We start from the raw sequence: 72,089 nt of genomic DNA, 5'->3' as shown, positions 1-72,089 counted from the left end.
TGAACTTAAGTAAGCTCTTAGTTCATGATTGAGATGTAGTATAAATTGGAAATATTGAGTTGTTGGGGCTGTTGTATAAAGAATGGATGAAGTTTTGTTGTAGTGGTGATTGTGGGTTGAATTGTGAATTGATTGGAATGGTTTAAATTTGGTAATCGCGTAAACATACCCGTCGTAGTGCCCGATTTACTTTAGACTGCTTTTGTTCTTAACATCAGGACCCGTGAGCTCACTGTTAGGTTTTGACCATTGCCATTATTAGATAGTTCATGTTACGAGCTTCGTTTTGATATGTGGTTCGCTTGAATCCGATGTACGGTTTAGGAGAAACGACCTTTTTAAGTAACGGCGTTTCGCGACCGAACCATTACCCCTCGCCTTACTTTAAAACCTTGGTTAAGGCCCTTAAATGACTAATTGGAGTATAAAACAATTATGTAAAGTGGATTAGGCAGTTGATAGGGTATTCGCAATAGAATCGCCATAAAACCCTTAATGGTTAATTTATTAAAAAATGGTGGAGCCGAGGGTACTCGAGCGACTTAAGTGAATCGTTAAGCGCAAAAGCGAACTTTAAGGTCTAATTGGTTAAAGTATAGATTCATAAGTGACTTTGGCTTAATTCCAACTTATATGTTGTTTATAGGTTATCAAACTCGTCCCAAGCCGCTTATCACCCCCAGTCGCTCAGGCAAGTTTTCTACCCGTTATACTGTTGTTGTGATGTATATATGTATATGCATTATCTTGTGATAGATGCATGATGGTTAATTAGCAAATCTTGCGATATATTGGAGCATGTTGATATGGTTTATATGCATGTCTGTTTCATAATCTTGATATCTATCTGTTGATTCCAATGCTTATAATTGCATAATACCTATGCTAGAGATAAGCAGTAGTTGCGTATACCCTTAGTATAGGGGACCCAAAGGCGAACATTTTCTAAAACCGGGAGTCGATGTTCCCGAGTATATTATATATATTTATATATATATAGATATAGTTTTCAAAACTATTAATCGAATAAGGTTTATTTGATAACTTTATTTTTTATTAATGAATATTACTTTGAATATTCATTCGAGGACTTATGACTCGGTTTATTTTATTAAATGAATATTACTTTGAATATTCATTTGAGGACTTATGACTCCGTTTATTCTATTTAATGAATATTATTTTGAATATTCATTTGAGGACTTATGACTCCGCTTATTTACTAAATAATATTCTTTATTTTATTAAAGAATAATGTTTCGATAATCAAACTTATTTTCGATTATTCAAATAAAGATCGTACTTCGTATAAGTATACCTTTGGTTATTATTATTCATTTCATGTATGAATTTTAAAACTTCCACTTCAAATTATTTATATAGAGATTATCCTTATGGGAATATAATTTAAATAATAATATTCAGATATTTTCTAATATACCGGATTGATTTATTTCATTAAATCAGCATTACTCCAAACATTCTTAAAAGTGTTTTCGAGTCTTCAAAATGATTTTAAAAGTTAGAGCGGATCCCAAAACTCATTTTTGTATTTATATCTTCCTTTCAAAGGGTATTTAAATACTCGCTCAAAACCTGAGGGATCCGGCTCTGTGGTGTATTTTATATTCGCAACGAGGTTGCTGTTTTGATATATGAATTGATTACTTACCCAACGTTCGGGAAGTAAGTCCATCTATTGAGTCGGCATAAGCAGCATGGGCTCAGTGGGCGTCCATGAAAGTGTAAGTGGCTCAGTGGGAGTCCATCAAATGCGTAAGTGGCTGAGTGGCAGACCATCATAAGGTCCTATTGCGGCCAGGGTGATGACCAGTGGGGAATTCGTCCATTTACTAGTAGAAAAGGTTACTTATTGGTATCTTTGCCTGATCAGCAAGATATCGGGTTTATGCCAAAATTCTTTTCTTCCCAAAATTCATTGGATATTACAAACTCTATCCATACTTTACATGACAGAGGTTTCCAGGAAATGTATAAGAGATATATATGTGGATATATATATCGGGACTTAATGAAGTACCTCGTAACTTCATTTTATTCAATAATGTTTCAAATATTTAATCTATTCAAGTCTTAACTTGTGGTCTCATCTATGGGATGAGCTTTTGAAACCTATTATACTCTGAACAGTGGTAGTTCAAGTAGTTTTCTAAAATGGTATAAGTATAGTGAAGTAATTGGTAACTTCATCTTCCTTTAAGCTTATATCCAGTAAGTAATTACCTTACACTTGATAAAGAATTCTAGTAAGTTATCCATTTAGATGCATTATTGTTTTCACTATATATTATCTTGCGAGCTGTAATGCTCACTCTTGCTTCATTTCTTCATCACACAACAACAGTTAGGAAAGATGGCCAGACTTAAGCAGACCCAGCGCAAGTGCGTGGGAAGCGTCCCGCATCTTCCCGTTGATATCGTAGCTGCTATAGCTGCAGAGGTAGACCTATTTGTAGATCAGGCATTCTACTTTTGGGAATCAATTATGTATAATTATAACTTGTGGCAGATAATGGCAATTAACTGTAAACTTATCAAGTAATCATTTTGGGTTGTAATAACTTTTAAATTGTGGATTCAAGGACTTGTACTTATTTCAATTTCATCTCTGAGACTATAACGTGTTGTGGTGTGTGTTAGTGTGGGGTCACAGCATGTGGTTATTTATTATTAATTAAGTTAAGTGATAATATGGAAAGAAAGACCGTGACGACCCGGATCCCCGACCCCGGATCTGGGGGTGTTACAGAAATGGTATCAGAGCTAAGCGTTATAAACCTCAGAGATGATGCGACGATATAATAATAAACTCACAAAGATAATAAGAACTCTTTCCAAATTCATAGTCGGACTACTTAAAGTAGCACTGACAGTTAAAACCCATACGGGAACCCTTATAAGTATCGTGATAGTAACTTAGCTCGTTTAATGTGTAGGCTCATGAGATAGAGGACCCAGAGATGTTCGAGCGTGAGCATGATGAGGCACTGCTAGATGCCGAGGATCAGGAGGAGCCTGAGATGGAGGAGGAGGAGGACCCCTCAGAGGAGTCAGAGACGGAGGTTATTGCGAGTTCAGATGAGGAGGACCCGGATGAGGTCCTAGTGGCTGAGGAGCATATCGGAGCTATGGTAGAGTACTCTGGTGCACCTTTACCCTCACTCCCGGTGGTCAGAGCTCCTACCCCTCCACCACTATCTTGGAGACCCTATAATGACAGCTCTGAGACCCCTACTCCCGAGCCTAGGCAGACCGAGGAGGCACCCCCAGCGGCTCCGGATTCACCACCTCTTGACCCTGCCTATAGGCAGTCTTTGTTAGCTCATGGCTATGTTTAGGATGTACTGAGGACTCGAGTGGCTGTTGCTGAGGCCCGACTGGATGAGGTCAGGAGGGAGTTGGAGGTGGAGAGGGCTGGTCGGTATGCCCCATCTTATGAGGCTAGAGCTACCATACCCCGATCCCTGAGAAGGGAGCTGAATGGGATAGAGCTCACGGCCCGTGCGTGACTCCGATCACTCCAGGGGGACAGGCACGACAGGATCTCTAGGAGGCAGGCTGACTATATTTTCCGTCGTGCAATGGAAAGGATGTGGGAGCTGACCCGCTCTGGTGTGTGATTCAGGACCAGTGATGGGGTAGTCTAGTCGTCTAGTTAGTCGAGGCCATAATAAGAGCCAATTTTCGGGGATAGTTGACTTGTATATAGTATCCCTTTCTCTGACTAGACAGATAGACTCTTGTGTATCACTTTTGGGCAGATGGTTGTAGAACTGTTGTACTTTTGACCAGGTCAAACTATGTATTTCTCGTATTATGTATATATTTGTTTCCTTTCAGTTCAGTTCCTTAGTGACGAGATCACTGTTTTTATCATTATTATTACCGCACTTCTTATTAGAACTGTCATAATATAATAGAATTGCGAGATACATTCTCCCCATTATAGAACTGTGCAAGGTACAATTTTATGTATGATTGTGACCTAATATTGAATTTCCCAAAAAAAAAATTATCAGTATCATGCCACCAAGAAAGATTGGAACTAGGGCGAACCCTGGATCTGAGGACCAGGGAAGCCATAACTAGGACGGTAGGAACCAAGAACACAGTGAAGAGGAAGATGAGGATTATGTTAAACAGGATGACTCCCTGTATGAGGAGGAGGAGGAAACATATGATGTAGGATTTGAGATAGAGGCTGAAGAAGGAAAAACTGAGGTTGAGCAACCAGTACCAAACCCAGGCATGGATCCCATGGGATAGTTCATGCAACTACTAAGGCAGAACTTGGAACGTCAACCCAACCCACCCCCTCAAGGAAATAACAATGTTGTGGCAAACTCTTCAGGGCTTTCAAGTCCCTTAAGCCCCCTGAGTTCCACGGATCAGCTGACCCAGTTGAGGCAAGGGCATGGCTAAAGGAAATGGAGAAATCCTTTGAGATTCTGAGTACCGATGAGGCACAGAAGACTGTATTTGCTACCTACCTTCTAAAAGGAGAGGCTAACTACTGGTGGGAGGCCAAGAAAAACATGGAGATAGATGCTATCATAACCTGGGAGAGGTTCAGTCAGTTATTTTTGGGAAAATATTTCCCGAGGTTTATGGAGAACCAGATGGAGCTCAAGTTCTTGGAGCTAAAGCAGAATAACTTATATGTAGCAGAGTACGAAGCAAAATTTACTAACTTATCAAGGTTTGTGCCGGAGTTTATGAGCACCGAGGAAAAGAAAGCTAGGAGGTTTCGGCAGGGACTGAAACCATGGATTCAGAATAGGGTGGCAATCCTTGAGCTTACTGATTATGCTACTCTGGTGCAGAAGGCAACAGTTGTAGAAGCTGAAAGTAAACAAATGCAGAAGGAAAGAGAGAAGAAGGGAATAAAGAGGAAAAGTATGAGCATGGGTGGAGGTTCCACAGAAGGGAGCTTCCCAACTAGATTTAATCGAGGAGCAGTGTCCCTACCGGGAAAGAACACTAGGTTTAATCGGCCAATGAGTGTGAATGTGAGCCAGAGCGGCCAGAGGTCAAGAATGTCCTATTCCAACCAGTCTCGACCCCCATTGCCAGCCTGTAACACTTGTGGAAGGATGCATTCTGGGGAGTGTAAAGGAAAGCCAGTAACCTGCTTTAAGTGCGGTCGAGAGGGTCACTATTCAGCTAAGTGCCCTTCATCAACCCCTGCTGTCATTCCAACCACCACTTGTCATCAGTGCGGACGCCCGGGTCATTGGAAGAGGTAATGCCCAATGAACAAACCAGCAGCTTCAGGAGCAAGCATAGCTGCTTCTAATAAGCCATATACTGTGAGGACTTTCAACATGACAGTGCAAGATGCTATGAAAGACTCAGATGTGATAGCAGGTACCCTTTCTCTCAATTCAATCAGTGCAAATGTTTTATTTGATTCTGGAGCAACTAAATCTTTTATATCAAAGGACTTTGCACATAAATTAAGACTTAAGGCTGAACCCTTGATAGAACCCTTACAAGTGGAAATAGCCAACCATGAAATTATTCTTGTTAACCAGATTCACCCCGCCTGTGAGATAGGCATAGGGGAACAATCTTTTAGTGTTGATCTGATTCCTTTTAAATTAGGGGAGTTTGATATAATTTTGGGAATGGACTGGCTATCTAGAAATGATGCTCAGATAGACTGTAAGGGGAAGAAAGTTAAGTTGAATATCCCAGGGAAGAAAGAAGTTATATTTAGAGGAAAGAGGCAGACGCATAAATTTTTGACCATGGCCCAGGCCAATAAGATGCTACAAAAAGGAAATGAGGCTTACCTAGCCTATGTGGTGAACACACAGAAAGAGGTGCCCAACTTATTCCAGTAGGCTAGGTAATGGGCACACTTTGTGAGATCAATTAGTACTCTATATGGTATATAAGTGTATGTAAAGATCGTCAGAATCCAAATTTGAAACACTTTGATTTTTTCCCGAAAATCCACCAGATACCGAAAGAATTGAGTATAAGGTAACAGGATAAAAAGGATTTAAATTCAAGGATTATAAGAGAGGATCATAAAAGGAATATAATGTATTGAGAAAGGTTAAGGAAACCCAAGTAATAAGATCCCGAGTATGATCCCTCAAACGATAAACGAGAACGAAAGTTAAGCGAACCGTATAACAGATCAGCGGTCATTATCCAAGTAATTAGGAGTTAATCAAAGAGGTTAATGATGATGATGTTATCACACCAACAAGAAGAGGACAAGTGTGGGAAGATGACATAGGAGGATGATATAAGCATGACCAAAAAGGGAAGGAAGTGTTGGTTGATTATAAACCACACAAAATTTACCATGGTTAAAAGGTAATTAAGAAAAACAAAAGGCAAAACAACCAAGCAAAACAATTCAAATCACAAAATACAAAATTGACTTCATTATCCAACAAGAAGCTCTCGGCCTTTGTCCATTTCAAAGAAAGAAAAAAACTCAAATTCAAGTTCCAAGCCTTGTTAATTAGTGAGGTAATTATCTAAGGTTCCTTGTACATAGATATAGATATCCTATAAGTCTAAGCTTCAAATTCCTTCACAATCTCTTCCTATAATTCATGGAAGAAGAGAGTGAATAGTGTCTTTCAAGAACTTGAAATTTTGATCTTGTGTTTTTGTTTAGATAAAGCTTTAGTAAGGATTTTCCAAGGTTGTTTCAAGCTCATTACTTACTCCTCCTCACAAGAAAGGTATAATCTCTTAACCTAGCATTATTATTGAATGTTAAGAGATTATTATGAGTAGTATAGTTCATGAGAGGGATGATTATTAAATATTTAGAGATTGGTTAGTTTTGTAATGGTTTTGGAGTTATAAATCTTGATGATTAGTTAATGAACTTAAGTAAGCTCTTAGTTCATGATTGAGAAGTAGTATAAATTGGAAATATTGAGTTGTTGGGGCTGTTTTAGTAAAGAATGGATGAAGTTTGGTTGTAGTGGTGATTGTGGGTTGAATTGTGAATTGATTGGAATGGTTTAAATTTGGTAATCGCGTAAATATAGACGTCGTAATGCCTGATTTACTTTAGACTGCTTTTGTTCTTAACATCAAGACCCGTTAACTCACTGTTAGGTTTTGACCATTGCCATGATTAGATAGTTCATGTTACGAGCTTCGTTTTGATATGTGGTTCGCTTGAATCCGATGTACAGTTTAGGAGAAACGACCGTTTTAAGTAACGGCATTTCGCGACCAAACCATTACCCCTCGCCTTACTTTAAAACCTTGGTTAAGACCCTTAAATGACTAATTGGAGTATAAAACAATTATGTAAAGTGTATTAGGCAGTTGGTAGGGTATTCGCAAAAGAATCACATTAAAACCCTTAATGGTTAATTTATTAAAAATGGTGGAGCCGAGGGTACTCGAGCGACTTAAGTGAATCATTAAGTGCAAAAGCGAACGTTAGGGTCTAATTGGTTAAAGTATAGATTCATAAGCGACTTTGGTTTAATTCCAACTTATATGTTGTTTATAGGTTACCAGACTCGTCCCAAGCCTCTTATCACCCCCAGTCGCTCAGGAAAGTTTTCTACCCGTTATACTGTTGTTGTGATGTAAATATGTATATGCATTATCTTGTGATAGATGCATGATGGTTAATTAGCAAATCTTGCGATATATTGGAGCATGCTGATATGGTTTATATGCTTGTCTGTTTCGTAATCTTGATATCTATCTGTTGATTCCAATGCTTATAATTGCATAATACCTATGTTAGAGATAAGCAGTAGTTGCGTATACCCTTAATATAGGGGACCCAAAGGCGAACATTTTCTAAAACCGGGAGTCTATGTTCCCGAGTATATTATATATATTTATATATATATAGATATAGTTTTCAAAACTATTAATCGAATAAGGTTTATTCGATAACTTTATTTTTTATTAATGAATATTACTTTGAATATTCATTCGAGGATTTATGACTCGGTTTATTTTATTAAATGAATATTACTTTGAATATTCATTTGTGGACTTATGACTCCGTTTATTCTATTTAATGAATATTATTTTGAATATTCATTCGAGGACTTATGACTCCGCTTATTTACTAAATAATATTCTTTATTTTATTAAAGAATAATGTTTCGATAATCAAACTTATTTTCGATTATTCAAATAAAGATCGTACTTCGTATAAGTATACCTTTGGTTATTTATTATTCATTTCAAGTATGAATTTTAAAACTTCTACTTCAAATTATTTATATAGAGATTATCCTTATGGGAATATTATTTAAATAATAATATTCAGATATTTTCTAATATATCGGGACTGATTTATTTCATTAAATCAACATTACTCCAAACATTCTTAAAAGTGTTTCCGAGTCTTCAAAATGATTTTAAAAGTTAGAGCGGATCCCAAAACTCATTTTTATATTTAAGATCGTCAGAATCCAAATTTGAAACACTTTGATGGCACAAACTCAAGGGGAAAAGAAGATGGTAGTTCTACAATCTATGCCAATGGTAAAAGTAATTCTAGTCAACCAGATCACACCAGGAAATGGGATAGAAGTCACACTAAGGATGCAATAACTGGTGATCAGATGTTGGAGTGAGAACTAGAAGTGCTACTGCAAATGAATGTTAGCATAAATGTTTTCTGTCATAAATTTAGACAAAGAAAACTAAAGAGGCCTTGCTTGATCCTGGATGGATAACTAACATGCAGGAAGAATTAAAACTGTTTGAGAAAAATAAAGTTTAGGAATTAGTTCCCGCACCAAGAAACAGAAGCATTATTGGAACAAAATGGGTGTATAGGAACAAAATTGATGAAAATGGAATAGTGACAAGAAATAAAGCAAGATTGGTTGCTAAAGGCTACTCACAAGAGGAAGGAATTTACTCTGATGAAACTTTTGCTCCAATTGCAAGACTTGAATCAATAATAATATTCCTTACATTTGTTGCACACTCAAACTTTAAGGTGTATCAAATGGATATTAAGAGTGCATTCCTCAATGGTGAACTGGAAGAGGAAGTCTATGTACAACAACCACCTGGCTTTGAAGATCCATAATTTCCAGACTTCGTGTATAAATTATTAAAAGCTCTATATGGTTTAAAGCAAGCACCTAGAGCCTGGTATGACACACTATCAGAAGTCTTGATCAAATATGGATCCACTAGATGAATTATTGATAAGACTCTATTTTACAAGAAGCATAGTGATGATATTATCCTAGTTCAAATTTTTGTGGATGATATCATTTTTGGTTCTACTAATGAGAAGTGATGTCAAAGATTTTAACAAGTATGCAGAGTGAATTTGAGATGAGTATGATGGGAGAGCTCAGTTACTTCCTTGGTCTTCAAGTTAGTCAAAGAAGTGATGGCATCTTCATCAGTCAAATCAAATATGTTAAAGATTTATTGGAGAAGTGTGGATTGGTTGACTGCTCACCTACATCTACACCAATGTCTACAGCTACCAAGTTGGATGAAGATAAGAAAGGAAAAAGTGTAGACATATCTGGCTATAGAGGAATGATTGGATCTTTGATATACTTAACTGCTAGTAGACCAGATATTATGTTTATGACATGTCTGTTTTCTAGATCAAGCAAAACCCAAAGAATCACATTTGATGGCAGTTTAGAGAATTTTCAGATATTGGAAGGGAACAACAAACTTGGGATTGTGGTATCCTAAGGGAACTGGATTTGAAGTTGTTGGATACACAGATGCAGATTTTGCTAGATGCAGAATTTACATAAAGAGTACTAGTGAAAGCTGTCAATTTCTTGGTCAAAGACTTGTATCTTTGTATAGTAAAAAACAGCAATCTGTGTCGACTTCTACAACTAAGGCTGAATATATAGCTGCAGGAAGCTGTTGTGCTCAAGTGCTTGGGATTAGAAATCAACTAATGGACTATAGCCTAGTGTTACTTAAAATTCCTATCATGTGTGACAATACTAGTGCCATAGCTATTATTGTTAATCCAGTTAATCATTCTAGAACTAAGCACATTGATGTTAGGTACCATTTAATTAGAGAACATGTTGCAAATGATATTACTGAGCTTAATTTTATTCCAACTGAAAAACAACTGGCTGATATTTGCACTAAACCTTTGGATGAATCAACATTCACTAGACTTGTTAGTGAAATTGGAATGTAAAATTCTTCATCCTAAAGGCAAGAACTCAACTAATATGTTGTAGCAGATTAAATTCTGATAAATCAAAATAAATTTGATTTAATTAGAAATTAATTGAAATATGATTTATAAATATTTCAGAAATCTCTGTACATTTATTTTTTAAAATTTAAAATTCAACTTGGAATTTTCATGTAACAACCCGTATTTGGTTATTCGTAATTGAGTTGTATATAACATTTGATTGTAAATTATTAAAGATTTGAATGAATACGTGTCGATTATGTGTTTATGTGGCTAGTATAGTAGAATATTATAAACCGATAAGTGAGGTGTTTTATTTGAAATTTTGTGTGTAATTTTAAGAATATTGGTTTATGATGAAAAATTAGTTTTCAAAAATATTTTTACTTTCAAAATTATAAAAGTGATCTCATAAAATTTCTAAAATTCTAAATTATTTTATGGTATAATTTTTGTAATTTATAAAATCAAATTTTGATTTATAAAAAATCATTCTTTTAACTGATATTTGGAAATGTGAATAATAATTAGTTGATCACTAATGTGCCCTTGCATGCATTTCATCATTCAAAAGGAAAGAGGGACAAAATGGTCAATTTCAACCCCGCTAACACATATTTGATTAGCCAAATTCCTGGAATAACCTTGCATGCGAACCTTGGTAGTGTTACTACAAGGACAAGCAAGTAATCTCTCAATTCCACTACTATAACAAACCCATAAAATCCACCAAGGGGGACAAGAAATGATCATCTTCTCATGCACTTACTCCACTCTCTTCTCTCTCCATCTCTTTTCTCTCCACTCAGTCGAAGCACACACACACATACACCCTCAAATTTCATTCATTCTCTTAAGATCCTAGTGTAATCTAATCCTCCAACCCTTGTTCAAGTCATCTTTATATGTTTTATGTTGAAACCTAAGTGATTAGATGTTGCATATTTAAGAATTCTCAAAGTTCAAGTGAAAGACTTTGATTCTTATGAATTAAGGTCCAACCATGAGTTACATCAGTTTTGGAGATGGTTATGGTTGGTGAAGTGATTATACTCCCACCATTTCCCTTCTCTCCATTCAGAAATGACTTTTTAGGAGCCGAATGGAACCAATTTTAGTTTCTTTGTTTGCATTCAAAAGTTTTAGTGCAAAAATCATGTTTTCAAAATATATATCTTGGTTTAAGCCTTTGCATGTCATTGATTTCTATAGTTCTAGTCATGCATGTTAGTTTAAAACTCATGCATGCCATGTTTTACTTGAGATATAGAAATATGAGTGCTTGCATGTTGGTTTTAGTACGTACTAAATTTTGAAGTACTAATAGCGTACCTTTGAGACTAGCTATTATATGGTTAAATGCATTTCTTTTGGCTTCAAAATTGATTTGAATGCACTAGATAATATCTTCTTTTTCTTAAACAAAGTATGTTAAGTGTTAAGTGAGCTTATTCAGTTGATAATATGGTTTTATATTAATGATTATATTCGAATTTGTGCATAATTAATTTGAAAATGTGATTAGGTGCCATGCATTCTTAGTTATGTTTATATACTATTTGGTTATGGTAATTTTGGAGTATGGAATGATCTCATAAGTAGTTAATATGTGATGCCCCAAATCCGGGGTCAGGGATCTAGGAGGCCACGCCATCTTGAATCTTGTCTTATCTTGCACAACATTATATATATATACATATATATATACTCACACATCTATCACCCCACACTTATCAACACACACACACTTCCAGGTTATTATATTGGTAACGAACAATGTATTACTAGAGTTATTAATTTCCACCAGGTGATGGTTATTACAGACCAAAAGTAATTAAGTCTTACCACGGGTGTAACCTTTACTTAAGGTTATATCGGCGGCCAAATATATGTTTCTTTGTTACTACCTTACATAAGTCATACTTAAATCTGAGCCGGACTAAAAACAAATGAAACCCAATCCAGCTTATGCGGTCTACCTGTGGCACTGCACCAAATAATCTATGGAAAAGCTGGCTATTTCCTACTCGCTTCCGGGCTGTGAGCTTTCTGACCGGCATCTTGGTTCACAGTTATGTTGTGTCATTTTTCAAAAACAAGTGTGAGCTATAATGCCCAGCATAATAATGTGCAGTATGAAAAGAATGTATATGAAATTCATATCTGATTCCGTATATGGATATATGTTTGTTTAAAGTAGTTTTTCTTGGTGAACACACCTCTTTTTAAAGCAATGTTTTTATTAACTTATTAGTCTGTAAATACCTTAATGGTAAACTTACCACCTAGGCTTGAGTTAAGGTATTGCATTCTCAATTTCAATTAGAAAATAGGACATTCACCGGAGCCCCCGAAATACGATGATCGGTCGTATAACGATAATTAATTATTGTTCTCTACTAGTAGAAGGACGACTCTCATACATCAAGTTGTTATCCTTTCCCCATTCGGGCATATTATGTGTGGCCCATACATCCGGGCTTTCCACATACTTCACATGTTTACATGTGGCACACCAGTAGTCGCTCCAGAACACAAAGTACTAGAGTCTACCCCTCCTTGTTTTTTTAAAGAATCTTATTATAAAACTGGAACTCGAATTATATCGAAGTTTCCCAAGCATTTTTCTTGTTGATAGACACAACTCATCTCATATATGTATATATGTACTTTCGAGAATTTTCGGAGGAAGTATTAAGATAATGGGAGTTGGTCGTTGTCAACAGATAAATAAATAAGGGGGAGTTTCTTTTGACACTGTAGTCAAAATATTTAAAATACGCCGAGATAATATTTTTCGACGATCCGAAAGTATTAGTATGATTTTCTGAAACTCATAAAATATTTTAAAATATGTGTTATGATTTTTAAATGATATTAAATCATTTTGATAAATAAATAATAGTTATTAAATTATTAAACCTCGAATAATTCTATCTTAAAAGAATATTTGAAATAATATCCCTCAACTAAGTTATGTTTAAAAATTTAATATAAATTTTAAAATATTAAATAATTGAATTCAAAATAAAATAATCATTGGAGAATGCTTCTCTTATTAAAATAAATATCTGAAATAATATTCATTATTTGAGTAATTAAATAAAGTTGAGAGAATACGATCTTTGAACATCGTTTTAAATAAATTCGAGGTAATTTAATATTTCGCAAGGGGACGTCAAGTCCATTGGAATAAATACGTATGGACTTTTAGTCGTCCAAAATGTCTCTGGATGATTCCCGGGTTTTTACTTTATAAAATCTGACGAACTCTCCGTCTTATAATTTATGCATCACGCTCTAACATAGCGTTAAAATATTCAACGATATATTCATCGTAAATTCAATCATTATTGATACGTAAAACTCATATTTTACTATCGTGGAAAACATGGCATTTGTACGAAACAGTAAAACAATCTTTACAGCAGAATAGTATATGGAGTCGGGTTCGTAAAATTGCCTGGGTGTTTTGAGATGGAGGGTGCTCTAGAGTTCGTCCGGAAATCTAAAATCAAGAACATTTATCATTCTGTTAGATTCTAATCATATTTATCGTCACTTGCTAAATACGCAATACTTACTATCTACTTACGTGACTTGCTTTATTCTCATCATTTCAATAAGTACGAGTACTTGTTAAATTCGTTTTCTTTCATAATCCTTCAAGTCCATTAATCTCTTTTACATTTTGTCACTCGACTCTACTTGCGATTCTTATGGATTTCTACTCGTGCGATCTCGGCTACGACATTTTTATAAATTGAAATATCTATATTTTCACTTGAAATTTTTATGGCAGGTAATATATTTCATTTCTTACTCTCTGTAAAAATTTAATAATTTTTCAATACTATTAAGTCGATCATTTTTTTCCAAAGTTCGTAATTCGTAGCACTGTTTATCGCGTAAATCGTTTTCACTAAAACGGGCCTAACTTTTGAACCGTGAACTGTAAATAGAAATCAAGCGATTCAAGCGCCTAAAAGATCCTTAAACAAGATCTATCATTTCAAGTCTTACTTTTCAAGAAATCACAGTTTATAAATTCTGTATTTCTGCAGAAAACTTAAGGTTATGATTCGTCCTTTTTATCGACGTTACGCTCGCGATTCAAGTTTTATTTTCTCTCTAAACTACTAATCGATAACTAACAATCATCATACCATCATCTTAAAACTTACTCCTCTCAAGAACATCAAGTTCTTGAGGCCACAACATCAACCTTAACATCTAACTAACTACTCATCAAGAAACCAATATAACAACCATCAAAACTAGGTTTATAACTAAGATCCATGATTTTCTTGAAACTTAAACCTTAAACAAAGTTAAGTTAAAGATTTATACCTTTTTTGATAGCTTGGCAGTGTTCTTCTTGATGGATGATGCTTGGTGAGGCTTGGGGGTGCTTAAAAATCCTAAATCATTCCATGAAAATCAAAAAATCAAGAAATCAAGAAATGTTACTATTTATCACTATTCATCATCACTTTCATGGATTTATTTAACCATCCAAACCTTAATGAAATGCTATGAAAAATTTACCTTACCTTAGGAAGCTTGGGAATTAATTGGAGCATTTATCCATGGCTAGAAGTTGAAGTTTGAGTTTTGATTTCTTTGTTTCTTGGAAATAGCCGAATGGGAGTTTTGGGAGAGAGAGGGAGAGAATTTTTCTTGCTTTCTTGGGTTTCTTCTTGAATAAGTGATATCTTATTTGTGTATGTAATCTTAGATATGCAAATCTTCATCATATCTTGCTAGCTTGGCTAATTTCAAAGCTAGTTTACTAGCCAAGTACTTCAGCTACTATTATGTTAGTGTTTGTGCTCTAGAGAGAACACTATGATGATTTAGTTTAAGATATTTGGATTATTAATATTTATGTTCTATCGATTATTCCTTTTATAAAGTCAACTCTTCGAATCGGGAATTGCTTAAATGAGACTGGATCTTTTTATTACAAGTAAGAAGTACTGGCCTTTACTTTAGCTATAGGAACTATTTAGCCTACCTAATAGACAATAAACTAAGGCTTATCCTAGTTATTTTAACAACATTAATGCTTTCACTAAGTCAAATAGCTTACTCTAATTGAAGAAATAATTGGAAAATAAAACAACAAGTAGGGCTTTCGTTCTTATCGCTCCGGGTTCCGATCTATTAATTCTTAATTTACTTTGATATAAATGTTAGATTAATAAATGTCCTTGGAATGTGATATGAATCCTATATCTCTAAGTACGTGACTTAGAAATGAGATTATGAGAATAGTATCAATATTCCTAAAGGTCCCTAGTCAAGTATTATTATAATGGGACAATAATAATGCATTAAGACTGGTGTATCGGTTGACTGATGATCACATCTCATTGATCATAGGTATAGTGATACTAAAGTAAAAAACACAGGTATATGTAAATGTACATGGTGCTGGATAGACCCAATGTGAGATTCTACATGTATGTTGTGTCATAAGTAATTCTCACTATGATAATGATGTAATGGTCCTTAGACTTGAAATCATTATATTTTTATACGAGAATTAATGTACTTTGATAACATTAAAAGTTACCTTTGACCGGGTAATGATAAAAGTGTATTTCGGATATATTATGAATCATATGAGAAATATTAATGATCTAGAAATGATTTAACCCTCCTAATTTTAGGAGTAATATTACTAGCCTCTTGTGTGAGCTAGACTATGAAATGTATGGCCAAGCTCAAATGTTAATTTGATATGATAGTCTACTCATTGATCAAGGAAACCGGGATTAAGCATTTATAAGGATGACACATTACATGCCTCTAGTTTAATTTATAATATGTGGTTAAAGGGATTATATTATGTAACACCCTCCAAATCCGGGGTCTAGATCCGGGGGTTACTTTCCAACTACCAACTTAATTAAACCGGTATAATAATTATATAAACATACATATAACCCCTTCATTCTACTACTCAGGATCTTTAAGGTTCAGGTATGAAGACAATAACACAACACTAACTTTATTACATTACAAATTCAAAAGTCTTACAAACCTTTCTTTATCACAAACCAACTATCCATACATGTTTTAAAACTAATTTTATTTTATTCAAGCACACACAACCACTATCAAATTAGACCTGTTCTAGTAGTTCAAAGCTTTTTTCCTGAATCGAGTTTAGCACTCTTTGTGCCAGAGGGTCACGCCTTTTCACTCGCTTCTTTACTACCCTGGTATGGATAGGCTTCATCCTCAACCTTTACTGAAAGATAAAGTGAGTAAAAATAAAATGGTGAGCCATAATTGCTTAGCAAGTCCATAATATGTATATAGTATCATAAAATAGTCAAGTGAACCTGATATGAGTTAAGTAATCAGATTCAATAAGCATCCGAGTATTTATGTAATGAATAGGAAGGCCGCTTTCGGCGATTATCAATAAACTAGACTGGACACAAACTATCACAGTACTGTAATCTGCTAATCAGTCAGATACAGTACGGATCTATGCCATTTACATAGACCCACATCATAACAAGGTACCCAGGCCCACTCCCGGCCTACGTAATTAATAAAAGGGTCCAGACCATCCCTGATCCTGCTCGTAACCATCCAGTCCATGAGATAAGTATCCGGAATAATCGGTATGCTTCGATGTTATCCCAACATCAACATATATATCAGGATATAGATAGTGTGTAATCTATTAGAATATGAATAGAGTATTCAACGTATCAAGGATAAACAAAATTAAAAATAAAGGTTTTGATTAAAGAACAATAATTTTATTTCATTGAATACGAACAAAGGTTATTAATATTCAGTGTATTAGTAATTTGAATCAGATATAAAATTACACTTAACAATTCACTATTCTGAATTTAGAATAGGGGAAAAACTTGTCTGGTATGCGATCTATTCTAAATCTATCATCGCTATCTATCACTTTCTTGAACTGCCTCGCTGGATTCGTATCTATCAAGGAAATATACCAATTTATTTGACTTATAACTCAACTGTGTACCAATCTGAATCCACACAACCATTATTGTCTACCCGTACGATAATAATTGACTCGTATAATAATTAACTAGCATTTAGGACCCGATTAATCATATAAATTACATAGCACATAAGTTAGATAGTCATCGTGGTCTTTAAAACATTTTTAGAATTGAAATTGAGTCATTATTCGCATCATTGAACAATATCCGACTCGTTTCCTAATTTTTAGAATTTATTAGACTCGTATTTCTAATTCATCGGGTCTTTAAATAAATAAATATCGAACGCCGACTCGTTTTTGAAAAAAATTAAGATTTAAAACTATTTTTATCGAAAAAAATCATTTTCTGAATTTAGGAGTGTTTGTTTCATTTAAAATGGATAAGCGGTTCAATTAATATTAAATTAATAAGAATAATTCAATTATTATTCAAAAAAATTAATTAATCAAAAAATTAAATATTAATTATATTTTAAATAATTATTTAGGAAATATTAGAATTAAAAATGAATTTTTCATAATTTTTGGAATTTAAATGAATTTAAAACAAATTATTTAAATAAACTGATTAATTATCAAAATAAATAATCAATTTAAATAAATAATAAATAATAGATAAATAAATAAATATATAATTTTCAAATTTTGGAAAAAAATTCAGATTTATTTATAAAAAAATTATTTAATTAATTAAATTTATTTATTTATTTATTTATTTATTTAATAAAAGAAACTGATTTTTGATTTATTTAAAAAATAAAATTCCAGAAACATAGTTGTGAAATTGGATTTGGGTAAAACAGGATCAAAACCGAGTGGGAAACCAGGTCTAGATCAGGTTTAACGGGTTAGGAAGAACATCCAGGGTCAGGATGAACTTGTCCGGATTTTCCCAGAATCCGACGAGTTCCCCCGACTCCGGTGACTCTAGTTCAGGCCAAAATCGATATTGTTTAGTTTGTTTCTCAACTGGGATCGATTCCAAATCACTTCAACAATTCACATCAACCATCAAACCATCAGAATCATCCCAGAATATGCATCTCCGGCCAATTCAACGAAATCTCCGGCCAACTATCGATTTCCTTCGTTTGTACATGAAACCTTGATATTAATAGTTTAAATCAAAGCTTATAACATATATAATTAAACCCTAACACCTAACTAACTTGATATTCTTCAAACATAAAAAACGATCAAATCAAAATTATCATAAACCCTAATAATCGAACTATAAAGTAATTAATAAAAATTAGGCTATTTATAATTACAAAAAAAAAACCCTAATTACAATTTAGGCCCTAATTATAACTCTTAATAAAATTCATTGGACCTTAATTAATAATTTATTGAGAATAATTTTTAAATTTTTAATTTCAAATAATTACAAAATATATGCCAAAATTTCTCAAAAATTGTGAATAATTCAAAAATGCAAAGATATGAAATTTTTGAAAGTCCCATGATTTTATAAAAAATAAAAATATGATTTTTGTGGGGTGTTGAGCACTCGTAGGAACCTGAAAAAGTCATTTTTCACGAAACAAGATATTTCCTAAATTAACTGGATGTTCGTAAAATCGATATGGTATATGCCATATTATTCAAAATAAGGCCAATTATTTTATATAAAAATAGCAACTATTAAAACAAAGTCTGGGTCGTATAACGTTTGATATAAAAGCATTTAACACATAGTAATATACCCGAAAATACCCTGAACTACACGGATCACATACAGCACATAACAACTAATATTTTATGACTAATTACACTTAATGATATAATAAAACACATAATACTCATTTATTATGATATTAAGCAATCATAATTTCTCAGCCGTTACATCCTTCCACCCTTAAAAGGATTTTGTCCTCAACATCACGCTAAGAAAATAACCGGGGATACTTTTCTACCATTTTACTTTCAAGTTCCCAGGTTGACTCTTCAACCATATGATTCTTCCACAAGACTCGTACTAATGGTGTTGACTTATTCCTTAATACTCTTTCCTGTCGATCTATAATTCTTATCAGTTGCTCAACACATGACAAATCAGCTTGAATCTCTATCGGCTCGTATTCTATCACATGCTTCAAATCCGGATTATACCTCTTAAGTACTGACACATGAAACACATTATGAATATGCTGCATATAGGGTGGTAAGGCTAACTCATATACAACCTTTCCTACTCTCTTTAATATCTCCAATGGTCCAACGTAATGCGGCTTAAGTTTGTGCTTCTTGCCAAATCTGGTTAATCCCTTCCATGGTGATATATTTAATAACACAGGTTCTCCCTCATTGAATTCCATATCCTTCCTGGCTTGATCCGCATATTTTCTTTGATGATTCTGCGCTGCTTCCAGTCGCTTCTGAATAAGTTCCACTTTTTTTTTAGTTTGCTGGATCAATTATGGACCTAGAATCTTCCGTTCACCGGCTTCATCCCAATATATCAGAGATCTGTATTTCCTCCTGTATAAGTCCTCATAAGGTGGCATTCCAGTGCTTGCATGATAACTGTTGTTGTAAGAAAATTCCACTAATGGTAAATGTTCATCCCAGCTGCTTTCAAAGTTCAGTGCACATACTCGTAGCATAAATTCAATTGTCTGGATTGTTCTTTCGCTTTTCCCGTCTATCTGTGGATGGTATGTTGTGCTCATATTTAACTTGGTACCCAAGCATTCTTGAAATTGGCTCCAGAATCTCGAATTGAAATGAGGATCTTGATCAAATACAATTGATACAGAAACTCCATATCGCATCATGATTTCCTTGATATATAAATGCACTAGCTTGTCAAGCGAAAATATTTTGTTGATTAGAAGAAAATGTGCTGACTTCGTTAGTCTGTCTATAATAACCCAGATTGCGTCATGATTTGCTCCGGTTCTTGGAAGTCCTACTACGAAATCCATTGCAAGATGTTCCCATTTCCATTCCGTAATATCCAGTGGTTGCAGTAATCCACTTGGACGCTGATGTTCTTCCTTGACTCATTGACATGTATAACATTTGCTTACCCATTCTGCTATTATTTTCTTCATGTCTGGTGTGACGGCCTCAACCCCGGGGTCAGGAGTTGACATCATCAACAATCACCATAACAAACATAATATAATCAATTCCAGGATAAAATATAAATACGACCCCACATTCCAAGATCTTTTCCAAGTTTAAGTATGACTTAGGTTACTCAACTAACACAACTCAAATTACCTTACACAATCCTCACCACTAATTTAATGCAACAAGTCAACATACCTCATCTGGTCTGCGCACAACTATCCCAGAGGAGCCTGACACGAAAGGAGCTGGAATTCTGCCCTGACTACCGTACAAGAATCTCCTAGGCATCTGCAATACATATAAAATATTCTCCAAGGGTGAGCAATTGCTTGCTCAGCAGCACCACTATATGAATAACGAGTAAAACAGTTTAAAGTAAAGCAGTTATAGGAACAGAGTTCATAACTTTCCAGAAACATGTAAAACATGATATAAACTAGATATCAAAACTAGCAATCTCTGTAAAACAATAACATCAGTAGTGTGCTGTGTATAAATACCAGAGTCAAATTTTAGCATGCTATCTTCATTTCCAAATCCACTAGATAAACCACTTGCTCCGTTATGGAGACCACAAAACCCAAATCAGATACATAGTGGATATGTGAAGATAGTTGATCAGGCTATCAACACCGGACAGCTCCCACTGCGATCCTATATACCTGTTCCGGAACTCAGAGACTAGCTAGGTCTCTGACCTGCTGGACTAATCGGTTTTATAGTGCGCGTAACCGAATTAGCCTCTTACGCCACCTCAATAGGCCTACTCTGGCCCCAATGTATCCCATATCTGACCATTTTATACAGTTTTCAAAACACTTGTACCTATCTCATTTTCAAAATCAATTATTTAATCAGCACACATATAAAATCCAGTTCGCAAATCATTTCATTCGAGATAGGTACCTTTTGAAGTTACTTTTCCCCAAAACAATTTGAAAACAGTGATTTATAACTACAGGGGATGCGTAACTTAAAACGTTTCTGTTCCATTACGAGAATAAAACATTTAGCTATTCATATGCACTGAACCATAAAAGAATGGTTTGGGGTACTTGCCTTGCAGAGCTTTACAACTATCACAGACTGATTTTGATAGACTTGAACATTCGGGCTCTCATGGAAAAATGACTGTCTCATTAGAAGACATCCCTGCTTCGCAGTAATCTATCTCAAGATAGTATCCAGGACTCTCAGGGTTCTTCACTTGGGAACCTTGAGGCACTTGCCGACTGATCACTAGATTATCTTAGTTCAATATCAGTTCTTGAGTCCTTCGACTAGAACCTACAGAGTCGAAATACCCTACGTTAGACGTCTAGGTATGCTTGACATATCCTCAATAACACATCTACCCAATCGATATCAAATCCCGACTCGTACTTATATATTATTATAATACACGCATCAATGTAGGGTTCACGTTCTCAAAATCGGTTTGGTGTTCATTTTCAGAAAATACGCTTACTCGTCCTTTTACGAAATTAGGGTCATTGGGTTTTAACAAAATATTCACCACAACATGCAATCACGTTTCGCACAGAATATATAAATATAAATAGGTTTATACTTGCTCGATGTCCCGATAATTACCGGATACGCTCCTGTATTTCTGTAGTTCGATTTCCAGGAAATCGGGCAGCGTCTCCTTTGTTTATCGGACTACCCGTCGATACAATTCGACGTCTCAATCAACAATCAATCCAATTAACTGAAATTCATAACCCAACCACGCAATCCAACAATCTCGAACCCACAACACAATCACAAGTCACAAATTCCCAAACGTCAATCCAAATCAAATAATTATTATCCGATTATTTATATCTCGAAAATAATTTACGAACTACATTAATATTTTAAAATTTTAGGACTCAGATAACGATCATCACGGTCCACCGTCGACTCGCCGAGGCTCATCGTCGACGGCGGTAAAATTCACGGGCACCCGAACAATTTTCGGGTTTCCAACGTAAATTCTATCGATTAGTAAAAATTTCCTGCACGAAAATAAAACGAATTTATCTCATTAAAATAATCGAATAGGTTCCTGCAAAATTTAAGATCCCGAATCAAAATTGTATAAAATCGAAACAGTACAGCAAAGGTACGGGAATAACCGAACTGTCGCATCACAGGTGCACATACACGCGCCACGTATACACATCATGAAGCCACCACCGTCTCGCCGGAATCCGGCGAAAGGCGGCAGCAAACCACAACAATAAATGAACCAACTCACACACACACAGCAGCATCCACACACTGATATATACACACGCACACTTAGCACAGACACTCAAACACCCAAACACCGGAGAACAACACAGTACGGGAAGGAACAGGCGGCGAGGTCACTGAAAAATCAAGCAGTGGTGGCTTTCCAGCAAAAGCCGAGAAGAATGAAACAAGAAACAAATGGTAGAGAGGAAAGGGGATAAAGGGAAGATAAGAGAGATGAGAAATTGATTCTGTATATCTATTTTTTTTATTATACTAAAAATCTGCCACGCATAGAAAATGTGCAGAAGGTTTGACACGTATCACTTAAAATTTCTGAGAAACATACACGTAGAAATAAGGATAAATATGAACTTTCTGCAACCTGGTTTTGTCCCGTAATTTGTTTTTAACGAATAAACTTGCGGGTGAAAATAACCCGAAAAATTGCCAAACTAATTTTAAATATCTCAGAATATTAAAATACTAACAAAATAAAAATTTCAAAATTTTTAAACCATTTTTGAATCGCACATCATACCCGCATTTATCAATTAACGAACCGAGTTGCATATAAAATAAAATCATAAAATCACAAAAATAGTCTTAAAATGTTATAAATATCCCGAAGTTTATAAAAACATAATTTTTGAAATTTTAAGATAATTTCTGAAATGCAATTTATACCCGCTTTTTAACAATTAACGAAACAAGGTGCGGTTGAAATTAATCCTGAAAATTTCCAAAATAATTTTAAAATTCTCGGAATATTCCAAACATAAATAAATATGAGTTTCATAATTTTTGAAGAATTCTAGAATTAAATATGGATTTTACAAATAAATGCACTCAGAAAATCATACAGGATTAAATAATTGACAAAATATTGAATTCTAACTTTTATAAAGTCCCAAAAATAATTATTGTAATTATAAAGTTATAAAACCAATTTTAGAGATCATCCAAATATTTATGGAAATAAATCTGCAATTAAATCCACTTTTTAAAGTGGAACAGAATAATACCACTCACTATTTATTACACAAATAATCCCTATACATCCACAGTCACACATAAAAATAGTAACACACAATACACTGCTGACACTACCAATACACATATTTTATTTATTAATTATTTAACAATTACACATTTAAATAATAAAATATACGAGTCGTTATATCTGGCCACCAAAAGTTTTCTTTCAGATCCATGTACATCTTTGTGCTTCTTGGATGAATAGAAGACCTTGAGTTGTGAGCGTCTCATAAAATTTCTTCTTTCAATTCTGCTACATTAGGTACCCAGATTCTTGAGGTAAATTGTAGAATTCCCTTGTCATTCTGGCTTGTAATTTCTTCTCATTTTCCAACAATTCTGGTTGAAACGTCACTGCATAAGTTATCTCAGTGGACTCTTCTGGAATACGAACTTCAATTTCCAATTTCTCAAATTCTTTAATTAACTCTTCTGAGGAAGTTAGCATGTTCAGTCTTTCTTTTTTACTTAGCGCATCTGCAACAACATTCGCCTTTCCCGGGTGATAGTAGATTGACACATCATAATCTTTGATTAATTCTAGCCATCAACGTCGTCTCATGTTGAGCTCCTTCTGAGTAAAGATATACTTCAACCTTTTGTGATCAGTGTAGATTTCACACTTCTCACCGTACAAATAATGTCTCCAGAGTTTCAGTGCGAACACTATTACAACTAATTCCAAGTCATGTGTCAGATACTTTTGTTCATGAGGTTTGAATTATCTGGAAGCATATGCAATACACGTTACCATGTTGCATTAGTACACATCCTAGTCCTCGGTAGGAAGCGTCGCTGTAGATAACAAAGTCTCCTTGATCATCTGGAAAAACAAATACATGTGTGGTTACTAATCGATTCTTCAATTCCTGGAATCTTTCCTCGTATTTCTCATTCCATATGAACTTTTCTTTCTTTCGAGTCATCTTAGTTAATGGCGTACCTATCTTCGCAAAATCTTTAACAAATCTTAGATAATAACCAGCCAATCCCATAAAACTCCTGACTTCTGTAGGCGTCTTCGGTCTTTCCCAATTCAAAATAGCTTCAATTTTTGCGGGATCAACTTTAATTCCTTCAAGACAAATTACATGGCCTAGAAATTATACTTCTCCTAACCAGAACTCGCATTATAAAACTTTGCATAAATTTGTTCTTTCCTCAAGATTTCCAAGGCAATTTTTAGGTGCTCTGCATGCTCTGCCTCGGTCTTTGAATAGATCAAGATGTCATCAATAAATACAATCACGAAATTGTCCAAGTATTTCTCGAAAACTTTGTTCCACAGATCCATGAATGATGTGGGTGCATTAGTTAATCCGAACACCATTACGAGGAACTCATAGTGACTATACTGAAAGAGATATGTCCTAAGTCCAATCATGTATGAGGATTTAGGAATAACTTTTATGTAATCTGTTTTGATTTCATTGATATTAATAAAAGATTTGTTTTGTTTTTATTGCGGGCTCTATCTATTTAAATATTTAAATAAGATATACCACAGTTTAGAGTAAAGCTTTTTATGGATTGTGATGAGATCATAATAATGAGACCTAAAAGATGATAACTCTAAACTTAAATAGTTCCTGGTCATAGGATTACTAACTGGTAATTAATAATCCGCAAAGATCGGTACATACTATGCTTGCTTCATTATGAAGGATGTCTGTTCTCATAGACATTTGTGTGGTGACACTATAGCTAGTATGTGGGTGCTTATTATAGAATAAGTTCACTGAACATGACTCACACAGCTGAACAACTGATGGAGTTCACTCACGTGTCAGCAGTTGTTCACATAGTGATAGTTGTACAGGTATCCTTAGACTTGAGGTCATCATAGTCATCTTGTGTACACTGAACTATGCTTTGGTTTGGTTCTTAGTCTCAAGGGACAATTATAAGGGCTCTACTGGGTATAGGAATTTGTACACGAAGATAGTGTATGATCAATAAAGGATCTACCCCTTCCAGTGTAGGAAGAGAATGTTCAATGCTGATCCACTTATGTTAGTTCAAGAATCTCTGGCCAGAGTGAATGAAATTAGAAAGGAGTTTCTAATTTACATTAAATAGAACTAAGCATAGTGAATGAGAAAGTAAGTGATTAAATAAGATAGGCTTGACACAAGTTCCATGCCTTGTATTTAATCATGATATTGCAGGGTAGAAGAAATTAATTGTACGGTAACTATTCACTGAATAGGTTCTTGGTATTCTAAGAAGTGAATTCGTATTATCCGGATAGTCGCGATATGCTGAGAAGTATCCCTCACGATGTAAAATAAATATGATTAATTAATTAATCATATTTAATGAATTAGAGAATTTATAAAAATAATGATAAAATAGTTTTATTATTATTTATTTCTACTACCGGCTTAATATTGAACCTACAAGGTCACACCATAAAAGAGAATGATTTAATGGTGGAAGAATTAATTAATAATGGCTGATAATTATTTATTTATGAAATAAATAATTAATTGGCAAATTTAATAATTGATTAAATGAGATTTAATTGATTATAAATTAATTAAGAAAAGTTCTTAATATTATTAATTAAGAATTTAATTTTTGGAAATTAAATCAAGTGAGAGAATTATTTCTAAAGAGTTTAGAAAAAGGATTAATAATTAAAAGGTGTTTTAATTATTAATGAGAATAATAAAGGGTTAATAATAATAATATTTTATGGGAAAATTTTCAACTGATAATTTTTCCTATAAATATACTATTATAAACCCTATTTTTGTCTCAACCAAAAAGATTTACAAAACCCTAATTCTCTCCACCTCCTCCTCCTTCATTACATCATTTTCTTGGTGGATACCGGTGGAGTGCTTCACACTTGAGGAGCAGCTGCTAAGGATCTCCGCTCGTGGTTCTTGGATCGCTATTAAAGACCTCCATCTTTCCATTAATGTAAATCTTCTTAAGGAAAAGATACTAAACTACGAATTAAATATTATTTTTCGCATGGATCCTGCGTAGGGTTTCGGTTTTTTTAAGATTTAAGTTTACGTTTTCGCTGCGTTTATGTGCTAAAAACCCTTCATATACCTGGTACAAAAAGCAGTTTTAGGAATATCCTTTGCCTTAATCCTCAATTGATGGTAGCCTGATCTTAAATCAATCTTGGGGAACCATGTTGCTCCCTTCAGTTGATCAAACAAATCATCAATCCTTGGTAAGGGATACCTATTCTTAATGGTTAACTTATTCAACTCATGAGAATCGATACACAATCGCATAGTACCGTCCTTCTTGACAAACAGTACCGGTGCACCCCATGGGGATACACTAGGTCTTATAGTTCCTTTGTCCAAAAGATCTTGTAATTGCGTCGCTAATTCTTTCATCTCAACTGGTGTCATTCGATATGGTGCTTTCGAAACTAGTTCAGTGCATGGCGCTAGATCAATGGTAAACTCGATTTCTCAATCCGGAGGTAAGTCTGGAAGTTCATCAGGAAATACGCCTGGAAACTCACATACAACCGAGATGTCTACAATCCTCGGACCTTCCTTGTTAACATCCAACACATAGGATAGATAAGCTTTACATCCTTGACGTAGCAATCGCTTAGTCTGTATCATTGTAAGGAATTTCTTCTTCTGTTTCTCACTTCTAAATATAACCCTTGCATTGTCCGCAGTTCGTAGATTGACTTTCTTATTTGCACAATCAATTTGGGCATTATGACCGGCTAACCAATTCATTCCTAATATAACATCAAATTTTCCTAACTTGAAAGCTATCAAGTCATTAGAGAAGTGATGTCCTGCTACTTTGACGTCACACTCTGGACACACCCGATCCATGAGGATTTGGTCATCATTAGCGAACTTTATAATTAACGTGTCACCCAACCATTGAACTTTGCAGCATAACTTATCAACAAATTCTTCAAAAATAAAAGATCTTGTAGCTCCAGAATCAATTAATACATTTGCGTTTACGGAGTTCACAGAAAGCGTACCTGCAACTACGCTCAGACTCTGTGTTGTACAAGACATGCCTGTATAATAACAAGACTAAGTCATATTGACAACCCTAAGATTTAGTTGTATGATAGTCTAAATCTGTATTTCTATTGTATTACTTGAGTCTGTAAAAATATTAAAGATCAGACTGGAATATTTTTCTGTAAACAGTCTCAAGCCTAAGAATAAACTCTGGAAGAAGATCAACAAGATTATGCCTCAGATAAAAGGTGAAGAAGCTTGGAGTTGAATAAATCTGTTTCAGGAAAAATGTTAGAAGTCAAGATATGTATAAGTCATATAGAGAAGTCATTTGAGAACTCTAGAATGGCTTATCGAGAAGTCCAAATTGGCTAATAGAGAAGTCCCGGAGATATCGACAAGTCAAATGAAGATATGAAGATTGGAGATATCGACAAGGCAATCTCTGTTTAGAGATCTCAGAGATATCTACAAGTTAAAATGTATATAGAGATCTCTGAGATATCGATAAGTCATTTTGTATATAGAGAACTTAGAGATATCGACAAGTCGAATGAAGATATGAAGATTGGAGATATCGATCAGTCAATTTTCTCATTGAAGATCTCAGAGCTATCGACAAGTTATTTCTACAGGCAGAGATTTAGAGACCTCGATAAATCAAGTTCACTTATAGAGAACTCAGAGATCTCGACAAGTCAAAGACAATTATAGAGAACTTAGAGACCTCGATAGGCCAAATTCACTTATAGAGAACTCAGAGACCTTGAAAAGTCAAAGACACTTATAGAGAACTAAGAGATCTCGATAAGCCATTATATTTATCAAGATGTCGGTTCTCTATACAACAAAGTGGAGATCTCGATATAAACCTCAAGTAACAAATGCAGATGGTAGGGCGAAAACACGCGCTAAAATTACAGGCAAGTATACGTGTTCGCAAGTAGTATAAGATATAAATCAGATTCGTTCCCACGAAGACTCTTTTTGGTAAACTTAAGATTATGCACCTATGCAACAATGGTATAGCTATCGCTCAATGCTAAGACAATAACAAGTTGAGATGTTTATAACTAAGATTAAACTAACATGAAATTAACTAAGAATAAAAGTGATTGAATTAACTATATGAGACAAACATGGAATTCTAACTTCATTACTACTTCATTTAAAGTCATTGTTCTTAACCTTAGCATACAATGGTGATGACAACTAATCAGATAACACGAGACTAGTAAACGCCAACTTTCGTTGTATGAATACCCTACTACCAAACATCCACAAATGAGATAGAAGCTGAATAGACACCAATTATGTTGAGACCCTATATGTCTATAGAATTTGACAACATAAAGGTTTAATGAACAAGTTATCTGTCATGATTACATAGGGCAAGTAAGATGGTTAAAATTACCTATAAATCATGCATAACAAATAAATGAACATATGCTAGCATGGCAAGTTCTAAATCTCTATATTCATTATCGCTTCAATAGAGATTAACACGCTATCATATATGTTAGCTACACACATAAGACAAATAAGCACAACCAATACTAGGATATCAATCAATCACCACACACCAAGATATTCAAACAAATTAACTATAGAAATTCATAAGTAAATCCGTTAGAACCCCACGATAACGATTAGTTCATAATCGAACTTATCGTCACCATGGGTTCGAATGAAAACATGATAATAAACATTATAAGAGTACTAGGGTTCAAAGACAAATCAAAAACAAGCATCCAAGTATCAACTATATTAAAGAAAACAAAAGTTTTCTTCTCCTTAGCTGTCTCGTGCTCTCTAGGTCTTCTTATTGCTCTCCCCTCGCTCCCTGCAGTTAAAAATGTCTTTTTATTGATATATATAGGCTCCAAGATGACCAGGATTCTCAAAATCTTCAATTTCGACAAAAATCAGGATTCTGGTGCAGAAACAGGGCGCTGGCGCGCTACTTTCGGGAGCTGCCCCGCTGGAATAGTGATTTCTGAAGTGCGGGCGCGCTGGTTCTGACGCGGCCGCGCTGGCCTTCTGGAAATTTTCTGACAATTCTTTTTTTGGCCGTATCTTGAGTTCTGCTCGTCAGAATTAGGCGATTCAACTGTTCACGCGAAGCTAACGAGATTATCTACAACTTGAGAATGGCCTAGGATTCCAATTCTTAGCTATTTTCAGAATATTTCTTTGAAAAACCTTTTTCTTCCTCCAACTACTGCCTGCAATGCAATAACACAAAAATACATCAAAAATACCAATAACTTGGGTCCAAAACACCAACTTAAGCTTGTAATGAAGCGTTCCAAATAGATACAAAATCCACTCGTCACACCCCCAATTTTGAATCGATGCTTGTCCTCAAGCATAAACAGACTCAAAACTACAAAACAAACCTAATGCATGAATGCAACTAAAAGATAATGCAAACAATCCCCTCGGAATAACCATAACCAAATGAATAAGCCAATGCCTCTAAGAATGCAATGACTCAAAATAGTTGAATAAATCCCATAAATCAAGTCACAAACCAGAACGTGCGTGTGTGGAATGCTTAACAGAAATACTCTCGATACTAGATCAATAATCATAACTCATCTATCATCAAAACAATCACAAGTTTATAACTTGAATAGACATTAAACACATAATAACTCACAACACCTTCATTTTACTAGATTTATACAAGGATTCATGCTATTATTGAACACATAATATATAACAAAAATGCTTATTTGATCGTGCAATGAATGAGGTCTCAAAAGATTTATACAATAATACCCATATAGCGAGCGTTAGGTTAGCGGATCCCAGACTATAAAAGCCTTAGGTCACTAAGCACAAAGTACCCTATAACTTAATAACTCGAGTATTAAAGAGCTCACTCTTGATCAATTATGCATAAATAAATACTTTTTTTTTCATTTTTTCTCTACTTTTTTTCTCAACAATTTCTGAATGAGTGTGTTTCGCTCCATCTCATTCAACCCTAAACTACTCATAAAAATATGAGCCGGCTACTAGCCATTTGACGCCTAGCCTTATTCACAACTAGCAATGAAATCCTGCTTTTCTTCAGTTTAAAAATCAGTGTTCTTACGTCATTACGAGAATAGAAAAAATTCTAAATATAACCAAGTGATTAAATCTCAAAAAATAAACAAGTATGATCATGATCTAGATCAAAAGCAATCCTATAAGACTTGTGAAATTTTTTTCTGGGCATGCAAATCAATTCATTAATACTTAAACATCCCTCTATTCATTATCACTACACTCATATCAACACCAACCAATCAATCAGAAATAGCTCAACCTAAGGGATCATGTTAAATGCATGCACATGCAACTATATGAACTCACATAAAAACACACACAAATATATCCTATATGAACAAACATGCAAAAATATGAATGAAATACAACTAAACATGCAACATGAATCTATATGAATCTATATAGACACACACAAACTAATCCTTACATTATTACCCCCGAACTTAAAATTTTTAATGTCCTCATTAAAGGTAATAATAAGGATTTCAGGCATACATAGTCAACGGGAGAATCACCATCTTAGGCTGGAGGATCAGGTGGCCAATCAACCTCGACACCAGTGTCTCTAGAAATAGTACCGAGAGCATGTATTAAATCTTCAGCACACCGTCGGTAGATGTCGTGCATGGTCTCAATACGCCGAGTCAACCTTCTATACTGCTCATCACCAACACCAGTCCTAATAACTGCCTGTTGTACACGAGAAAAACCCTCTATAGGCATGAGAGGATCCGTCTGCCCACCCCCTACATCATCAAAAATATATCCCAACCCCTTGTCAGGGGATGCACCTAAAAATGCATAACTCAAATAATCTGGTAGTGGCTTGAGCTCAAGCGTGGGAGCATCTTCAATAGACGGCTCGAGACGCTCCTGAGAAATTTTCAGCTCTGCTAACCCAAGAGAATCGAATGTCATATTTAACTTCATCTTCCACGGAGGAGCATTCAAATACTACAGTTGTTCTGCCCCTTCTTCATCTTTACTGTCAAACTCCCCTATTAAGGATCTCTCTAAGATATCTGACTTTGGCAATTGCTCAAGCTCCGAATTCATAACAGAGTCGACCTGCTCTACTTCAAAGCACTCCTCTTTAGCCGTGGGCAACTTTATTGCCTTGAACACATTAAAAGTGACCTTCTGATCTTGAACCTTCATTGTAAGCTCTCCTTTTTGCACATCGATCATAGTTCGGCCTCTAGCCAAGAACGGTCTTCCCCAAGATAATGGGAATCTTCTTATTCTCCTCAAAGTCTAGAATGACAAAATATGAAGGGAAGATGAGCTTATCCAACTTAACCAATATATCCTCCACTACTCTTCACGGATAAGTGATGGAATGATCAGCCAACTGTAAAGACATGTTCACAGGTTTTGGATCAGGTAAACCCAACTTCTTGAAGATAGATAAAAAAATCAGATTGACGCTAGCTCCCAAATCACATAAGCATTTATGGAATGATAAGTTTCCAATAGTGCAAGGAATAGTGAAACTTCCAGGATCTTTCAGCTTCGGAGGCAATTTTAGTTGCAGAACAACACTGTACTCCTCCATTAGAGCAACGGTGTCTAAGTTATCGAGCTTCACTTTCCGAGATAGAATACCCTTCATATACTTTGCATAGCTAGGCATCTGTTCAAGAGCTTCAGCGAAAGGTATGTTGATGTGGAGTTTTTTGAAAATTTCCAAGAACTTGGCAAATTGCTTATCGAACTTACGCTTTTGAAGCCTTTTAGGATATGGTGGAGGTGGGTAGACCTGTTTATCCCCTGTATTACCCTTAGAAGGATTGTTGTCAATAGCTTTCTGCTCCGGTTCCACCTCGGCATCCTTCTGCATCACTTTTTCAGCTACAATCTCATTTTCTGGATTTGGTAAAGGTACAGATGCACCTGCATTCTGGACAGAGTTTTCAGACACTTTGTCTTGCTGAATTCGGGGGCTTGCAACCTTTCTGGACCTCAAGGTGATGGCGTTCACCTGTTCGTTAACTTCCCTCTTGCCTGGATTGGCTTCTATATCACTAGGAAGCGTTCTTGATGGTCGATTAAATAAGGCGTTAGCAATTTCCCCTATTTGGTTCTCCAGAGTCTTGATAGAAACAACCTAGCTTTGGCATATAAGAGCCTGGTTTTTGCACATAAGACAAAACTCCTCCAATTCAGATTTTTCATTCGAGGATAGACCTGCACCTCCACGAGTTTGTTGTTGAAGTTGGAGTTGTTGTCTTGGTGCATATTACGGTTGTTGAAAACCAGGAGGGTTGAATTTCTTTGCTGCATAATGCTGATAAGGTTGTTGCATCGCACTCTGTTTTTACTCCAGCTGAAGTTAGGATGATTCCAGTTGTCAGGTTGATAAGTGTCTGGACCTGGTTGTTGCGATCTCTGAAAGTTGTTCACGGACTGAGTTGATTCACTAGATATAGTGCATTGCTCCATCACATACGAACCTGCACATAGCTCACAAACACTGGTAATCTGATTAACACCATAGTTATCCAAAGAATCGATCTTTATAGACAACGTCTTTAGTTGCGCAGTGATATTTGTAGCTGTATCCACTTCAAGAACTCCTGCTACCTTTCCCTGTGGAAATATCTGAGCTCGATACTGATATTCATTAGCAACCATCAGTTCAATTAGATCATAAGCTTCCTCATAGCTCTTTGCCCATAATGCTCCACCTGCTGCTGCATCAAGCATGGGTCTAGATTGCGCTCCCAGACCATTATAAAGGCAATTGATGATCATCCAATCAGGCATGCCATAATGAGGACACTTCCTAAGCATCTCCTTGTAGAGCTCCCAAGATTCACATAGAGATTTTCCCAATTGATGCGCAAATTGAGTAAGAACATTCTTGATTGTAGTTGTTTTCAACATAGGGAAGAATTTAGTGAGAAACTTTTGAGCAAGTTCTTCCCAAGTAGAAATTGAACCAACTGGTAGAGAGTGTAACCAACTCTTAGCCTTGTCCCTCAGAGAGAATGGGAAAAGCCTCAGCTTTATAGCATCTTCAGAAACATTGTCGAACTTGAAAGTGTCGCAGATCTCGATGAAATCTCTAATATGCATGTTGGGATCTTCCGTTGGAGAACCCCCAAACTGGACTGAATTCTATATCCATTGAATCGTGCCAGGCTTGATTTTAAAGGTATTAGCTGCGATCACTGGCCTGACAATGCTAGATTGAATGTCATTGATCTTGGGTTGAGAAAAATCCATCAACGCTTTCCTTGGTGCTGCTGGATCTCCCATTATAATGAGTACCTAAAACACAAACCAGTAAACCGTGAAAGTAAAAGAATCCGTGTCAGTGAACTTTAACGACCACTGATGTCAAGCATATAAACTAAAAATTAACACCGAGTCCTCGGCAGCAGCGCCAAAAACTTGTTAGGGCGAAAACACGCGCTGAAATTACACGCAAGTATACGCGTTCGCAAGTAGTGTAAGATATAAATTAGATTCGTTCCCACAGAGACTCTTTTTGGTTAACTTATGAGTATGCACCTATGAAACAATGGTATAGTTATCGCTCAATGCTAAGATAATAACAAGTTGAGATGTTTATAACTAAGATTAAACTAACATGCAATTAACTAAGAATAAAAGTGATTAAATTAAGTATATAAGACAAACATGGATTCTAACTTCATTACTACTTCATTCAAAGTCATTGTTCTTAACCTTAGCATGCAATGGTGATGACAACTAATCAGATAACACGAGACTAGTAAATGCCAAATTTCGTTGTACGAATACCATACTACCAGACATCCACAAAAGAGATAAAAGCTGAATATACACCAATTATGTTGAGACCCTATATGTCTATAGAATTTAAAAACATAAAGGTTTAATGAACAAGTTATCTATCGTGATTACATAGGGCAAGTAAGATGGTTAAAATTACCTACGAATCATGCATAACAAATACATGAACTTATGCTAGCATGGCAAGTTCTAAATCTCTATATTCATTATCGCTTCAATAGAGATTAACACGCTATCTTATATGTTAGCTACGCACATAAGACGAATAAGCACAACCAATTCTAGGATATCAATCTATCACCACACACCAAGATATTCAAACAAATTAACTATAGAAATCCATAAGTAAATCTGTTAGAACCCCACGATAACAATTAGTTAATAACTGAACTTATCGTCACCATGGATTCCAATGAAAGCATGATAATAAATAATATAAGAGTACTGGGGATCAAACAAAAATTGAAAACAAGCATCCAAGTATCAACTATACTAAAGAAAACAAAAGTCTTCTTCTCCGTAGCCGTCTCGTGCTCTCTAGGTCTTCTTATTACTCTCCCCTCGCTCCCTGCTGTTAAAAACGTCTTTTTATTGATATATATAGGCTCCAGGATGACCAGGTTGCGGGCGCGCTACTTTTTGGCGCGGCCGAGCTGGAATAATGATTTCTGAAGCACGGGAGCGCTGGTTCTGGCGCTGCCGCGCTGGCTTTCTGGAAATTTTCTGATAATTCTTCTATTGGCCGTATCTTGAGTTCTGCTCGTCAGAATTAGGCGATTCAACTGCCCATGCGAAGCTACCGAGATTCTATACAACTTGAGAATGGCCTAGGCTTCCGATTCTTAGCTCTTTTTAGCATATTTCTTTGAAAAGCTTCTTTCTTCCTCCAACTACTTCCTGCAATGCAATAACACAAAAATACATAAAAAATACCTATAACTTGACTCCAAAACACCAAATTAAGCTTGTAATGAAGCGTTCCAAGTAGGTGTAAAATCCACTAATTAGCAGACATGTTAAAGATTTAATATTATCAATAAATAAATGATTTAATCACTTAGATTGAAAAGTCTACAAAAGTAGCTTGAAGAGTGCAAGATCAAGGGCCAAGATTAACTGACAAAGGAAGGTCACAGACCTACATAATTTGCAAAGATTCACTAAGCCAGAAATAGAAAGCCTTAGAGATAACTTAAAGTATGGTTTAGTACATCTTATTGCATGCTGTGTAAACCTGTGTTTACTAATCTATACAGTAAACACTGGTCCTTTATTTTTAAGCGTGACAAAAAGATCTTGATTTTCTAGTACTCTCTCAAGGTAGAAGCTGAGTTCTTCATTTACAAAGAATCCAAAAATTTGTAGCAAGACGTGCTTAATTTTAATACAAAATTAAGTGAGTTTTGAAAATACCGTGTTAGTTGTGCATGCTTTATTAACTCTTTTAAATACAATATCTCTACAAATTAATTTGATTTGTTCACCATCCGTAGAAGTTCAAAAAAGGTTAAAAATATCTAAAATACATTCACCCCCTGTATTGTATTCAATATCTAACACTCTGCATTGCCTCCTTTATTGTCATGTTGAAAGTCCTTGCATTGGACTGATTCTGTTTTGGTTGTGGCGGTGATGCCATAATCCTCGGAATACTTGCTGCCATAGCTGGGCCTTTATAATCTCTAGCATTTTATCCTTTTCCCCCACATTTGAAACAGGTAATATGACATTCACTGGAGTAGTGTCCCTTTTGCGTGCATCAGAAGCAAGTAACATTCAGCTTATTGAAAATTCCCGTATATTTCCGACCACATGTCTTACAGTCAGGAAATGGTGGTCTTGCTATCCTTTGCTGATTCGGAACTTGGAAACGAGTACCTGCTCTTTGATTTCCCTGGTCTGGCCTTCTAAAGTCCATATTTGGCCGGTCCTGGAATCCCGGCTTCCTGTTAAAATGATTCTGAAAATTCTACTGTCCCTTTTTTCCTTTTGGAACATCTCACTCTCTCTTTCGATTATCATGGCCTTCTAAATGACGTCCGTATACATTGTTAACTCAAAAAATACTACTCCACTGCGAATCCATGAATTCAATCCCTGCTGAAAGCTCTTCGCTCGTTTCTCCTCTATATCTACTTACTCTGGCATAAACCTCGATAATTCAGTAAATTTAGCTTCATACTTAGCTACTGACATGTTCCCTTGCTTCAATTCCAAAAACTTTATTTCCATCTGAATTTTCAAGTAGCGGAGAAAATACTTCTCCAAAAATAATTCAGTGAAACTATCCCATGTCACAATATCAGTACCCTCTAAATCCTTCTTCGACTCCCACCAATAGTTAGCCTCTCCTTTCAGAAAATAACTACCAAATTCAGTTTTCTGATCTGCCTCGACATTTACTAGCGTAAATGCTTTATCAATCTCCTTCATCCATGTCTTGGCTTTGGTAGGATCTACAGAACCTTCAAATTCTGGTGGTTTCACTTACATTAATTGCTTGAAGGTTACAATAGGCACGACTGGTGGTGGTACTTGAGGTACATTTTGAGATAGCTGTTGCAACATCTGTTGTTGGAATTGTTATTGTTGTTGTTATTGCTACATCATAATGATTTGCTGTTGCATTAAATGAAGCATCTGGTTCATGATGTTGTTATTTTGTTCCTCAGGGTCGTTATTGAAATTCTCGGATCTAGTCTTTCTTTTAGGTGCCATTATTCTGGTGATAAGACAAGAAATTCATTTAATAATCCATTAAAAAGTTAATAATAAATAAAGAAACAATTTAACTTTCATTGGAACAGAAGATTCAAATAAATCAAACACTTTTTTTATAGTTATGTTCCCCATAACATCATTATCAAATAATTTGTTTGTCCTTTCACAAGTCAAACATAATTTAAAAATATGAAAATGGCCTATAAGATAATTAAGGAAATGTAAATGTTGTAGATTTTTTTTAAATAAATAAAAGAAAAGAGGTTGAAAAAGGTTTATTCTATATAACAACACCAGCGTTAGTTGTGAGTGCTTGATATAAAAGTCTGCCAAATACTACTACCGGATACAAACCAAAACTGTGTGATAGAAATGCCTAATCTCACTACTAATACTATGTCTGCCTATATATACATATATCATATATCATACAACCATGTATGACTGCCTAACCCTTTCTCAGAAACCTGGTGGTACTCGATCCACCTCATCACGGATCGTCTCCAGAATCGCCTGAACAAGTCTAACTGCCTGATGGAACTCTGCATAAGTATGGGTGCCCTCATGTCTCAACTCTTCCAACTCCTTGTAAGCTCCTCGGTATATCTATTTGAGTCTCTCTCTCAAGAAGTAATCTGGCTGCAAGGTTGCTAGTGGACCACTCTTTCGCTGATCTATCAAACCAAGTATCTCTTGATACCGTGCCCTCCAAAACTATCTATCCTCATGCATGCTAGCAAAATCATGGTAAGGTATGGTACGGGCTCTCCAATATCTCCTGCTGACCCTCTGGAAGGTATTCTCACAACATCAACAATATCCTGTTGAATGATCTCTGGTGCTGGATCCATAGGGGTTACCGGCTGGTCCACTTCATGATCCCCCATGTACTCCATCGGTGGTATCTGAAAAATCTAGGGAACAGGAGCATATACGGCCAAAGGAACTAGAGCTAATGCCGGCTGGAGCGATGGCTCGATAACCTGAGGATAATGTTACAGTACTAGTAACTGTGGTGGTAACTGAGGCTCAAAATCCAACAGATAATCTATCGGATAAAGCATCTGTGGTGCTGGTGTAGTTATATGTGCTGGTGGCGGCTCTTCTACTTCTCGCTCTCTACGTCTACGGTCTAAAGAGGTCTCCATCTGACAAAATAATCATAACACAAAAAAAGTCAATTTTCAATTCCTAGAACTTACAAATTCAAAATTTATAATCTAACAAAGACCCTAACAATCCTTTTCCTATCTTATGTGATCTTCCTATACTATCAAAATCCTAGTGTTCTTGTTTCAGGGACCAAAACCTACAGCTCTGATGCCAAACTATAACGCACTCCAAATCCGGGGTCTAGATCCGGGGGTTACTTGCCAACTACCAACTTAATTAAAATTGTACAGTAATTATATAAACATACATATAACCTCTTCATTCTACTACTCAGGATCTTTAAGGTTAAGGTATGAAGACAAGAACACAACATTACCTTTATTACATTCTTAAATTCAAAAGTCTTGCAAACCTTTCTTCATCACACACCAACTATCTAAACATGTTTTACAACGAATTTCAGTTTATTCAAACACACACAACCACTATCTAACTAAACCGGTTCTGTTAGTTCAAAGCTTTCTTCCTGAATCGGGATTAACACTCTTGGTGCCGGAGGATCCCACCTTTTCACTCGCTTCTTTACTACCCTGGTATGGATAGGCTTCATCCTCCACTTTTACTGAAAGATAAAGTGAGTAACAATAAAATGGTGAAGCATAATTGCTCAGCAAGTCCAAAATATGTATATAGTATCATAAGAAAGTCAAGTGAACCTGATATGAGTTAAGTAATCAGATTCAATAAGCATCCGTGTATTTCAGTAATAAATAGGGAAGGCTGCTTTTGGTGATTATCAATAAACTAGATTAAACACAAACTATCACAGTACTTTAATATGTTGATCAGTCAGATACAGTACGGATCTATGCCACTTACATATACCCACATCATAACAAGGTACCCAGGTCCACTCCCGGCCTCCGTAATTAAATAAAAGGGTCCAGACCATCCCATGCCCTGCACGTAACCATCCAGTCCATAGGATAAGCATCCAGAACAATCAGTATGCTTCGATGTTATCCCAACATCAACATATATATCAGGATATAGATAGTGAGTGATCTATTGGAATATGAATAGAGTACTCAACGTATCAAGGATAATCAAAATTAAAAATAAAAGTATGATGTCATAACTGATATTCTCTTTATCCTTTAATTGATATATATGTGTGTATATTAAGTGAGTTAAATAAAAACATTGTGAATATTTACTTGTGTGATTAGAATTATGCTAAATAATTGTGTGATATTATTTGGAATTTTAGAAAATAAGAAATGCATTATTTGCTATTTATGTAGGTGATAAAATGCATTTTATTATCTAAGGAAAATCATTTTTAAAATTATTTTTTTTAATAAATTTCGAAATTGATCTTATTAAATTCCTAAATTTCTAAACTATTTTATGGTGTCACTCTTGTAATTTACAGATTTATGGTTTTATTTATAAAATGTATTCTTTGTATTAAATTAGATTAATAAATATGTGATTACCTAATAGCCCTTGCATGCATTTTTACCCTTAATACAAAGTGAGGACATTCATGTCATTATCCACTCCACTAACTCCTTTCTACCTAACCAAATGACCATTATAGGCTTGCATGTATGTTGTTCTAGTTAAGAGAGAAGGACAAGGAAGTAATTAACCAATCCACTACCCATTACATAACAAATAAAATGATCAAACATGTGATCATTCTCCACTTGCACACTCCACCCTCACTCCCCTCCCCTCTCTCTCTCGGCCGAAACACACACACACACACTCCTCTTCTTTTTCATTTCAAAATACCAAGAATTCTAGGGTAATTCCACTCTCTCAATCTTGTTAAACCCCTTCCATCCATATTTATGTAGAGATTTACATGTTTGTTGAATAATTTGGTGTTGCATGTAAGAGGTAAGTACAAAACTCAAGTGGAAGACCTTAGTTCATAAAGAAATTGGTCCAAACTAAGAGTTAAATTAGCAAAGGGTTGTAAAGGGCAAGACATGGGAGTTTCACTCACATACAAGTGCCATTCCTCCCTCCACCATTCAGCATTGACTCAAAAGAAGCCGAATGGAGTGGTTGTTTGTATTATTGTTTGATCTTGATTGCTATGTGCTTAAATCATGATTTTTGGAGATATTACCTTAGTTTAAACCTTTGCATGTTATAGATTTTTATAAACATAATCAAGATAAGGTTGCTGTTAGGGCGAAAACATGCGCTAAAATCATGCACGTATACGCGTTCACAAGTAGTATAAGATATAGATCAGATTCGTTCCAACAGAAGCTGGTTTAGGTTAAGTTCAATTTATGCACTTATGCAACAATGATATGGCTATCATTCAATTTTAAGATGATTAACAAATTAGGTTTTGATTAAACTAAGAGATTATACTAAATAGCATTAACTAAGATAATTGAGGTTGAATTACTTATATGACACAAACATGGGATTCTAACTTCATTACTACTTCATTCAAAGTCATTGTTATTAACCTTAGCATGCAATGGTGATGACACTAATCAGATAACACGAAACTAGTAAACGCCAACTTTCGTTGTATGAATAACCTACTACCAGACATCCACAAAGAGATAGAAGCTGAATATACACCAATTATGTTGAGACCCTATATGTCTAGAGAATTTGACAACAAAAAGGTTTAATGCGCAAGTTATCTATCGTGATTACATAGAGCAAGTAAGATGGTTAAAATTACGTATGAATCATGCATAACAAATAAATGAACCTATGCTAGCATGGCAAGTTCTAAATCTCTATATTCACTTTTGCTTCAATAAAGATTAACATGCTATCTTATATGTTAGCTACGCACATAAGACGAATAAGCACAACCAATACTAGGATATCAATCAATCACCACACACCAAGATATTGAAACAAATTAACTACAGAAATCCACAAGTAAATCCAGTAAAACCCCACGATAACGATTAGTTCATAATCGAACTCATCATCACCATGGGTTCTAATGAAAGCATGATAATAAACAATATAAGAGTACTAAAGTTCAAGAACAAATTGAAAACAAGCATCCAAGTATAACTTATATTAAAGAAAACAAAAGTCTTCTTCTCCATAGCCTTCTCGTGCTCTCTAGGTCTTCTTATTGCTCTCCCCTCGCTCCTTGTTGTTAAAAACGTCTTTTTATTGATATATATAGGCTTCACGATGACCAGGACCCTTAATATATTCAAATTTACTAAAATCAGGATACTGGGGCAAAAATCGGGGTGGGGAGGCTGCGCTGATTGTGGGGCGGCCGCGCTGATTGTGGGGTGGCCGTGCTGTTTTAGCAGAAAGTAAGCGCAGGCGCGCTGGTTTTGAGGGCGGCCGCGCCCGACTTCTGGACTTTTATACAGTTTCTTCTTTTCGCCGTAACTTGAGTTTTACTCGTCAAAATTAGGCGATTCAGCTACCCACATGAATCTAACGAGATTCTTTACAACTCGAGAATGGCCTTGGCTTCCAATTCATAGCTCTTTTCAGCATAATTCCTTGAAAAGCTCATTTCTTCATTTAACTGATGCCTCAAATGCAATAACACAAAAATATATCAAAAATACCAACAACTTGTGTCCAAAACACCAACTTAAGATTTTAATGAAGTATTTCAAGTAGATATAAAATCTACTTATCACACCCCCAAACTTGAATCGATGCTTGTCCTCAAGCATAAACAGACCCAAAACTACAAAACAAACCTAATGCATAAATGCAACTACGTGAATGCAACAAAATGATAATACAATCGATCCCCTAAGAATAACCATACCAAATGAATAAGCCAATGCCTCTAAGAATGCAATGAATTTTAATAGAGTTCGAATAAATCCCACAAACAAACTCACAAACTAGAAACGTGCGTGTGTGAATGCTTAACAGATATACTCTCGATACTAGATCAATAATCATAACTTATTGATCATAAAAACAATCAAAACTTTATAACTAGAATAGACGTTAAATGCATAACGACTCACACACCTTCATTTTACTAGAGTTATACAAGGATTCATACTATTATTGATCACATAACACATAACAAAAATGCTTATTTGATCGTGCAATAAATGAGGTCCACAAAAGACTTATACAATAATACCCATGTAGCGAGCGTTAGGTTAGCGGATCCCAGACTATGAAAGCCTTAGGTCACTAGGCACAAAGTCCCCTAGAACTTAATAACTCGAGTATTAAAGAGCTCACTCTTGATCAATTATGCATAAACACATACTTTTTTCTTTTTTTTTTCTTTTTTTTTCAACAATTTCTGAATGAGTGCGTTTCGCCCCATCTCATTCAACCCTAGACTACTCATAAAACTATGAGCCGACTACTAGCCATTTAATGCCTAGCCTTATTCACAATTAGCAATGAAATCCAAGTTTTTCTCCAGATAAAAAATCAGTGTTTTTACGTCATTACGAGAATATCACAAATTCTAAATATAACCAAGTGATTAAATCTCAACAACAAACAAGTATGATCATGATCTAGATCAAAAGCAACCCTATAAGACTTTGTGAAAATATTTGTTTCTGGCATGCAAATCAATTCATTAGGACTTCAACATCCCTCTATTCATCATCACTACACTCACATCAACATCAACTAATCAATCAGAAATAGCTCAACCTAAGGGATCATGTTATATGCATGCAAATGCAACTACATGGACTCACATATTAACACGAACAAAAATGCTAACAAATATGTCCTAAATGAACAATCATTCAAAAATATAAATGAACTACAACTAAACATGCAATATGAATTTATATGAACTATATGGACACAACACACTTTATGCCGACACAACACACACTACTAATCCTAACATTATCACCCCCAAAATTAAAATTTTCATTGTCCGCATTGAAGGTAATAATAAGGATTTTAGGCATACCTAGTTGTCAGGATCACCCTCCTCGGGTGGAGGATCAGGTGGCCAATTAACCTCGACACCACTATCTCGGGAAACAGTACCGAGAGCGTGTGTCAAATCCGCAGCAAAATGATGGTGAATGTCATGCATAGCCTCCATACGCCTAGTCAATCTCCTGTACTGTTCATCACCAACACTAGTCCTATCAACTGTCTGCTGCACAGGAGAAAAACCCTCTGTAGGCACAGGAGGATTCGTTCGGCCACCCTCTTCATCATCAAAAAAATATACCCTTGTCAGGGGTGCACCTAAGAATTCATAATTCAAGTGATCTGGTAGTGAGTTGAGCTCAAGTGTGGGAGCATCTTTAATAGACGGATTGAGAGGCTTTTCAGAAATTTTCAGCTTTGCTAACCCAAGAGAATCGAATGGCATATCCAACTTCCTCTTCCACGGAGGTGCATTCAAAACCTGCAGTTGCTCTTCTCCTTCTTTGTCATCAATAACTGATTTCCCCATTAAGTATCTCTCTAAGGTATCTGACTTTGGCAATTGCTCAAGTTCCGAATTTACTACAGAGTCGACCCACTCTACTTTAAAGCACTCCTCTTTAACTGTGGGTAACTTTATTGCCTTGACCACATTAAAAGTGAACTTATGATCATGAACCTTTATCGTAAGATCTCCTTTTTGCACATCAATCATAGTTCGGCCTGTAGCCAAGAATGGTCTTCCCAAGATGATGGGAATCTTCTTATCTTCCTCGAAATCAAGAATTACAAAGTCAGCAGGGAATATGAGTTTATCCAGCTTAACCAAGACATCTTCCACTATTCCTCGTGGATAGTGATTAAACGATCAGATAGTTGCAGTGACATGTATGTAGGCTTTGGATCAGGTAATCCCAACTTCTTAAAGATAGACAAAGGCATCAGATTGATGCTAGCTCCCAAATCACATAAACATTTGTCGAACGACAAGTTTCCAATAGTGCAAGAAATAGTGAAAATTCCAGTATTTTTAAGCTCCGGAGGCAACTTTTGTTGCAGGACAGCACTGCACTCCTCCGTTAGAGCAACGGTGTCTAAGTCATCAAGCTTCACTTTCCGAGATATAATACCCTTAATAAACTTCGCATAGCTAGGCATCTGTTCAAGAGCTTCAACGAAGGGTATGTTGATGTGAAGTTTCTTGAACACCTCCAGAAACTTAGCAAATTGCTTATCCAACTTCTGCTTCTGTAGCCTTTTAGGAAAATGAGGTGGAGGATAGATATGTTTCTCCCCTGTATTACCCTCAGGAGGAGTGTGTTCCACATTTTTCTTCCTTGATTCCACTTCTACTTCCTTCTGCACATCTTCTTCAGCCAAAACTTCAGATTCTGAAACTTGAGATTTTTAGGGCTTACAACCTTCCCAGACCTCAATGTAATTGCCTTAACCTGATCTTCTGCTTCCCTCTTTCCTGGAACTTCTGTATCACTAGAAATCATTTTTGGTAGTCGATTCAATAAGGCATTAACAATTTGTCCTATCTGGTTCTCCAGAGTCTTGATAGAAATAGTCTGGCTTTGGCATATAAGAGCCTGGTTTTTGCACATAAGCCTCAATACCTCTAATTCAGATTTTTCATTCGAAGATTGACCTGCATCATGAGTTTGTTGTTGAAATTGGAGTTGTCATCTTGGTGCAAATTGTTGCTGAAAACCAGGAGGGTTGAATTATTTTGCTCCAAACTGTTGGAACTGCTGTTGCATCGAATTCTGATTATTTCTCCATATGAAGTTAGGATGATTCTAGTTGTCAGGATGATAAGTATCTGGAACTGGTTGGTGCAATCTCTGAAAGTTGCTCACAAACTGAGCTGATTCACTAGATATAACGTATTATTCCGATGCATGCGAACCTGCACATATCTCAGAAACACTGGTTATCTGATTAACAACATAGTTAGCCAAAGAATCGATCTTCATAGACAACTCCTTTAGTTGAGCAGTGATAGCCGTAGCTGTATCCACTTGAAGAACTCCTGCTACCTTGCCCTATGGCAATCTCTGAGTTGCAGTTCAATTAGATCATAAGCTTCCTTATTGCTCCTTGCCCATAATGCTCCACCCGATGCTGCATCGAGCATGGGTCTTGACTGTGCTCCCAAATCATTAAAGAAGCAATTGATGATCATCTAATCAGGCATTCCATTATGAGGACACTTCCTAAGCATCTCCTTGTAGCGCTCACAAGCTTCACATAGAGATTCTCCCGTTTACTGCGCAAATTCAGTAATAGCATTTCTGATTGCAGCTGTCTTCACCATAGGGAAGAATTTAGTGAGAAACTTTTGAGCAAGATCTTCCCAAGTAGCAATCGAACCAGCTGGTAGAGAGTGTAACCAGCTCTTAGCCTTGTCCCTTATAGAGAATGAGAACAGTCTCAGTTTCACCGCATCCTCAGACACACCATTGAACCTGAACGTGTCGCAGATCTCTATGAAATCCCTAATATGCGTATTGGGATCTTTCATTGGAGAACCCCCAAACTGGACTGAATTCTGTACCCTCTGAATTATTCCAAGCTTGATCTCAAAGGTATTAGCTGTGATAGTTGGCATGACAATGCTAGATTGAATGTCATTGATCTTGGGTTGAGAAAAATCCATCAAGGCTTTCGTTCGTGCTGCTGGATCTCCCATTATAATGAGTACCTAAAACACAAACCAGTAAACCATGAAAGTAAAAGAATCTGTGTCAGTGAACTTTAACGACCACTGATGACAAGCACATAAACTAAAAATTAACACCGAGTCCCCGGCAGCGGTGCCAAAAACTTGTTAGGGCGAAAACACGCGCTAAAATTCACGCAAGTATACGCGTTCGCAAGTAGTATTAGATATAGATCATATTCATTCCCACAGAGACTGGTTTAGTTTAAGTTCAATTTATGGACTTATGCAATAATTGTATGGCTATCATTCATTATTAAGACGATTACAAATTGGGTTTTGATTAAACAAAGAGATTATACTAAATAGTATTAACTAAGAGAATTGAGATTGAATTATTTATATGAGATAAACATGGGATTTTAACTTCATTAGGACTTCATTCAAAGTCATTGTTCTTAACCTTAGCATGCAATGGTGTTGACATTAATCAAATAACACGAAACTAGTAAACGCCAACTTTTGTTGTACGAATACCCTACTACTAGACATCCATAAAGAGATAGAAGCTAAATAGACACCAATTATGTTGAGACCCTATATGTCTATAGAATTTAACAACATAAAGGTTTAATGCGCAAGTTATCTATCGTGATTACATAAGGCAAGTTAGATGGTTAAAATTATCTACGAATTATGCATAGTAAATACATTAACCTATGTTAGCATGGCAAGTTCTAAATCTCTATATTCACTTTTGCTTCAATAAAGATTAACATGCTATCTTATATGTTAGCTACGCATATAAGATGAATAAGCACAACCAATACTAGGATATCAATCAATCACCACACACCAAGATATTGAAATAAATTAACTATAGAAATCCATAAGTAAATCCATTAGAACCCCACGATAACGATTAGTTCATGACCGAACTCATTGTCACCATGGGTTCCTATGAAAGCATGATAATAAACAATATAAGAGTACTAAGGTTCAAAAATAAATCGAAAACAAGCATCCAAGTATCAACTATATAACAAAAGTCTTCTTCTCCGTAGCCTTCTCGTGCTCTTTAGGTCTTCTTATTGCTCTCCCCTCGCTCCTTGTTGTTAAAAACATCTTTTTATTGATATATATAGGCTCCAGGATGATCAGGACCCTTAATATCTTTAATTTTTACTAAAATCAGGATTCTGGGGCAAATATTGGGGCGGGGTGGCCGTGCTGTTGTGGCAGAAAGTCAGCGCGGGGGCGCTGGTTTTGGGGGCGGTCGTGCCTGACTTCTGGACTTTTCTGTAGTTTCTTATTTTGGTCGTATATTGAGTTTTACTCGTCAGAATTAGGCGATTCAACTACCCACATGAAAATAACGAGATTCTCTACAACTTGAGAATGGCGTTGGCTTCCAATTCACAGCTATTTTCAGCATAATTCCTTGAAAAGCTCCTATTTTTTTCATTTAACTGGTGCCAGAAATGCAATAACATAAAAATACATCAAAAATACCAACAACTTGAGTCCAAAACACCAACTTAAGTTTGTAATGAAGTGTTTCAAGTAGATATAAAATCCACTCATCAGTTGCATGTTAGTTTTATGGAATACAATTTTAGTGCTAGTAAGATATCTTTGAGTATAAGTCAAGATCATAGTTGCATGCCATGGTTTGTGAGATTTGGAGCCTTGAATTGATTTGCATATGATTATAAGTGCTTTATTATGATAATATATAGTTTGTACAGTGGTTTAATAAGTATATTCAGTTGGTATTACGTTTGCATGTTGTGAGATATATTGGTTTTGTGCTTAAGTACTCGAAAATGTTATTTAAGTGTTAATCTTGCTATTTTGCTTATATAATTCGGTCATGGTGCATAAGGGTATGAATGATCTCCACCATGTGTTATTGTGTTAAATGAGATTATTAGGATAGTAATTATGTTTGGTTGAAGATTGGGTTCATGATTTATAAGTGGGAGTTAAAGGTGGAAGAATTTAGAATAGATTTCAGCATTTTCCAGATTTGAAGTTTAATTTATGAGTGAGAAATGAATGATCATTTGTTAGGAAATGGAAGGCCCAAGCTACCAGGGGTTAGAAATTGACCTATAGTCGATCTGAGAAGCTTTAAATGAGAAAAATAAATCCATTTAGTTAGGCGCACAAGTCAAAACTTGAATTCTGCCAGTTTAGGGACAGTTATGGGTATGCCCTCATTAGGCTTCAATTAGAACTGATACTAGGGAGTATGTGGGAGGTTTAAAAGCCATAGTTTGGAGGTTTAGAGTTAAAACCAAGGGTATAAAGTGAGAGCAAAATATGGCAGTTCGAGTGTCACTGGAACAAGGGAGAGTCAACTTTGGGAGTAGGCCCAGGGAGGCCTAGGGTAGACCTTGGTATAATTCCAAGTGCACAAGTTAGATTTAGGTTTTGAGATTCCAGTGTAGTAATTTGAATAGCAAAATTTGAGTGGGAGAGGGATCAATGACACTAGAAACCATTCGATATCACCTAGGTGTTGTACTTAGGAACACTTTAACTTTGCACTTAGTTTTTGAGCCCTTAGAGGTAAGGCCTGAGTTGACCATTGAGTTCATATGATAGTTAGAGGTCAGTAGGAGGTTAGTCCAGGGTTTCGGTCAGGTGAAATGAGGTTGGTTTGATAGGCACTTCGAATTTGGAGAGATAGTCGGGTTGCACTAGGCTAGTTTAACACTTCGAGTCATTTGTGTTGGTGGAGTGAGATCATTCAATACTTAATAGTGTACTATGTTTTAAATAATATATTATATGACTAAATGTGTTATGTGCTCCTAAATGACTACTTGGGACATGATGCTATTATGTAAATACTAAGAGTCGAACGTGTAATTAGGCCTAAGTGCCACTATGATTCGAATTTCCTATAACTAGGATGGAGATTTTGTGAGAATATATTTTGATGAGGTTTAATATTTAGTGTAGGCTCAGGAGAAGATAGTAAGCTTGCCGTCAAAGTCGAGTAGTGCTCCCGGTTGCTTCCTCGATCAAGACGAAAGTTAGTCCAGCCTTCTTAAGGCAAGTGTCTTTAAACCCTCTCGAGATATGTTGCGAGTTATTCTGAACTTTTAAGATGTACAACAATTATTCCAAACCACTCCTTCGAGTTATAATAGCATGCTCGTATAATGATGATTGATATTGTTGTCATCATGATATATCATTACAAATACTCTAATTTTTGATTGAGATATTACAAATGTTATGCCATGCATACGATTATTGGACTTGCTTTAAGTCTATTTGTGCTTTTATAAAAATCACACCCTTTTCACTATTTTGTTTCAATTTGACCTAGTACCTACCTTTGACTTAAATCGAATGTCTTGGCTATTTCGAGATACCCATATAAACTAAAATATTGCAATTGCCTTGATTGTGTAATCTCTTTCGATTAAGCACGATCCCATTATACTCTCACACCTCCAAGATACCAATAATTCAACTCTTTACATATATCCTTATAATCATACCCAAACTTTGTCACTAGATATATGCCATATATAACCCTCAAAATTTGAGATCTCTATCCTGTTGATTAATGTTATAATTCTTTTTCAATACTTTCTTCCCTGGTAGTCAAACCATTGATGTCCATCTTTGAAAACCCTGCTAGTGAGAAGTTAAATCATTCTGATAAGAGTTTCATAACTCAACTCCTTGATTGATAATTTAAACTCCTTTGTTTAGATCCTTGTAAAATTCTCCATGGCGTCAGTTTTATAGAAGATAATTGCTCTTTAAATAAAAGAATGTTTTCTTGAGATTGGTGGATTGAACTAAGACACAAGTCCCTTTCACACTTATTATATTAGGCTTAAAAGATACCTAAGGATCCCAATCAAATTGTTTAGAACCCAGCGAGGTTCGGAATTACTTTGCGGCTGATCACCGGCTGTAATTCATAGCATCATAAACTGATTCTGAGCAATGATTTGGTTACAAATGTTTTAACTTGAATAATGATGCATACACCTCAATTTCCAATTTATAAATTTCTATGATGTTAATTTCTATCTTATGATATACCTTGTTGAGCGTTTGGCTCACTTCTTGCTTTTCGTTCGTGATATTTCAGCTAGCAAGTATGGTTAGATCCAAGCAGACTGCTCGTAAGTCTTCCCCTGGAGATGTTAAGGGTTATATGAGAGCTCCGGTAGTATAGTTAGCATTTGTGTGAGGACCGGTAGTTTTATATAAAAGATGTAATAGTTGTAATGTTGGACTGTTCAAACTGAACCTTGGCGATCTTGGATTTTGTTGTTAACAGCCGTTTGTAATAACTTTATACTTATTAGTTGTATTCTGTTAGTTTATTTTGGGGTTATGACAGTTGTTGGTATCGGAGCTAAGGTTTAGAGTCCATGAACAGTCCATATAGGTTATAGGATATATATATATAGGAAATACGAGAGTGTAAGTAGATATTATCCGAGTGGGTCGCAATATTTTCCTTCGTATATTATTTCTAAGCAAAGGATGCATTCTTCTTTGTCCTTGGTGCCATCCGACCTTATTGCTTTTTCTGTGTACGCTGACTTGAGGCTTCAGTTCGATAGGCTCCAAGGGGAGTACGACCGACTTATGGAGCAACTGGATGTAGCTTTTTAGGATGATACCCGGCCTAAGGAGGAACCTAAGGCACAGTTGATTTAGAGACTCGAGTCCTTGACGCAGTTCATTAACACTAAGCTCGGGGAGATGCCAGCACACCGTGACTCAGCAGTCAGTACACCATCCTGATGGTAGCAGATGAACTTCAGGGAATCGTGAAGGTACTTCAAGGGGAGTAGTGGGAAAAGATTTCGATAGCTCAAGACGATAGCGAGGAGACTTAGGACGACGACCGTTAGGCCGAATTAGGAGTCAGACTTCCTATTTCCTTTCCAGTTGGCCATCCTTTATGTTGTTGTATCTCTTGAACTATGTAATTTCCTTATTTCCTTTCAGAACCTATGATGTTGTTGCCCTTTAAATTCGAACCTTATTTGGTTGCGTTGTAAAATAAACCTTGTTTCAATGATTAATACACTATCGTTTCGTTTCAGTTTCGCTTTTGTTTCCGTATCTAGAATTGTATATCACCTTTATTGCTAATAATCGAAATCTGAATGCATGTGACCCCCTTAACTTTGTAACACCTTGACTTTGAAATGATTGCCATATTTAAAACTATTTTGTTAAACGTTTTTTTCAGAATCATGCCTGTGATTATGGCAATTGTTCTAAACTCATTTATGCATTTTTGATGATCCAATTTTTTCCCTATTTCTCGACTTCTCTGCTTATAATCCTGTATAACCTTGAAATCATATGATCATATTAACCCTGCGATAATCTAGCTTTGAAATATCTGTTGTATTTACACCTGCTTGCTACAAATTCTATTTTCAGAAATATGCCTCCTAAAAAGATGAAGCAAACCAGTACTGCTTCTGCAAGCGACCCCAATATCCTTCGAATATTGGAAACCCTGCAACGATAAACTAATGCAATTGCTCAACAACAAAAAACTCTTCAACAATAATTTCAACAACAACAATTTCGAAACATAGAGAATCATGATCATACCAACATCAACCAGATCCACCAGAGCCACCTCAACAAATTGTGACTTTCAAAACTTTTCAGAATGTGAACCCACATTCATTTCATGACACCACTGATCTTGTTATAGCCAACTCTTGGATAAGAGAAATGGAGAGATCTTTTGAATTAGTTCGTCTAGGAGAAGAACAGAAGACCATTTACGCCACATAGTTCCTGAAAGGGGAAGTGATTTATTGGTGGGATTGAGTCAAAGCTTTGGTGGAAGTTCAACCAGTTACTTGGACTAGGTTTAAGGAGTTATTTTTGGAAAAATATTACCCCTGGTATATGCAGAAGCAGATGGATATGAAATTCTTGGAATTGAAATAAGGAAGTATGACAGTCTTGGAATACGAGAAGAAATTTACAGAATTGTCGAGATATGTGACCAAGTACGTGGATACTGATGAAGAGAAGGTTCAGAGATTTCAACAAGGGCTCCAATATTGGATTCGAGATAGAGTGTCGATGTTTGAGATTGGTACCTATGTTGGGGTAGTTCAGAAGGTGACACTGATTGAAAGTAATGGGGCACAATCCAGAAAGGAAAGAGATAATAAGAAGGGGAAAGTATTTCATCAGAAGGAGAGGTCGGAATCAGGATACCAGCAAGATAGAAATGTGAAGAGAATTGGATTCCAGGAAGGATGGAATGCACAGAAGAAAGGGGAAGTGAACAAGAGACAAGACAATAAAGGAAACTATCAGCAGAATCAGGGTCAAGCTAATGATGACAAACAGCCAAGGGTCGAATGTAGGCATCGTGGGAAGAAGCATTCGAGAATTTACAACATGCTCAATATGACATGTTATCGATGTAATCAGAAGGGACATTTGGAAAAAGAGTGTAAGGTGCAGAAACCTGGAGTAACATGCTACAAGTACGGAAAAGTTGGATATATCACCAAAGAGTGCAGGTCAACCGGATTAATCAAAAATATGATTAATGTAGCAAACACTAGCACCGTGGTACCACCGGAAGTGTTGGCGTTACATCCACCACCTACAGTGACTCCACAAGCATCAGCAAGGACTTTTAATCTGAAGATAAAGGATGTTGTTCAGAATTCTGAGGTGATAGTAGGTAAGCTTTCGATAAACAATGTTGAAGCTAAAGTATTGATTGATTCGGGAGCTACAAAGTCTTTAATATCCGAAAATTTTTCTAATAGATTAAACTGTGATAAGAAGGATATGAGTGAAGCCATGAGCATAGTAATTTCTAATCAAGAAAAGATACATGTGAGTTAATTTTGCCCTCAATGTGAGATTGACATCTCTGGGCATAAATTTTCAGTCGACTTGATACTTTTCAAGTTAGGGGAGTTTGATATAATTTTAGGAAGGGATAGGTTAGGAAAGAATAATGCTCAGACAGATTGTAGATCTAAGAAGGTCTATCTTCGAGCAAAAAATGGGAGTAAGGTGATATTAAGGGCCAGAAGCAAGCAGTTCTTTTCGTAAAGAAGAAGGACAGAAGCATGAGACTCTGTATCGATTATCGAGAGTTGAACAAAATGATGATTAAGAATCAGTATCCGTTGCCGAGAATAGACAATTTGTTTGACCAACTGAAAGGAGCAAATTGTTTTTCGAAGATTGATTTGAGGTCGGGATACCACCAATTAAAGGTTAAATCAGAAGACATCTCAAAGACGGCATTTAGGACAAGGTATGGACATTATGAGTTTTTAGTAATGCCTTTCGGATTAACAAATGCCGCTACAGCTTTTATGGACTTGATAAATCGAGTTTTCAAGAAATACTTGGACCAATTTGTTGTGGTGTTCATTGATGATATTCTAATATATTCAAAGTCGGAAGAAGAACATGAACAACACTTGTGTATAGTTTTGGAGATTCTGAGACACGAGAAGTTGTATGCAAAGTTTTCAAAGTGTGAGTTTTGGTTAAAAGAAGTTCAATTTTTAGGATATATAATCGGAAGCGAAGGAATTAGGGTGGACCCCGCAAAGATCGAAGCAATTATGAGTTGGGAGAGACCAAAGACTCCTATAGAAGTCAGAAGTTTTCTAGGATTGGCTGGATACTATAGAAGGTTCGTAAAGGATTTCTCAAAGATCGCTACGCCACTGACCAAGTTGACAAGGAAGAATCATAAGTTTAAATGGAATGTGGAATGTGAAGAAAGCTTTCAAGAGTTAAAGCAGAAATTAGTTACCGTGCCAGTATTAGTACCACCCAACGACAAAGGAGATTTTGTGATATATTGTGACGCTTCGCATAAAGGGCTAGGCTGTGTGCTAATGCAATATAATAAGGTGATTGCATATGCATCACGACAGCTTAAACCTCATGAATTGAAATACCCAACCCATGATCTGGAATTGGCAGCCATAGTGTTCGCACGAAAGATATGGAGACATTACCTGTACGGGGAGGAGTGCGAAATCTACGGGGATCATAAAAGCCTGCAATATATATTCACCCAAAAGGAACTCAACATGAGACAACAGAGATGGTTGGAGCTAATCAAGGATTATGACTGTTCGATACTTTACCATCCAGGAAAGGCAAACATAGTCGCCGATGCCTTGATTAGAAAGGGAAGGTTGAATGCGATAACCATGTCAAAGGAGTTATCTGAGGAGATGGAAGATTTGAGTTAGAACTCCATATTTACAGGACGTCGAAAGAGTTTTATCACGACATGACTTTTCATCCAGAACTATTGCAGAAGATAAAGAAATGCCTAGAAGAAGTGATGAGTCGAGAGAATAATCAACTGACGGGGGAAGAGATATGTACAAAAAGGGATGAACAAGGAATATTAAGATTTGCATCAAGGATTTTGATACCTCAAGCGAATGAATTGAATAATGAGATACTACAGGAAGCACACAACTCGAAATTTTTGATTCACACGGGGAGCAAAAAGATGTATCAAGATTTGAAAAAGAAATTTTGGTGGCCAAACATGAAAAGAGAAATTGTAGAATGGGTCTCTAAGTGTTACACTTTCCAAAAAGTAAAAGCAGAACATCAAAGATCGAGCGGATTGATTCAGCCATTGAAGATTCCTGAGTGGAAATGGGAAAATATTGCCATGGACTTCATAGTAGGTTTGCCTTGAACCAAATCCGGACACGACGCCATATGGGTTATAGTCGATCGCCTTACGAAATCGGCACATTTCTTACCATCAATGAGAAGACTTTATTGGATAGGTTGGTTCATATGTACGTGCGCGAAATTGTGTTAAGACATGGCGTGACGGTATCGATAATTTCAAATCGAGATCCGTGATTCAATTCAAGATTTTGGAGACAGTTTCAGGAAAGTTTGGGCACAAAGCTAAACATGAGTACCGCATATCATCCTCAGACAGACGGTCAGAGTGAGCGAACTATACAAATGATTGAATACATGTTGTGCAGCTGTGCCATTGATTTCACTGGGAGTTGGGATGATCACTTACCACTCGTAGAGTTCTTGTACAATAACAGTTACCACTCTAGCACCGGAATTCCTCCTTATGAAGCCTTATACAGAAGAAAGTGCAGATATCCGATAAAATTGGGACGAGGTAGGAGAAGGAAAAGTTCTCGGCCCTGAATTGGTTCAGCAAATGAAGGAAATAGCCGCCTTAATTCGGAAGAGACTAATTGTTGCTCAAGACAGACCAAGGAAGTACGTTGATCCCGCCCGAAAGGATGTGAATTTCCAAGTGGGCGAAGCCGTATTGCTAAAAGTGTCACCATGGAAGGGTTTGACTCGATTTGGGAAAAAGGGGAAGTTGGCACCGTGTTATATTGGTCCTTTTGAAGTTCTAAATTAAGTAAGAAAAGTAGCCTATGAGTTCTGTAACACCCCCAAATCCGGGTTGAGGAATCCGGGTCGTCACGTCATCCTTCACTCATGTGTAACCTGTATTGATTCAATAATCCAACAGACCCCAATCTCATGCACACACACACAAGTTATAGCCTTAGAAATGACGTACGACAAGTATCATCTGTTATTAAAAGTCAAATGTACTTTATAGGATCTCAAACAATTATTGATAACCTCTACATGAAGTTACAATAATTACGACTGATATCTTATACCTATCTGATACTCTGGCACACCTGAGACAAGGCTGCCAGGGATTCTTCCCATGGCCGCAAGCAACTAAATCTCACACCGGCATACTAGTTATCTATTGTGTTGTGTCATTTAAAAGAAAGGAAGAGTGAGCTATAATGCCCAGCATAATAATGTACAGTGTGAAAATGACTGTACGATAAACTCACATAAAACATCATATATGATAATTATGTTTTAATCAAAAATAGTTTTCCTTGGTGACACACACCTTCTTATGAAAACAATTCTTTAGTGGATTTTATTATCCTGCGAATACCTTAATGGAAAACCCAACACCTAGGCTTGGGTTACGGTATTGCATCACAATTCCAATTGGAAAAATAGGACACTCGTTGGAGCCGCCGCATACGATGATCAGTCGTACTACGATAAAATTAACCTTTTCTACTAGTAGAAGGATGACACCTTCGTATCCCGGTTATCACCCTTGCCGCATACGGGCTATGTGTCCTCATTTCGGGTATACACACACTTCGCAGGTCCTTAGGTACATATTGTACCGTCTCCTACGGTACCAGTAGTCTATCCAATACACAAAGTACTTGGATCCTACCCCTCCCTTGTCCTTTAGAAATCCTATCATATCTCGAGAACTCGAACCACATCAAAGTTCCCCCAAGCATTTTGCTTGTTGATAGGCATAGCTTTACTTCATATATATATGTACTTCCAAAAGTTTTCGGAGGAAGTACTAAGGATGTGAGTTGACCGTTGTCAACAAATAATTAGATAAGGGGGATTTTATTTTGAAACTATATTTAAAATATTTTAAATAAGTCGAGATAATATTCTCCGACGTTCTGAAATTATCCGAATGATTTTTACGAAAATCAGAAAGTATTTTAAATCAGGATCTATGATTTTTAAATCATAAATAAACCCTTTAATGAATAATAAATAATTAAATGATAATCAATAAATAATTAAACCTAGAAGGAGTTTACCTTTAAAAGAATAAAATAGTATTTCCCTACTAATTTATGTTTACTAAATTAATAAACTTTAATATTTAATCAAGATTGAAATAAATATTTACTGGAGAATACTTCTCCCTAATAATTGAATAGTAAGTAAATATTTCTTGTCCAAACGATAAAGTATAGTTGAGGGAATACGATCTTTGGAAATAGTTTTAATAAAAGTTCGAGGTGTTTAATATTTCGTAAGTGGTCGTTGATTCCCTTGGAATAAAATAATTACGGATTTTTGATCGTCCAAAATATCTCCGGGATGATTTCCGGGTTTATATTTTATAAAAGAAAATTGACCGTCACTCGGTCTTCCGACTTATACATCACGCTCTACTGTAGCGTTAATATTCTTAATAAAAACACCTCCAGAATACTTCCGGGTTTTCATAAGCTTACACCGACCGACTCTCGGTCTAAACATAACATTTCGAATTCGATTATGAACATATACTAGAAATTATCAACAATTGAGTAATGTAATACATCTCAAACTTCGTAAAACAGTTTAATACAATCTCATGCATATATCAAAGTTTTGTAAAATATGCACAACACAACAGTTCTTAAAAGGTAGGGTTTGAAAACTTGTCTGGGTATCTCGAGGTGGAGGATGCTCTAGGTTCCGCTCAGAAATCTATAAACATAAACACAATTCGTTTTGTTAGGTCCCGTCCTAATTTACGACGACTCGCACTCATGCACTATTTATTATGCACCCTCTTAACTTATACTAACCTTATTATTCCTTTAAGTTCTTATTTACATCATGGTCTCTTAATTTTTCTAAGTATCTTAGGTTCATTTTCATTTTCGCCGTCGGCTCCGCCTATGGATTCTACGGTTTCTAATCGCGCGATCTCGGCTCCAATATTTTTATAAAACCGAAAAGTCATTGTTTTCACTTGAACTTTTTATGGAAGTTAAGAAACTCAAAATACTACTCTCTGTAAAAATTTCATGATTTATGAACATTCTTAAGTCGATCCTTTATATTTTCAAAGTTCGTAATTCGTAGCAGTTTTTGTCGCGTAAATCAGTTTTAGTAAATTGGTCATAACTTTTGATCTGTAAATCGGAATCAAGCGATTCAAGCGCCTAAACAATCCTTATAACATTTTCTATCATTATCAGGGGTTATTTTTCAAGAAACTACAGTTTACATCTTCGGTACTTTCTGCAGAAACTTAAAGTTATATTTTGTTCGTTTTAACGAGATTACGTTTACGATCGGGGTTTTGTTTACGCTCTAAATCTTTATACTACCACCAACAATCTTCATATCATCATCAACACACTAACTCCTCTCAGGAACATCATGTTCTTGAGGCAACAACAATCAACCTTAAATCTACTTAGCTAAACATCAAGATTTCAACAACATCACCTCCAAAACTAGGTTTATAACTACATACTAAAAGGATCTTGAAATTGAATCTTAAATAAAGTTGGGTCAAATATTTTTACCTTTCTTGAAATCTTGAGATGTGTTCTTGAAGACGGTGGAGTCTTGGAAGTGCTTGGTATGATTTATGGAACCTAAAACCACCATTGAAATCAAGAAACCAAAGAAGGGTTACTATTCATACTATTCACTAGTAACTTTCTTGATTTTATTTCACCCATCAAACCTTGATAAAAAGAGATCAAAGAATTATCTTACCTTAGTTTGGTTGTTAGGAAGCTTGAGAATTAATGGTAGGATTTAACCATGGCTAGATCTTGAGATTCTGATTTTGAATTCCTCCCTTGATGAAAAAGGCCGTATGGAAGAAGTGAAAAGGGGGGGTTTATGCTTGCTTCCTTGATTGCTTCTTGGTTGTTTCTTGGTTGCTTCTTGGAAATGAGGTTGTGATAGCTTGTAGTTGATTTTTATTCCTTAGTATATATCCTAGGATTTGATCTTGGTTGCCAATCTTGGAGCAAAAACTAGCTAGCCTTTGTAGTTTATAAGCTAAGCTACTTAACTTAGCTCTTTACCTTACTATTCGCTAGACCTTGGTTGATCATCCTATACCTTAGCTCACTATTTGATAAAGTAACCATGGTTAATTTCTTACCATGGTTAGTTAGTGTGTTACATTTATTTAATCGTATACGCGTTCGCTCGGTCGCTTAAACGTTTTCGAAATACTTTCTCGTAAATTGTTCGCGACGTAATTCCTTTCGTATTTATTCCTTATGTTTTGAATTATCATTCTTGGATATAAATCCGTAGGGTTTTAAATTCGTTATTATATTGTGATGTCCGTAATCCTCGATGATTCGTAAATATGGTCGTTACATACACTCATTTGGTACGTATAATCATGTTATCAACTCCGAAACTCATTTTCTCATGCACAACACAGTATGGGCTAAAAAGTTTTTCCTCGTCTGTCAGGGTTACTATTCATTAAACATTTTACAAGGTCTCAAAAATTTAAGTTATTATATTACTATTCATAAAGGTCTTTTACCGATGTCAAAATTTTGGGTTCTTACAGTCTTCCCCCCTTAAAAGGATTCCGTCCCGGAATCAGTTCAGAAATAGGTAGGGATATGCTTCTTGCATGACAACCCTGAGTTCTCATGTTGACCTAGTGGTATTTGATCTCTTCATAAAATTTTCACTCATACATCCAATATATTTCCGGTACTCGTCCTTGTAGTCTTATGACCTCTACACGTTACTCGACATACGCTAAGTCTGGCTACGACTTTATTAGCTCATTTTCAATCATATGTCTGGATTTGACGGTTAAAATTCCTAACTTTGATTCGTGGTATTCGTTATAACTTGGCGATCGTTCGACGATGGTGCTAATTTATAAGTCAACTTTCTTGGTCCTTTAATTCTCCAACTGGTCCAATAACTCTTGGGTTCAACATTTCTTTCCCTTTCGAATCTCATCACTCCCTCCTCGAGAGGTACTTTCAACAATACCTGGTCAGTTACTTCGTACTTTCTGTCTTTATAGTTCTGGTCCGCGTATCTCTATTGTTTATTCTGGGCTGCCACTAGCCGGGTTCTGATAAGTTCTAGGAATTCCTTTGGTCTGTTGACTCAACTATGGTCCAGTATCCTCCGTTCACCAATTTCTTCCCAACCTAAGAGAGAACTATTCTTTCTTCCGTACAAAGCTTTGTAGCCATTCCAATGCTCGCATGATAACTCGTTATTATCGGTGATTCGATTATCGTCAACTGGTCACTTCATTTCCCTTAAAAATCGATAATATGGACGATTAGTGCATCTTCTAGTGTTCAGAAACATCCTTCAACTTATTTGTTTCCCCCTACATCGCTCCTACTAGTGCTAGAGTTTCATTCCTTAATGTTTTCCCATTTTGGCGCATCCTCTCTGTCGATTAAGTCATGTAAGAAGTTCTCGTTGCATTTCTACACGCTCGTCTCCTGCTACACACTTAGCACTAGATTTAACATTTCTTCCCGTAGTAACGTAAGGCACATACTCGTCCTGTTGCCATCTTGAAGGAAGCACCATTTCATACGCAATTAATTGACACGTTTTAGGATCATGGAACGTTCACCTTCTGTCATCGGTCGGACTTCTTTAATCATTCCCTATATAATATCTATAGTACTACGATACCTTCTGGGTCATACTTGTTAGTCTCGCTAGTGCCTTAGACGTATATACGTTTATTGGTATCTGCTACCAGTGGCCTTTATAGGGCGTGTACGATCTTCTTTTCCTTCTATCATCTCGGACAATGACATCCTTCATTCTTTAACGCTGTCCTTCGTAAGGGATATCGGCGACTATTTTTCGTATGCTAGCGTGGTAAGTACATCTACACGAATTATCTGTCAACAATAGGCGATTCCCCAAACCGTTCCAAATAAAAGGTAAGCCGCTAGACGTATCTTCATTGGTCAGGATAGTCCTCTCATTCTACTTGTCGATTTGAGAACTCTAAGTCATTCCTCTGTCCGTCCTTTTTCGCAAAATATCTTGGGAAATAGTCCCGTTTAATTAAATTTTGGGTCCTTGCATGGCGCAGTCTTCATAGGGTCTCTCGGTCCCAATTATCTCTTCCGCGTTCATAACAATTTTGTAGAGTGGACATCTATCGTTTGTATAATAAAGTAAGCAGTCTTATTTAATCTATCACTCAAAATCCTCAAATAGCACGACGGCTAACTTGGTTCTTGATAATCCTCCTTCAAAATTTATTATAATTATCTTTTACTCCTATTTAGGTCATCTACAAGTCGAAATTGCCAAAATTTTAATCCTCGCCTTTCCATTTTCATTTTCAACCATGTCGAATACTTATTTACCTACTCAATGACATCTCTTTTCGTATTCTGTCATGACTAATATCTGTTTACATTTTTAGGCATCTTTAAGTCTTCTTGTTAAGTAATAAAGCGTTCCTTTCATGCGATCTTTCTCATCAGTTATTCTGAGATTTGTCATCCTCAATATATTTTTTCCTACTTAAAGTGTCGGCAACCACATTGGCCTTTCCTTGATGATAATATATTTCTCAATCATTGCCTTTGATCAATTTGACTATGGCCTCTATCTCGTGTTCAGTGTAAAAAAAAATTCCAAAATTTTCTCATAAGTAAACTTCTTGTCCCTTCCAGTCCGAACCTTATCGCAATTATTCTAGATTATTATTAGAAAGCCTTATGTCATGGACCTTAAGTTGTGTAGACATATCATTAGACTTTACGCAACATCCTATTTTTATCGTCGAGTATTTCTAGCACGGGATTGCTACTAACTTTACCTTCAATTCCTGAAAATCTTATTCCTCAAATTCATACATGCTTGGTTTTTCCCGAATTTATTAGCACCTCTCCTGATAATGTTTCATAGAAGTGCACCTTACTAATCACGTCGTATCCCTACTTTCGTTCTTCTATAACCATATTAAAGGTACTTATGATAATAACTAAACATGGTATTCTTCTTTTTAAAACAGCTTACTCATCTCGATGCTCTGATTACACCATCATAGCACTGAGCTTTCAACCTCATATTACAACAATCGGTTCTCAATTATACCACTCTTTGTTCGGAAGGCAATTAGCCTTGGAAAAATGAGTTTCACGATATCGATGAAATTTAGACAATCTTAACAAGTTTTCAAAATCTAACATTTGAACAAATAATGAGCTATGAATAAAAGAGTCGCAACACTCAGAAGATTTATAACTTGGAAGGAAGAATATAATAAGGATTATCCTTCCATGTCCTTAGAATTCTATATTGTGATGTTTTGGAGAATATCCATTGAAAGCAATGATTGCTGAATAATAACATCATACGAATGATACTTGTAAGATTTTCCCATTGAAAGGATACTTTTCTTCTCGAATAATGAAAGGAATATTGAATGACATCTTCATCCAAAGGTTACCCATTGAGGTCTCCAAGAGGTGCTATTTTGAAAGAAGGAATTTTATCCAATGATTAATAAATAAAGAAGTATATTGTTCATCAATCACTTTATAATTTTAATTGGATATTCGTTATACAAAAGAAGGAATAAAATATTTTACGAACAAAATATTTCATAAAACTGAATATGAATTCTCATTTGAGTCGGCGACCTAGTTAGGTCTCAATTAAATCATTCTTTGAAAATTTCATCAACAATTAAATCTAGCATATATTATGCACTATGGAATTATCAAACTTTTATTGGAAGTGGAACTTAGCAAAATTATAACTAGTCCATATCAAGCAATATTCTCAACTGGCTAAGAAAATGGCCAGCACAATTGGTTTGGCCCATGGCAACTAGCTAGGATGATTAGCTAAGCTTTCGTCGTATTAATTAAAATTTTGACTAGTTAGGATAATTAACTAGTCATTCATGAGAACATATGCAACTAGACATATTTCAGTTTGTTTGTAAAAATCTCAACATCGTAACCACTGAAAAAATTGTGGCTACCTGGATGACGATTTGAAATTAAGAGTTTCTTTTTTTTAATATGGGCCGAGAAAGACAATTATAACTCTAAATCGAGTGGTCTTGGCATCGGAACAATCGATAGCCTCTTATCAAATATTTCTTTCCAAATAAAGGGTACACTCATAGGTGCCCTAGTTCACATACTTTATCAGATCTTTAAATAAAATTGAATCGGAATATTAATATCAAATTGATACCCTTACTATGATTTTAAAGTTCAATATATAATTTCATCCTGATTAGAGAAAAAGATTCCCGAGGAATATATGGATATTAGATCATCCATGTCTTTAACAATTGATTAGATATTTACAATCTAGACTGAGAAGAGTAAGTATGAAAGAAGAATCAAATGAAGATACTCATTATGAATATTCATCGATAAATTGAGGGAAAATTTATATAAAAAAAATCTATTTGATAATTGAAATGAAGTAAAAATATCTTTGAGTTGAACAAGAAGATCATAATTTATGAATGAAAGTTCATGGATTAACTAAAAGAATTGAACAAGTCCTGATGCGGAGAAAGACTATTCAAGATGGTCACATCAGAAGTTCAAGTAGGGAATGAAAAGGATTGCCTGATATAACTTATCCAGGAAATACGAATGATCAACAATTTGGAGGGAGTAACGTGACAGTGAGTAGGTGCCAAAATATTTCACTAATTATCCTAACTCTCGTCATTATTCATCTGAGGATGATCCCACCTCTTCTTCTTCGTAATTCCATGTTTCAAATAGTTTCTCTTTCAACATTATTTTAAAATCAATTACTAACTTGACTTTCGCACGTATATCTTTCATTCTGGTGTTTTACCTCGAAAACATTACTCAGAAATATTCCAAAAACATCTGTTAAGCCGATAGTTTCCTGCTTTACGAATCTGTTACTAATTATAAGTGGCCAGTTCCCCTTGGGAACAGATCAAAGGGATCTCTTAGGGATCTCAATGCAGTCCATAAGTCAATGGCATGTGTGTGTAATTAAACATACGTTACCGAATAAATTAGAGGTCTACGGGTATATATACGTAGCCTCTGACATCATATCTACCGAAGAATTCCGCCCTAGACTCACTGGTCTATCCCTTTTTAAAAATTTCTAAGATTGAACCATCGCTCGTTAGAATCTTACGCCATTTAATTATAGACATGCCATCGATTCTCGATGCTCTTAATTTTTAATCTAAACCATCATATCCTTACATGTTAAGCGCACCAATAATTTCATGTAGTGTAGTTGTCTTATGATGACATTCTTATATTACATTCAAATATTCCGTAATAGAATTAGAATCCTCAAGGATATATTGGACACTATCTCTGGTGAGTTTGTGATTAATACGGCATTCTCATCCTCATTGATAAAATGGCACCTTCAACTAGTTTGGGTTAATAACCTCAACCATATATTAATAATTAGACTTTATGGTTCTCACATGTGACGCCACTTCATGGGCAACCTATAAAGAACTACGAGTAACAAGGCTCGTGTTATCAAAATTTACATATGGTGTTGGTAATATCGCCTTTACCCCAAATGCCCCGGAGACTCAGCTCCGAGTTCTACATCCACATCCTTGCCAAATCAAATATGATTATAATTTTTCTTCTCATCATTCTGATAATCTCTAATGGTTCTATTAGTCACACTTTAATACCTCAAATATACATTTAATCTAACCTACACATTAAGGCTACATCTGGTAGTCCAATGATGAACTCTATATGAGCTCTTACGAAATCTCACATCTAGACAAAATCCTAACACTCTCATCTCTAAGTACTATAACTTAATGCTCTGATACCATTTCTGTAACGCCCCCAAATTCGGGGTCAGGAATCTGGGTCGTCACGCCATCCCTTACTCATGTGTAACCTGTATTGATTCAATAATCCAACAGACCCCAATCTCATGTACACACACACAAGTTATAGCCTTAGAAATGACGTACGACAAGTATCATCTGTTATTAAAAGTCAAATGTACTTTACAGGATCTCAAACAATTATTGATAACCTCTACATGAAGTTACAATAATTACGACTGATATCTTATACATATCTGATACTCTGGCACACTTGAGACAAGGCTGCCAGGGATTCTCCCCATGGCCGCAAGCAACTAAATCCCATACCGGCATACTGGTTATCTGTTGTGTTCTGTCATTTAAAAGAAAGCAAGAGTGAGCTATAATGCCCAACATAATAATGTACAGTGTGAAAATGACTATACGATAAACTCACGTAAAATATCATATATGATAATTACGTTTTATTCAAAAATAGTTTTCCTTGGTGACACACACCTTCTCATGAAAACAATTCTATAGTGGATTTTATTATCTTGCGAATACCTTAATGGTAAACCCAGCACCTAGGCTTGGGTTACGGTATTGCATCACAATTCCAATTGGAAGAATAGAACACTCGTTGGAGCCACTGCATACGATGATCAATCGTACTACGATAAAAGTAACCTATTCTACTAGTAGAAGGACGACACATTCGTATCCCGGTTATCACCCTTGCCGCATACGGGCTATGTCCTCATTTCGGGTATACACACACTTCGCAGGTCCTTAGGTACATATTGTACCGTCTCCTACGGTACCAGTAGTCTATCCAATACACGAAGTACTTGGATCCTACCCCTCCCTTGTCCTTTAGGAAATCCTATCATATCTCGAGAACTCGGACCACATTGAAGTTCCCCCAAGCGTTTTGCTTGTTGATAGGCATAGCTTCACTTCATATATATATATGTACTTCCAAAAATTTTCGGAGGAAGTACTAAGGATGTGAGTTGACCGTTGTCAACAGATAATTAGATAAGGGGGAGTTTCTTTTGAAACTATATTCAAAATATTTAAAATAAGTCGAGATAATATTCTTCGACATTCTGAAATTATCCGAATGATTTTTCTAAAAATCAGAAAGTATTTTAAATCAGGATCTATGATTTTTAAATCATAAATAAACCCTTTAATGAATAATAAATAATTAAATGATAATCGATAAATAATTAAACCTCGAAGGAGTTTACCTTTAAAAGAATAAAATAGTATTTCCCAACTAATTTATGTTTAATAAATTAATAAACTTTAATATTTAATCAAGATTGAAATAAATATTTACTGAAGAATACTTCTCCCTAATAATTGAATAGTAAGTAAATATTTCTTATCCAAACGATAAAGTATAGTTGAGGGAATATGATCTTTGGAAATCGTTTTAATAAAAGTTCGAGGTGTTTAATATTTCATAAGTGGACGTTGATTTCCTTGGAATAAAATAATTGGGAATTTTTAATCGTTCAAAACATCTCCGGGATGATTCCCGGGTTTATATTTTATAAAACAAAACTGATCGACACTCGATCTTCTGACTTATACATCATGCTCTACTGTAGCATTAATATTCTTAATAAAAACACCTCTGGAATACTTCTGGGTTTTCATAAGCTTACACTGACCGACTTTCGGTCTAAACATAAAATTTCGAATTCGGTTATGAACATATACTAGAAATTATCAATAATTGAGTAATGTAATACATCTCAAACTTCGTAAAACAGTTTAAAGCAATCTCATGCATATATCACAGTTTTAAAATATTCATAACACAACAGTTCTTAAAAGGTAGGGTTTGAAAACTTGCCTGGGTATCTCGAGGTGGCGGATGCTCTAGGTTCCGCTCGGAAATCTATAATCATAAACACAATTCGTTTTGTTAGGTCCCATCCTAATTTACAGCGACTCGCACTCATTCGCTACTTATTATGGACCCTCTCAACTTATACTACCCTTATTATTCCTTTAAGTTCTTATTCACATCATGGTCGCTTCATTTTTCTAAGGATCTTAGGTTCATTTTCATTTTCGTCATCGGCTCCGCCTATGGATTCTACGGTTTCTAATCGCGCGGTCTCGGCTCCGATATTTTTATAAAACAGAAAAATCATTGTTTTCACTTGAAATTTTTATGACAGTTAGGAAACTCAAAATACTACTCTCTGTAAAAATTTCATGATTTATTAACATTCTTAAGTCGATCCTTTATATTTTCAAAGTTCATAATTCGTAGCAGTTTTTGTCACGTAAATCACTTTTAGTAAATGATCATAACTTTTGATCGGTAATTCAGAATCAAGCGATTCAAGCGCCTAAACGATCCTTATAATATTTTCTATCATTATCAAGTATTAATTTTCAAGAAACTACAGTTTAAATCTTCGGGACTTTCTGCAGAAACTTAAAGTTACGTTTTGTTCATTTTAACGAGATTATGTTTACGATCGAGGTTTCGTTTACGCCCTAAATCTTTATACTGCCATCAACAATCATCATATCATCATCAACACACTAACTCCTCTCAAGAACATCATGTTCTTGAGGAAACAACAATCAACCTTAAATCTACTTAGCTAAACATCAAGATTTCAACAACATCACCTCCAAAACTAGGTTTAGAACTACATACTAAAAGGATCTTGAAATTGAATCTTAAATAAAGTCGGGTCAAAGATTTTTACCTTTATTGAAATATTGAGATGTGTTCTTGAGGATGGTGGAGTCTTGGAAGTTCTTGGTATGATTTGTGGAACCTAAAACCACCATTGAAATCAAGAAACCAAAGAAGGGTTACTATTCATACTATTCACTAGTAACTTTCTTGATTTTATTTCACCCATCAAACCTTGATAAAAAGAGATCAAAGAATTATCTTACCTTATTTTGGTTGTTAGGAAGATTGAGAATTAATTGCACGATTTAACCATGGCTAGATCTTGAGATTTTGATTTTGAATTCCTCCCTTGATGAAGAAGGCTGAATGGAAGAAGTGAAGAAGGGGGGGTTTATGCTTGCTTCCTTGGTTGCTTCTTGGTTGTTTCTTGGTGGCTTCATGGAAATGAGGTTGTGATATCTTGTATTTGATTTTTATTCCTTAGTATATATCCTAGGATTTTATCTTGGTTTCCAATCTTGGAGACAAAACTAGCTAGCCTTTGTAGTTTACAAGCTAAGCTACTTAACTTAGCTCTTTAGCGTACTATTTGCTAGCCCTTGGTTGATCATCCTATACCTTAGCTCATTATTTGATAAAGTAACCATGGTTACTTTCTTTCCATGATTAGTTAGTGCGTTATATTTATTTAATCGTCTACGCGTTCGCTCGGTCGCTTAAACATTTTTGAAATACTTTCTCGTAAATGGTTCGCGACGTAATTCCTTTCGTATTTATTCCTTATGTTTTGAATTATCATTCTTCGATATAAATCCGTAGGGTTTTAAATTCATAATTATATTTTGATGTCCGTAATCCTCGATGATTCGTAAATATGGTCGTTTTTCAAAGTTCGTTTTCTTCGAAAACTAATAGCGTTTACATACACTCATTTGGTACGTATAATCATGTTATCAACTCCGAAACTCATTTTCTCATGCACAACATAGTGTGGGCTAAAAAGTTTTTCCTCGTCCGTCAGGGTTACTATTCATTAAACGTTTTACAAGGTCTCAAAAATTCAAGTTATTATATTACTATTCATAAAGGTCTTTTACCGATGTCAAAAATTTGGGTTCTTACAGTTGACACTACAGTCTCAGTATCAGCACGTTCATAATGTATTCCTCGTGTCTTTGCTTAAAAAGTATAATCCGGATGTCAATCATGTGATAGAGTATGAGCCGTTAGAAATTCTGAAAGATTTGTCTTACGTGGAGCCACCTGTCAAGATACTCGACAGGCAAGAGAAGAGTCTTAGAAATAAGTCAGTAAAATTGGTAAAAGTGCTTTGGAGGAATCCTAAAGTCGAAGAATCGACATGGGAGCTAGAGTCTGATATGCGTAATCGGTATCCTCAATTGTTCTCCTAGATTCTGAGGATAGAATACTTTAAGGGGGAGAGGATGTTAGAACAGGTATATATTTTTATTTTCTCAGTTGAATTATGTGTATATATGTTTATATATCAAGAGCGAGTCAATTATGTGCTTTTACGAGTTTTAAGGGTCATAATCTGTGACTTGTAAATTAAATTTTTATTTGGAAAAAAATTTGAGAAAAGAAATGTCTTTATTTGAGTAATTTGTGATATATTATTAAAGATATTAGTTCATGGAAATTTTTTTTATATAAAATTTGTTTCCTTTAAATTTTTAGAAGTGATCTCAAAAAAGTTTCTAAAATTCTTAACTATTTTATGGTATTATTTTTGTGATTTATATATTTTTATTTTTATTTATAAAAGTCTTTCTCTAAAGTGATATTTGATTAATTAGATTAATAATTTTCCATTTACCATGATACCCTTGCATGCAAAAATCCACTCAATTGAAGGGATGGGCATTGTTGTCAAATCCAACCCCACTAACTGCACTTTAACTAGTCAATTTCCTAAGTTGCGCTTGCATGCAAACCTTGTTAGTTTTAGAAGAGGGATAAAGAGGTAAATTGATAATTCCACTATCATCAAACCACCACCATATCATCACATTGAATCATTTTGACCACTTATACACTCCAACTCACTCTCCTCCATCCTCCTTTCTCTCTCTCGGCCGAAGCCAAGCCCCCCTGTTCATTTTTCTTTCATCTTTTCTTCCAAAATTCTTGCAAGAAACCCTTCTTTAATCCTTGATCACTTGTTTAGTAAGTTAAATATTAACTGTACTACTTGGTTTAAGCTTGCATGTTGAGTTTTGAGTAAGCCTAATGTAGAAAACATTGATTCTTATGAGTTTAAGGTTCAAAGACAAAGGCAAAGCATCAAGAGTGGAAATGATCAATAGTTGAGGGACTTCCTTGCCATTTTATATGATCATTTCACTCTTTTCCATTCGGCAATGACTCTTTAAGAGCCGAATGGAGTAGAGTTTCGTGATCTTTATTTGTTATTAAATGCTATGTGAAGAAGTCTTTTTTGCATGTTGCTTTAAAGCTAATTTTTATGGATTATGATCTTTAAAACCCTTGCATGTCATTAAATACTTGGGATATTGTGTGTTAAATGATTGCATGTGGAATTTACACTCAAAATCTTAGAGTACTAGGAGTGCATGTCGAAAACTAGACTATATACTTGATTTTGGGCTTTAAATTCGATTAAATGCCTAGATTACAATTTGATTTGCTAAAAATGAGTATACTTTTATTGACAAGTATTTTATTATGACAAAATATAGTTTTTACCGTGGATTAATGAGTATATTTAAATGGTACTGTGTTTGCAAATATGGATATTCATTTTGTGCTTGAGTACTAGTTTGTAGGAGAGTTTTGAATGGGCATTCGTTGGGCATTTGGAGGCCCAAGTCACCAGAAGTTAGGACCTGACCTATAGTTGATTCCAAAAGCTTTAAATGTAAGAAACCAACCCATTTAGTTAGGTGCACAAGTCGAATCATGACTTCTGGTCAGAACAGAGGCAGTTCGAGTGAGGAGCACTTTTAAGCTTAGAAAGTGGTGTAATTGGTAGGCCCTCATTAGGCCTTGCTTAGCATTGATACTAGGGAGTTGTGGGTGGTTTTTCAAGCCATAGTTCGAAGTTTTAGAGTTAAAACCAAGGGTATTAAGTGAGTTCAAAATAGGGCAGTTTGAGTGTCACTAGGACATGGGAGAGCTATCTTTGAGAGTAGGCCCAAGGAGGCCTAGATTGAGACTTGGTGTCATTCCAAGTGCACAAGTTAGATTTAGGACCTGAGATTCCACTGTAGAAATTTGAGTGTCAAACCTTGAGTGGAAAGGGATTCTTTCTCACTTAGTACCATTCGGTGTCACCTAAAAGTTGCACTTAGGAGCACATTATCCTTGCACTTAGATTTCTCATTCTTAGAGGTGAGGCCTGAGTTGGCCATTAAGTCTAATTGTTAGTAAGAGTTCAGTTGAAGGTTAGGCTATAGGTGTGGCTAAGTGAAATGGAGTTTGGCTAGGAAAGGCGCTTTGAGTTTGGAGAGCTAGTTGGGTTGCACTAGACTAGGTAGCACTTCAAGTCAATCGTGTTGGTTGAGTGAGATCATTCAAAACTCAATAGTGCACCATTATATCAAAGTTGTATATTATGTGATTAAATGTATTATATGATCCTAAATGATTATTTGAGCATAATAAGTGATTAGTAAAAAGTCAAATGTGTAGTTAGGCCTAAGTGCCAATATGTTTTGAAATCTTTAACAAGGATGGAGTCTGTGTGAGAGTGTATCTTGATGAGGCCTAATATTTTGTGTAGGTTCAGGAGAAGGTATTAAACTTGCCGTCAAAGTCGAGTAGTGCTCCCGGTTGCTTCCACATCAAGACGAGAGTTAGTCCAGCCTTCTTAAGGCAAGTGTCGTAAACCTTTCTTGAGATATTATGCAAGTGTTTTTGCCCTCACTTATTGTTCTAATAATGTTTTCCTTAAGCTATTAGATATATTGCAAATTTACCGAACCACTTCTTTAAATTATGATAGCATGCTCATATATTGATCTTTTTAATATTGTTGTCGCCCTGATATGTTGGTTCGAATATTCTGATTTTAGATTGAGATTTTGCAAATGCTATGTATACCCTCATAAAAATCACATCCCTATAAACTATAAAACCTCATATGATTTGATAATGTACTCTCTCTTGATTAACCGCTATTATTTGTACTCTTACACCCCCGATTTACCAACTCTTTACATAAACCCTTACAATCATACCCAAAATATTGTCACTAGATATATCCCTTGCATAACCTTCAAAATGGAAACCTCTATCGTGTGGAACAACGTTATGATTCCTTTTCAATACTTTCTTCCTTTGTTATCAACTCATTGCTGATTATTCTTGAAAACCCTGCTAGTGAGAAGTCACATCATTCTGATAAGAGTTTCTTAACTCGAAATCCTTGTTTGATGATTTAAACCCCTTTGTATAGATCTTTGTAAAGTTCTCCTTGGCATCAGTTTTATAAAAGATAATTGCTCTTTAAATAAAAGAATGTTTTCTTGAGATTGGTGAATTGGACTAAGACGCAAGTCCCTTTCACACTTATTATGTCAGGCTTAAAAGATGCCTAGGGTCCCATTAAATTGTTAAGAACCCAGCGAGGTTGGGATTGCTTTGCGGCTGATCACCGACTGTAATCTGTAGCGTCATAAAATGATTTTGAGCAATGTTTTGGTTACAAATGTTTTGACCAGAATAATGATGCCATACACCTCAATTTCCAGATATAAATTGCTATATTGTTAAATTCCATTTTATGATATACCTTGCTGAGCGCTTGGCTCACTTCTTGCTTTTCAGTTATGTCATTTCAGTTAGCAAGTATGGTTAGATTCAAGCAGACTGCTCGTAAGTCTACCGGTGGAGATGCAGAGGCTTATGTGAGAGCTCAGGTAGTATAGTGGCATTTGTGTGAGGACCAGTAGCTTCAAATATATGTTGTAATAGTTGTAGTATGGGACTGTTCAAACCCTGAACCTTTGCGATCTTGGATTCTGATGTTAACAGCCGTTTGTAATAACTTTGTATTTATTCAGTTATATTTTGTTAGTGTATTTTGGGGATGTGGCAGCGAATGTAGTAGCCGATGCCTTGAGTAGGCAGGAAAGGTTGAATACGATAACCATGCCAAGGGAGTTATCTGAGGAGATAGAAAGATTTGAGTTAGAACTCTGTGTTTGTGGGACGTCGAAAGAGATTTTTTACGCTATGACTTTTCAACCAG

The 72,089-nt window shown here is 35.7% G+C and overlaps 1 protein-coding gene and 2 non-coding genes across 3 annotated transcripts; 2 read left to right on the top strand and 1 right to left on the bottom strand.

Annotated features, from left to right (window-relative positions):
- Positions 1–26,962: 26,962 nt before the first annotated feature.
- LOC141695428 (uncharacterized) lies at positions 26,963–27,346 on the bottom strand. Its single transcript, XM_074499675.1, has one exon. It carries the CDS (start codon positions 27,344–27,346, stop codon positions 26,963–26,965), a length of 384 nt encoding a protein of 127 aa, XP_074355776.1.
- Positions 27,347–33,314: 5,968 nt separating this feature from the next.
- LOC141699027 (small nucleolar RNA R71) lies at positions 33,315–33,421 on the top strand. Its single transcript, XR_012565518.1, has one exon. It is a non-coding gene; the product is annotated as a small nucleolar RNA R71 (small nucleolar RNA).
- Positions 33,422–45,267: 11,846 nt separating this feature from the next.
- On the top strand, positions 45,268–45,374 carry LOC141699162 (small nucleolar RNA R71). Its single transcript, XR_012565645.1, has one exon. It is a non-coding gene; the product is annotated as a small nucleolar RNA R71 (small nucleolar RNA).
- Positions 45,375–72,089: the final 26,715 nt, after the last annotated feature.

This window comes from Apium graveolens, chromosome 11 (genome assembly GCF_009905375.1).
Source record: "Apium graveolens cultivar Ventura chromosome 11, ASM990537v1, whole genome shotgun sequence".
Taxonomy (NCBI): Eukaryota; Viridiplantae; Streptophyta; class Magnoliopsida; order Apiales; family Apiaceae; genus Apium; species Apium graveolens.
Note: the sequence above shows the minus strand (reverse complement) of the source record. Positions and strands in the feature narration are given on the sequence as shown.

Bases quoted from the DNA above. Each gene is read 5' to 3' on its own strand.
- LOC141695428 (XM_074499675.1), bottom strand. From the start codon at position 27,346: ATGGATCGGGTGTGTCCAGAGTGTGACGTCAAAGTAGCAGGACATCAC.